Raw genomic sequence first — 72089 nt, forward strand, 5'->3', positions numbered from 1 at the left:
TTATTTAACCTTCCAGTTCATATTATTCATTCACAATATGATGGACTTTGAAAATATTGTTTTTACATTTATGTCTAAAATATAAAGTTAAACAAATTGTTGTATGAAACAATATCAGGAGATGAAATAGCACTTAGAGGAGCAGGAAATGTAATATATCTTGACTTCCAAGCAGCAAGATAACTTGCAGAAGAAAGACTTCTTGATCATCAATGTGTGTCCACCAGACTGTGTTGAGTCTCCATGGCAACCAACTGACTTTTTTTCTCCACTGCATCCACTACTGTTTTGGGTTTTAACTAGATATGCACCACAGTGTCAAGATATAAAAATTTCACAAAACACCCGTTACTTTATCTTTGAGATAAAAGGATGTTAGCTGCCAGCACTGCTTGGTCAAACTTGATTAATAAGCACTTTTTTTTTATTCAGGTGGTCATTTAAAGGTTTAATTAACCTATTAAGCTATAGTAATGAATGTAACAACTGGCATTTATGAAAATATAAAGAGTAAAGACTACTGATTTGGTGGCATATAATAAATAATAAAGTCCACTTTGAGGAAGCCAGAATCTGCTGCAATTATTCTTCTGGGTTTGAGAGAGCTTAAAGAAAAAAGTATTCTGGTTTTCCTGTTTTTACCCTCAGACAGACATTTTTGCCACTCAGCCCTTACAAACCAAATAGTTGTTTATTTGAAAAGCAATTAGTTTGGAAAAACACATTGAGACAATAGATTTTGAACTTTCATTTTATGACCAGCGGGCCTGAACAGTTAACTCTTTTATGCTTATTTTATAAGATGATTTTATTGATCATAAATTTATTTTTAAAAATCTCTTAAATTAAATGACCCTTGTGAATAAATAAATCCCACAGGATATTGTAGGCATGCTAAAGTATTCTTTGATGGATATTGTGTATTTCATTGTTGTTTACAAGCGGATGTAAAGGAGCAATAAGAGGAAGTTCTCCAGATAAAGTGCACATTTTATCCAACCCTACTTCAGCCCAATTCTCTACAGGGTTTTGAACCAAAATAAGCTTTAATTGTTGCAGTATATTTGATTTGGGAATCTTTTGTGAATTTGATGATATTGTTTTATTTCATACATGTTAAATCTTAATTATTATGCAGCTGTCAAACCAAACACCATAAAATTTTTTTATGGTTCTATGTTAGGCAACTCAGTCATCTTAGATCTTGGCTTTTCCAGTAAACTGATCTAAAAGAGGTAAAAGGAAGAAGTGAATACCAGTTTGTTACAGATACAAAAGGATGCAGAATTATTTTTTAAAAAGGTTTTTACTGGTTTGTTTTTCATGTTATCAAAAAATAAAACAAGTGTCGATTTGAATTACAAAAAAAACATGATTTAGTTTCATTTCAACACTTGAGTCTTTATTTTTTTCCACTTCTAATGATGGCAGCAAAAGGGCAAATCCTTTATTTGATGCAAGATTAAAAAAAGACAGCTTGACTCCTTTTGAAGGTGATATATTCTTAGTTGCAGAATCAATGTCATTTTACTCATGTGATAAGAGATTAAATTAGACTTCCTTCCTTCTTGGGGACTCAGCATTCAAAGGAATTAAAACTGTGGGGTGACTTTAAGCGGCATGATCCTAAATTCACAAGATTCAATCAAAAACTGACAACAAACATGCCTAGTTAAGGTGACGGGGAATCTTAATGCGATTGTAGCTAAAGCTTAGACAGCAAGCCGCCTCCATTAAAGCGTGCTGCACAGCCCAGCAAGCTCCAGATAAGACAGCTGAGTCTGGGATTTAGAGCTTTGGCTTATCATCATCTTCACACCACTGTCTCACCACTAGCAGAGCACACAGACCCTGAAATCCAAGTTTGTCTTCAGGCTGTAGCTGCAGTCAAATTCAGGAGGGGAGGGGGGCATTTAAATGTGTTACAACTTCTAATTAGGACCTTGATCTCTTTTTGCCTTCTTAAAAACACAACTGCTTTGGCACGACAGCAAGACTTTTAATTCTGCTGCAGAAGCCGGGATGAGATTATGGCAGGAGGGAGAGAGCAAGCTGTGTGGAGTACTGTTTCAGAAATAAAATTGCTTTTATTCCACCCAACATGTGTTCAGTGAGATTAAGGCATAATCTTGCGAGGTTTAATAGGAATGCGTTTGTGGCCTTCCAGCTGAGGCAGAAAAAGTGGAGCATATATGCTTCCACTTTAAATCCTGTTTATTGAATTATAAAGAACCTTAAAGGATATTGAACATGATGCATACATTTTAATATTTTATGGAATCTTGAAGCATGCCATCATGTAAATATGCAATGTTTAAAAAGCTTTTTCTTAAATTTTTTGTCAAGTGAAATCACTTTCATTTAGTTCTATGTTCAAATATAGTACATACTGTAGATTTTAATATAAAGAAGATCAATTTAATTATTATACAATGCATGAAATTTGACCAATTCAATAGCATATCTCATTTTGCATAAATTCCCATTTAAAGAGATATATTTCATTATCTTCATTGTTTTCAGTCTTTAACACCAGATGTATCATTGTTTTGATACTAGCCTTTTGAGACACCTACCTTTTAAACATCATAAAATACATCTTACACTTTAATTATTGAAAGGAAAGATAGAAATGGTTGCAAAATATTATATTGTTTTGGTCATGTATTCTACACATCCTCCTCATCTTATTTATATAACAATATATGCATTTTTTGTGTTTTTTCTGAAATTCCTGCTACTTTTCAAAGTAACTTTTCTACAAAAACCTGCTTTATAGAGCAAAATGATAAAAATGATAAATGGTGAAATTTTGTAGTGCATAGAGTATAATCTATTCTTGATTACAATTACTACAGAGATAAATTTCATAGTGTGTATAAGTGTGTTTTTATGATACAGTCAACCATATAGGGTTAAGTTAAAGAATTATATAGAATGTCAAGCATTTAGGAATATTTAGAAATTAATATGAGAAATTATGCTTTTACTGAAGAATCAACATGAAAGAGCCAAAGCAATCATAGAAATGCCACCCCAGACTACATAGTGCTTTATTCTGCAACATAAGAACATAGTGGAAATCCCTAACCTCAATTTATGTAATCCAAAGACCTTGCATGAACTTCAGTTTGAGCTGTGGCTTTCAAGAGGTATTTGGAAGTTAAAGTCTCAGATCAGATTTGGACAGATTAGAATTACGAGTTGGAAGTCTGGGAGGGGTGGATATAAGGATTTGCACCGCTCCACGAGACGGCCCTGTCAGTGATAAGTTATACTGAGCCACGGGGTAAGAGGATTGCCTGGACTAATCCGAATCAAAAGACATACCATGTGAATTACATCCCGAAACAGGTTCGCTTACAAAGATTAGAAGCCTGCATGTAAATCCTGTCATACTCTACTTGGCGCTGGAAGAGGAGCCTGAAAAAACAAACACAAACATGTGCTTTGTACCCCTCTGCAGCGTTCTGGCACTGGGTCCTCCTCAGGAGTCGGTGGCTTCCTTGATTGCAGCTTTCTCCTCGGTGTTCTTCAGAAGATTAACTGTCCATCGTTGAGACAATCTAGGCCAGGCACACTAATTATTCACACAACATCTAAGAAAGTGCTTATACAGAGGGTTGAGAATAACCATCCCCGAGTGTGCTGACACCCACAGAGCCTCCTGCTGTTGCCTCCTCCCTCTTTATCCCTCGCCATTCCTCCCCCTAACAATCTCTAAGATAACCTCCGGTTCAATGAAGCATTTGTTTCTCTTCCTGTTTGACATGGCCGATTGCATCAAGCCATCTGGCAGCAACTTACTGTTAAGACGTCAAAGTCTGTTACTCTCTACTGCCGTGACAGAAGAAAATAATTTTTAGGTCTGTTTTCTCCCTTTCTCTCTTACCTCTGTGGAAGTACTGAACAAACAAGGCTTGTATCCCTGGCCCAGAATGCTTCAAAGAGCACATGTCTGCTGGGACTGGCTGTGAAATGTAGAACAGTGTTGGCTGCTTAGCTTTGCACTTCAGCCAGAGCAAGCTCATAAGAGCTCTGCAGAAATCCGGGCAGATCTGTAAATCAGGGAGGGCGCGCTATATGGCACAAGCTCCTTCATTGCAAGAGGTGTAAACATTTTATTGCCATAGAAAGACAGAACTGCAGTTTCATAAATTATCCTTTACAGATAGTGTAGGCAATAAGACAAAGTGATGTCAGAAGCTTGAGTTACATGGGGTTATAACTCCTGATAAAAGCTGATGACTATCCCTGCATAAAAAGGGGAGTGAGTGTGCTGGGCCACAGTGTATATAAGGGAGATATACTAATATCATTACCCTACACATCAAGGCTTGCAGGAGTGCAGTAAAGCAAAGCTATTTTGTTGCAGATTGAGTGGATGTAAATGCTTTAGGGCACAGTGTAAATGGGAAGCACTGAGACGAAAGCAGTGGGAGCCGGCGCAAGAAAAACTATCAACCGGGTGGTGCAAAACTCTCCGCAGCGCTATGAAGCATGCCGAATAGAGGTCTCTCACTGCAGTATAACGGCTCATAAAGCCGCAAATGGTATTTCCACTTCATTCAGTCTCAGGGCCATGTTCCAAGGAGCTCCCTCAACGATGGAATTGAACCCATTAGCAATCGATTAAAGAACCAGCAGGCAGTCACTGCTCCCGCCTGCGGGGGGAGGACAGCGTCTGGCGATAGGGGCGAGAGGAGGCCCGTTACCCAGCATACCTGCCCCAGGGATGGAGGTTCAAATCTTTGTTTATGCAGAAATAGTGGCCAATATGCTGGCCTTGGGTGACACCCCCTCAGGCTCAGATTAAGATATTGACATCGCAAAGGAATATTACATATCAGGGTTTGATTGACACCTCATGTCACTGATGGAAAAGGTACAACATCGTGCCCAGAGAAGGAGGCTCCCACAGGACACCTGCTACTCCTCAAGACATTATGAGTTACGCTCCTGATAAGCATATTCATAAATCCTATCGAATGTTTGAGATGTGGATGTTTACCCAGACCGTGAGAGATATGAATGATGAGCAATTTGACCTTTGGCAACGGAGAAGAATTTTAATCAAGTGACATCATTTGACCAATCCATAAAATGATATGAAATGGAAAATAGTCATCTGATTACCTCAGACCTAGAGAAGCTTTACACATATGACCTAATTTGACCCACATGTGCATTTAAACAAATTAGAATGTCATCAAAAGTTAATTTATTACAGAAGTGAAACTCAGAAAATGCCAAAAGTGACATTTGTGCTGGATTCAACATCACTCTGGTCTAACTTAAACAACATCGTCAAGAAGAAGATGAGAGAAAATAACGGCAACAAAAGAGATTAAAAAGGCCACAATTAAAGCAACCTGAGTTTCCTTAGAACCTCTGCTGATCCTCAGTCTGATTTCCTTAGCATTTCATAAAAGAAAAGCAGTAATGGGAGTACAAATATACTTTTCAATGAAATTTTGCATTAAAAGTCATCTTCTTTATTGATTTTTCACAATATTGCAATTTTCTGAGAAGTTCAATTTGGGGTTTTCGTTAGCTATAAACCATAATCATCATAACCATCAAAAGTCACATGGAACATCTCTGTCTCTGTATAAAAACTTTCATATTTTAAAACTTAATTATTTAAATGAATTAAATTTAAAATTAGATTTGACTTGATTGAGTTGCACCTGTACACATCACTGTATATATTCAATGGACATAAGCCTGTCAGCTTTTATTCTTGGTTTTGACCTTTGTCTGCTTGGGCCTCATAACTGACATTTTCAATTACACTGCAAACAACTTATCAATATGCATGGATTTCCCAGCCAATATGAGAGCAAACAGAGTCGTTTGGAGAGCTGAGTCTGTCAGGGGAGAGAAACAGGGCAGACATGTCAAGGTCAGGATTTTGTTAATGAGGGACGGGCCGCTGAATAATTGAATGGGCTGAGCAGTATCGACTGTTGAAGCAGAAGCATTTAAAGCGCTGGCGATCGTTAAGAAAAATCCTCCCAGCACTTTATGTTCCATGGCAGTAATTTATGCACGGGCATCCAAGCGGGTGCCCTATGGTTCACAGGACTGAATGCACAAAGCAATGAGTGGATTAGCCAAGCACACTTTAGAGACAGCAGCCAAGCGTGCAAGTCATTCCTCTGGATGAAGTGACAGCTCTGGCAGAGCAATTATAATTCAGCTGTGCATTTTTAAAGACAAGCACAAAAGAAACTCTGCGCAAATGGAAAAATAACTAACAATGTCTGAAATGCAGAGGCTAAGAATTACAGTTATCTAAAATTATGTGTCATACGCCGAGCGTTCCCATTTCACCGTTTTTACGTTTTCACATTTCTATGTCCAAATTCCAGCGTTTTCCAGATCAAGATTTTCAAAAACCTCATTGCTTTATAGCCAGTTGGTGAAGTATGAATGCAAAATCTTGCTCACATTTACATCAACATCTTCACATTTTCAAAGAAACAAGGAGTCCTTAAGTGGTTAGAATGTAAATGTGGAACCTTCAAAAAGGGAAGAAAGAATGAAAAAGGACGGATGGATGGAACAGCACAATTAAATGCTTGTAAACAAGATCAGCAATTCTAGTTTTTCCTAATGCTCCCATTGTTTTGAGCTCAATCTCCGGCGTTTTTAATCTGCACCAAGAGCTGCTCAAGCTGTTGTTGTTGCAGCAACATACTCGAGCAGTTCTCAGGCCTTTAAGCCAGCACCCCTCTCTCCTCGCAGTAGGTTGGCAGCTTTGGGAGGGAGGAGAAGCATGAGAGGGGGAGTGGGGAGGGGAGGGCTAATCCCTCTATGTAATTACTGCTCCCTGCAACGGCCAGACCATCTCTGTGTAAATCAGATTAGCTGACCTAAATCGCTCTCGTTTCTCTCTACTGCATCAAACAATTCCTTATCTTTGACCATAGAGCTAAACAACACCACTACTCCAACCTTCCACCTCCCCCCAAAGACATGGCCTGTTTATTTGATCAGCACAGGAAAGCAAACAGTTCCTCCATGATACACAAACAGGCTGGACTGGGCAGGGCCGGCCCCGCTGGGTGGCCGCAGAGAGGCTGAGTCACTGGCCGGAGCCGACGACATGCAGATAACCGGCTCCATCACGTCCGCAACTTTCATACGGTGAAGCCATTAAAAAGAGAGGAAGCCTAGCAGACGCATAAAGATGTTGCTGAGCGCTCGGTAAATAAAGGTCAGCAAACATGATAGAGATGTATTACTGCTCTCTGTGCTGCCTCCTCACCTCCTTCCCATCCAATTTATTCCTCCGGTCTTACATTTACAACTCTGAGAGCAAAGGGAGGGAGGGGAGCAAAGTGGAGGGGTGGAGAGAGAGCGAGAGAGAGGAAATGCTGCTCTTCAGTGGGAACAGAGACGGGCTAAAGTAAAGAGGGGGAACAAATGAGGTCTGTGATCCTGCCTGTCCCCCCTCCTCTCTCATTCCCTCCCCCCTGAGCCCCAATCAGGCTGAACCACTGCTCTCAGCGCGACAGCCAGGCCTTTGTTGCTGTCTGAATGGAGGTTAAATATCCCTCGAAATCAGAGCTCTTTGGCTTTCTGGACGCATAGTCAGAGACCCGGTGCCTTTCACATGCTAATGCCTGTGTTTTTTATTTCCTTTGTAACCATGGTTAGACAGTGGTATCATGCTAAAGGGTGATGAATAAAGCTGGTGAATTTGTTTTTTTCTCAGCTTTTTCCCTCCCTCTCCCCCCCATTTTGAGCCTCTCTCCCTCTTTTATCACCATCTCTTCGAAGCCGGCCCACATTCCATCCCCCCGCCTCCTGCAGGGGTTTAAAAAAGCACAGATGGTCTCTCCTGACCTGCTATTCATCATTGTGTCAAAAGCTTTGTCAGAATAATGCTCCCCAACATCGCGCTGAAGGATTTTATTTGTTTCTATTGACGGGGCCTGTTAATTTCACAGACGTCTCATTAGGCCTAAACCACCAATTAATTTCTTTTGTTCTCATTAAACGGCTAATTCTAAACATGAACCGTGCTGACAATGAACGCCGCTCAGTGCCAGAGCCACAGACATGGAGCTGCTGGAGCATGAAGCAGGCAGGTAGAGGGAGAAAATTGAAGAGCAGGAGGAAGGGCGGAGAGAGTGGGAGTAAGAGGAAGAAAGTGAGAGAGGAGAGTCATGACAAAAGCCTCTGTTAATTTGGAGACACCCTTAACACCAAACATGGATGGCAGCTCATTAACTGATCACAGATTTATGTTTTTTTGGGGGGGGGTTTGTCGGGGAATCAAGTGGCCCTCAGGCGGAAAGGTTGCAATCATCTGTTGGTGGTAACAGCAACCAAACAACTCTGGACCGACATAAAAATGATAGCAAAAATAAATCAAAATACAAATGGGAACAAAAGTGAAAAGTGAAAAGCAAAGACCGGGAGCCAAGGTGGCAATTTTTCTATTGGAAGTGTGCTCGCACTCTATTACGGTGGTGCAGGCTGTCATTATGGCCGAAGATATATGGAAGCCTCATAATATCCAGAGATTGGTAGTTTGTTAGACAGCACTGTACAATTTGCTGCAGCCTTGAAGGATCCTTGAGCCTCTCTTGACAATTTACCGAGGGGAATTGCCAGAGCGTTGCCTTTTGTCTGCTGGAGACACAGGGGCAATTATCCAGCCTCCTGTAATGTTTCCCTGACTTTAATCTCCTGGCTGAAAGCGTAAAGCAAAATGGGTAAGGTTTCACAGTGCCTCTGGGTTCTATTAACACACAACTGCTGTTTCTGCTCAGGCCCGGACAGCTAAGAGAGGGCTGCCGTCTGACAGACAGGTTTCCCCCAGGGCTTTTAGAGGGAAAACATGATTATATCATAATATATTTTCAAAAACGGATCCTTTTTGAAAGATTGCCCCCTCTGTCTTTTCAATAGAACATGGCGGTGCCTTGGCCAGGGGCGATGAGAGTGCCAGGAGTGACAGACATGTCAGTATATCAAGTTTTTAACTAGAAAAACGAAGACTCATGAGTTTCCATTAGATTGTTTTAACTTTCCTATTTTTAAAGCTTTTTAAGCTTGCCTTTTTAGACAGTATTAGTTTGACTTTTCGTCATCATCTTAATCCTTAGCCTCAGAAAATCCTACACATCTCTTTTCTGTAGGAATATACTTATTATTGGTGACTTTTTTTTACAGATTCAAAACAAACCACCTCCATATTTTTCTCCATGTATAATATGAGTACAGAACATTATGAGATTATTAGGTTAACTTTTCCAAGTCAGGTAAAACTTTATCTCGTACTTTAGTGTCAACATAAAGAATTATGCTACTGGCTTTTGTAAACACACTTAATATATGATATGGTGCCACCAGCTTCAGAAAGACAATCAAAAGATAACTTTCAAAGGTTTACATACTAGCTAAAAACTATTTCTCAGAAATGAAATATAGATGTGTTTCAATGTCAAACTCTCTTCCTTAAAAGAAAGATGAGCTGGGGGGTTTTCAGAGTGTATTTGATAAAGATATGGATGTTTTCAGATCTTCACAGCTAATTTCAGACAACACACCACTCACATGATCAAATCATGTAAACTCGCATCTTTTCATTGTTAACCAACAACCGATAGCCTGGAGTTAGCAAATATATCTGTGAATCACTTGATTGCACAGGATATTGTCAAAAGAAAACAAACAAACAAAAAGAACTTGCAAGCCATATTTCCTTAGAGATTGTATTGGTTCCTGTCTGAATTACACAAGAGTATGTTTCTTATTGAAAAGTACCAACATTCACTGACTGTTGTTACCTTTACACTGCATAAAATGGCTTAAAGCAACTATTATGATCACCAAGGAGAAAATGGGATTGTGTTTATACATTCAACAATCCTTCCAAAAATAACGGAAAGATAGACATTCTGACAAATTATATTGAAATATTAATCCACAAAGCAGTAAAGTGTACACATTTTGTTAAATCAAAACCAACTGCAAAATTCCTTATATGTAGGAGCAGATTCTTTCCAATTCAGCAAAAGTAGCCATCGTGTAAATTATTTTAAATAATAATTAGAAGCAAACACAGGCAAAGATTAGCCAAAGGGAAATCCAGTTCTCATCACCTTAGCTCAATATCAGCATTTCCTCCGTAATTAGTCATGTTACTTATACACCTCCAGCTGTGCTTTAATCACTGAATGTGTGTGGAAAAATAATTAGCATCTTAGCATAATGCACATAATAAAGAAACACTTGTAGCTGTCTTGATCTTAACATCAAAGACCATGTGGGTCCCTTCATGGGGCATTAAAGTAACAAGAAAAAACAATCTAATCAGAAGCCATATTATTTACAGAATTTTTGGAATTAGTTCTTCTGGAAAACCTTTATTACTAAAGCATAAACAAAACAGCGGTTCTAAAGACAAGCGGAGAGGAAATTATTTATTTTATCGTAATAGCTGCGTTGCCTCAAACGTGGCCAATGCCAGCAGCCGCCTTGACCTCAATATCTAAAATAGCATCCAGTCCACTCGTGTGGCCGTGTCATTTCACTAAGCTCTCCACGGGGTAAAGAGCAACATCAAGTTTTCATGTAGAGAGTCCTGTGAACATCAGCAGTCTGAACACAGCAAGTGACAGAGGCAGAGCTGGCAAGCAGCAATCCACCCTAATCCAAATGAATCCGGGTCTCCCAGGTTTGTTCATCCTGGTTGAAGGGCGATGACTGCTCTGCTCTGCTGGAGTGCTTATCTGCTGTCAGTGGTCGGTGACTGTACAGGCTTCATGTTATCAGGGCTCAACCTGCTTGGGGATTGGAGGGTCCACAGAAGGTAAACACAGAACCTGTCTTTCGCTTATCTGTCCCAGGAGTGAGTGTGCCTGTAATGTCGGTGTGTATGAGTGTGTGTCTACATAAAAGAGAGAGGAGAGAGAGAAAAACAGAGAGCGGGGAACTTGTTTCCATGGCAACCTCCTACTTTACCCCCCCCCCATCCCTTGGCCCTCCCCTCTATAAGAGAACCCTGGTGGTCTTTGTGTAATGCGATTCCACTAGAATGCACTGTGGATTAGAGCTGTGTTGCCTTTGGGCCCTAGGCAGGGCAACAGTGAAGACATTATTACCCAGATCAAATGCTGTAATCACTAGGCACCGGGGGCTTTCACATGCATTGGAGATAAAACCGAGGACTGGCAATGCTCAGGTGATTAGAGGATTAATATTCTGAATTTCAGGAAGGTGCCAGTCTCACGCTGTCAGAAAAAAAAGAGAGAAAAGAAAAAGATTTTCTGTGTGATGAAAAGGAGAACATACTAAACAGAGTTTCAGCCACAAGATCAAGACAATATTCTGTTGGGTTGTGGGATAGAAAGGGTCATTATGAGATTCTCACATTATGATAATCTTCAGTAAAAACACCAGAGATTCAGGGTATCGTAATTTTTACACCAAGAATTTAAAGCAGAAATATCTAACATGATCACACAGCTTTTATTTAAAACAGAAAGGCTCTTATTTCTGCAGCCAAATTAAAATGGCATATTATTATTACCATACACTGATTGCAATGCTTTCTATACATTTTATTTATTACTTCTTTGATTTTGACGGTTAAACTTAAGCAGAAAAAAATGCGTATGGCATAGACTATTCCATCTTTTCGCTATTCTACTTTTTACACATTAATGCTCAGAATAAAAGATATTATCCATCCTAAAATGTACTGGTACATGTCACAATAAAAACTGGTGATGGTCATTTCCTTTAATTCCCTTCACTGTTACTTTCTTTTGTCAGTTTATGTAGTTCTTTATGCAACTTATTCAGGTCCAAAATGATTCCCTTTACAGCTAGATGTTTCATAAACCCCACAAATCAGTTTCAACCTGGCAGAGCCTTTGTACCCACTTTGGTAGCCAAAAATTTCAAGTCATCCTTCACTCATTCTACTCAGTCTACTATGAGGAAATGTAGGTACTGTCTGTGAAATAAACAGTAAATATTGATGGCAGAAATGCTAAAATTATTCTGCTTTGACTTAAAGGCCATTATCTGTTATATTTATGAGTAAGTGGGTCCAAAAACCTAAATCAATAATAATAGTGATATTTTCAAAAAGTGCTATTTTAATGAGTGATGAGTGGTGCACTTTGAATTTCTACATTTTGAGTTTTTGCCTTTACTATTGACGGAAATATTGCAAATGAGGAAAAATGTACAATTCTTCTTTCCACCAGATGACAAGAAGTGTCCAGCAACAGGTGGGGGAGAGGGGACTTTGCATTACTCCATGCACCATACAATGTCACTGCTGCACTTTCTCTGGTATCTCATTGAAGGATATTAAAATATTTGTCCTGATGGAAAATTTTTAGCATTTTAAAACCTGAGCATAACTTGACACAAGGAACCAGCCCATGCTTAACTGTGCTACTTGGTAAACCAAAAAAGGTAGCATATTATCAGTCACCACTTGGTTTCCTGCATGGTTTTCAGATCTTGCCTCTAACAATCCAGACAGACTATGCAACTGGACTACGCTCTTGTGTTTTGAACTTCTGTAAAGCACTCGGGCCACTCTAGTCTCTCATCCTGCACCACTACCCTTCTTTAAATAGTCGAGAGCAGCACGGGCTTTTGCATGAGAACCTGCTGAAAGCCTTCCATTGAAACGTAGATCAGCGGAAGGCGAGACAATGACCCCCTCGATGTCCACGATTAGGCTCTTAGAGGTGCGGCCTTTCATCTGCAGATATTCCACTGTTTGATTAAGAGAGGAAGAAAATCGTACTTGAGCTGGGAGCTTAAGGTACAAATGCACACAGGAACTACACACTTCATGTGGGAAAAGAAAGACTACAGCTTTTAACAAATGAGCCCGTGAGAGCGTAGCGCGGCGGCTGGCTCCATGCTGAAAGCATCCGGCCCCGCTTTTGTAATCCAGCAACAACATCTCTGGAGAGACAGCCTTATGAAGAGCTCACTGCTTCAAGCACATGGTCCTAGAAAAGTGTTGCGGTGGAGTGGATGGACTGGGCCATTCTCCTCATCCTGCCCCAACGAATTCAGCGACCAAGAGGCCACTCACCAGAACTCAAGAGCTGTGTTTACGTCATTTCTTTCCTTCATGAAGTGGCTCTGAATAAAACTTCTGTCTTACTGAATCACACTGAAGATGACCGTGTGATGTCACAGTACAACCATGAAAACCTCAGAAGAGATTGGAGCTGACAGTGACCACACTTGGGGCACACTGCGCCTTTGAAAGCTGTACCAAGTTCATCCCTCAAATATTAATGTGAGCTCAGTCATTTTCTGAGTTCCAGTTAAGCCAGGAGATCCACCACAGCCGCTCTAACAGCACACGGAGTGTCTTCCGCTTATGTCTGCAGTTCTCCTGAGATAGATGTCAGCTCTGGATGCATTTACTGCCATTTGCTGATGCACTTCCATTTACTGTCAAGGAGAGTCTGTGAATAATATTGCATGTACTGTAAATGCAGACTGGAGTACAGGAGAATCCTTGCGATAGTAACAAGACGAACTGAAGTGAGGACTCAGAGGACATGCTTCTGGCTTCCAGGCAGTAGACACAAAGACAAGATACTTTTAGCATACCCTACAAACAGTGGATACAAACATGTTACACATTGTGTTGGACTCCCATGTCAAAATATGATGCCATAACAAATAATATCAAAATGTTTCCCACCTTTATTGGGAAGTACTATTCCATACAGTTCAATAAAAATAAATCTAAACAGGGACAAATGAAAAAGATCATATGACATTTATGCCTTATTGCATAAATGTCTTTTGTTTGAATAATGAAAAAATAAATTATAAAGTCTTTGACTGTGATAACGCCTCATGATCAAAGGTATTCTTTAAGCTTCTGGAAACACGGGAACAAGGCGTCTGTGTTATAATAGCTGCATTCTTAGTGAATAACAGTGTAAACTTCTGTTGCTTTTTTGGTCATGCTTTTATCCCTTATTTCTCTACGTCTTTTGTTTTATTGTTATAGATTTTTTTAGGAAACAGGCCAGTGTACCAGAAGCAAAGGTAAACAAAGCATAAGTGTGGACACACCCTTAATCTAATAGCATGCCTTGATTTAATTTCAGCATTTTGTCTTCTTGTGTCTACATGCCATCGATAATAACAAATTCAATGAACCAAAAATAGAGTTCCGCTGTCTTAGTAGTCTTTTCCTGACATTTTCATCTTTCAAGTTAACCTTGTAAGACCTTGTGTTGCAGTATTACACAATCTCTATTTAAAAAAAAAAAAGTACAAATACTGATTTTTCTTTTGCTTTTTTGTTGTTGTTTTTGTACCCAGACTTAGAGACTGAACACTTTTATTCAGTCTTGGAATTCTATTAGGTAGGAAACCTGCATGTAATCTCCTGTTACAGTCACAAAATACCCCAACTTCAAAAACTTTTGATGTGCAAGATCTCTGTGAGTTACTGTACCACATTAATCAAAGGAAGGTAAGTAAAATGTCTTTTAAAATTTTGGGGGGTGATCATTAGAATGTGTACATATGTCATATCTGTGTAACACTTGCACAAAATGCTAAATAATTTCAGATTATTAGCATCATAAAACTGTACAAAAACATATTTTCACCTCCAAAGTGCTACAAAACCATCAACAAGCTTGAACTTTTTAAAAATGTTTGTCTATGTCTGGGTCTTCCACATTTAAATCATGGTTTGAAGAGAGAAGATCAAATATATCTAATTGTACAAAAGTATCGGTTAGGACAAAGATATTAAAATAAAGTTCTACAGCATTGCATATATGACTAAAGTGTTGACTGGCAAGACAGAAGTCCTTTCATAAAAAATATCCAAGCCTGACTAAAGACTTCACAAACTTATGGAAGAAAGTGTTATAGGTAGAGCTACAGCTGAATAGGCCACAATTTCAAAAGAATAACCATATTGCCAAAGAAACACAGTGAAACATGGCAGTGGCAGTATCATGCTCTGATGCAACCTTACTTGAGAATAATTAAAAATATAACAAGAACCTGATCATTTTAACCCAAAGCACTGAGGTGTCCTCTAGAAATAAAAAAAAAGTATTTGCACTGGAAGAAAATTGTAGCTGTAAAAGTTCCAGAGTCAGGAAATAAATAAAATTAACAAAAAATCTGATGCCATTTTAAGTGTAAGCAGGTACCATCAATCAGATTATTATTTCTATTTTATTTCTGAAAGTGGAAAAAAGTCTGGAGTGATACCTTAGTCTTCTTTGAAAAATGTATCTAAAACCATTTATTTCAACAGAACACGTTATGTTTCAGAAGTTTCAGATTTTGGATTAACTGAATTTATCACAAAGATTAATGGAGGATACATAGTTGTTATTTATTCCCTTGCAAGAAAAGCTGCACAAAATCTCATCTGAAAATGAGCTTATTAGCATAATAGTTGCTAGTTTAATATAAAGAGATTCAAATTAACATTTGCAGACATCTGTAGTCTTGGCACTAATCTACGCCAGTGAACTAGTTGAAACAGCAGCCAAAACAATGACGGAAATACAATTAGGCAAATAAGTCATTCAAAATTAAATAAAAAAAATATATAATTTTACTATTTGAAAAAGAGCTGATATGCAGATTTTGTGAAAACAGGGTTGGATTTTTTTCAGATTCTCCCTGACTCTTCTGTTACTTTCATGTTAAGGTTTAATCCTCTTTAAGATAAATTAAATAAGAGTTAAAACATTCAGCTATTCACTAAACACCTTTGTAAGCAGAATGGCAACAGCAGGTTAGAAATCAAGTCCAGATTATACTTTATATAAAAACAGTTTATTGACTTATCAACAACTGTCTACTGTACAATCCTTATGGGTGAAGATGAGTGTATGCGACAGTTTATGCAGAGGTTGTTGCTGTAAGAGTTTTCCAGGCAGAATATTGCGAGTACTGAAGAAAGCAAATGGCATACCTAGGATGTCAAATGTGGACGTGGCTTTTCTTGCCATCTGTGTAACCAAGCAAGTCTTGCATATCAGTCACAGGCCGTCAAAACAAGGAAGGCAATAATTAACTTGCACAGACTGATGACTTTGCAGAGCGGAGCAATGAATTTTCATACAATGGTTGAGTCAACATCTGAGCTCAAGTCACGGCTGCCTTTCAGGAAATCCATCAGTCTCCCAGTCGTTAGTTATCCATTTTGGTATTACTGAAGGCAGCCAGTGTTCAGGGACAGATCTTCATTTCAGAGTTGAGTTTCTGCTGACCAAAGCCAGTGGGCCAATGAAAACTGAAAACAATGAATTTCTTCGTCCTCCAGACAGGGGGCGGGGTGGAAACGGGCAGTTCCGGAGACTTCTGTGGCTAAACTCCTTGGAACAAGCATCTGTTTTGTACCAAGTAGCAAACAAAAAAAAAAAAAAAGCTGTTGTCGGGAAAGAAAGGAAAAAAAACCCTCCAAATTAGATTTCCGAAAAAGGTTGCTCTTGACAAAGAACATGGGAAAAAAATGGAAAAGAGGGGAGAGGGGGGAGGAAACAGAATATCCTCTTACAAAGTCCTAATCTAATTTCCATCCCCAAAGGGGACAGAAAATCACAGAGAGAACAAGAAAGAACCATCACAAGCGAAATTGGACACCAAAATATAAATCTATAAAAGGCCATTTATTACTCCATTATGTACACTTTTCACAGGACCTCCGAGGAAAAGCTCCAAAGTGAAGCACCGCTTCTAGTTGTGTCATGGAACTTTATCTCCACAATCGAAAGCATTAAAAAAAAAATCCAACAGGGAAAAAAAAAAACAGCAAGACGTCTTTTTGTTTAATTTCCTTTTCTCAGTGCCTTCGCAAAACCGCTCTTGCTGTACAGAGTGTTGTAATAATCAAGACATAAAATCCAGGTCCAGAACAGCGCCACCATCCATTCCAGTCTGGCACTGCCAAACTTCCTGTCCTGCAAAGCAGAATCCATGTAGTCTGTTTGAGGGAAGATAGACGGAGGAGGAAGAGCATGCCGTTCCTAAGCATGGGCATGCTCCGATCCGAAGCCGTCCTAAGCAGTTCTAATAAATCACTTCATACACGGTGGCCTTCTTGTCACCGGAGCCCGTCACGATGTACTTGTCGTCCGTTGAGATGTCGCAGCTCAGGACCGAAGAGGATTCCTTGGACTGTTAAAGAGAGAAGAAGATAAAAATGTGTTATTCCTGAAAGCGACTAATACACTTAGATCCATTTAAAGTAAAGTGGGGAAGATTAGCTGACTACAGGGGTAGATTAGATTGCGGTGACATCAAGTTTTTGGCCCTCAAAAAGACTCCTTTGTCAGGTCAATAATTCAGTTTCAGTTTTCACTGATAGGGTAGACCTGTGAGACAGCGGTCGGCGTGTCCTTCCGCTCGTTCTTTTGGCCGCGGCTGCAGACAAAGGGTATTGATCTGCATACCTGGAATATGCTGGCGCCATAAGGAGTCCTCCAAGCGTTCAACAGATTGTCCTTCCCAGTGCTTACAAACCATTTACCTGCAAAAAAAAAAAAAAAAAAGGCAGTGCCATGATCAGGCCTCCTTGAACTAATGAGAGACCGGGAAAATACCTTCAGAACAAGACTCATTACATCTCTAGCCTTGAGGACAAAACAACTGAAAAAAGGCTTTAGCTCTTAAAGTAGTACCATAAAATGCTTCTTGTTTTGTATTTTATTGGGATTTCATGTGATAGAGTAAAAAGGAGTGCATAATTGCACAGTAGAAAGAAAATGATATATGAGTTTAAGCTTTTTTCTCTGGAATAAAAGTCTGTAAAATGCAGAATGCATTTCATATTCAGTCATCCTCGAACATTTTATTGAGCCTTCTTTTGCTTCAATTATAACTGTCTAACAGTTTTTCACATCTATTCACTAAAACTCCTGCCAAATTAGAGGCAAAAACAAAAACTAAGAAAGATTTCCGTTAAAAACAAAACGATGTAAGCAGTCTGATGTCTGTAGAAAAGGGATCTGTGACTCATTGTACACTCCCCGTCCCCAAAAATGATCCAGAATTATCCCACAGGTTTGCATTAGTAAAACAAAGATTTTCAAATTCTTTAATTGTTAGGGTTTACTATTTTCTTACATCCTGTAAAAGACTTGACTGAATTTTCTAGATGGGTTAGATTCCAGGGATACCCTTTATTCATCTCCATCCAATTTTTTATATCTCCAGCTTCCCCTTCACACATGTAGAAAATCATCCCCTCAGCATGATGCTGCCAGAAGTGGGGGTGTTGTGTTTGGGTATAGTATAGTAAGTTTTCTGCTGCGCTGGTGACTTCTAATTGTAGTTGAATGAAGTGGATTTTACATAGGATTATCAGAGTAAAATGGGCTAAATAAAAGTACATGCCACATATTTCAGATTTTAATTCGTAAAAGTAAAAATAAATAGAAAAACTTTCTTTTTACTTTCACTTAAGACCAATTTACAAATTTGTGTCGATCTAGCTAAAAACAGTAAAAGTTCAAGTTTGTAACAACAATTTTAAGGGGTGTTAATAGTTTTGCAAGGTGCCATATTATTCTCTGTTCCTTTTATGAGGGTTAGTTCATACCACAGTAGGCGAACTTAAGGGAGAGGACACAGCTCTCGTGCAGGTGCAGCTGATACTTGTCAGGCTTCGAATGATGGAGCACCTCCACATTGCTGCTCTCCATTCCAACAGCAAGCCACTCTCCTGTCGGACAGTAGCCCAAGGAGAAGATCTGGGGGCGGGACAGTATTAACAGTTCAGTGGCTAAAACAACATATTGGTGGGCTACACGTTTGGTTCTGTATTAAATGGCTGTACCTGTGAAGTGAAGTCATGCTGCTGCAGCTGTCGACCCTCCCTTAGATCCCAAGAGCGAACAGTGTTATCAAGGCCGCCTGTCCACAGTTTAGTACCATCATGAGAAATGTCAATACAGCTAGCACCATCTGTATGACCCTGGAACTGCCTGCAATCAGAGTAAGAAGGAACACAAACATGTATTGACATCCTCTTTAAAAGCTCCTCACACAAGAGCGGTTCTGTTATGGGGCCAGACCCCGCACACTGGGAATATGTTTTTTTTTTTCCCCCTAACCTAACAAGAGTCTGGTTGTGCAGGTCCCAAACGGCGATGTTTCCATCACTGCAGCAGGAGAAGCAGACTTTGGCGTCGGGGCTGATAGCCAAGGCGTAGCACGCCGGGGCGGACGAGGTGAGCTCAGCCTTGATGCGGGGCGTCTGGGAGGCCAGGTCCCAGATGGTCAGAGTGCTGGCCTCGCCTCCAACAATCAATGTGCGACCATCAGGCAGGAGCTTACAGGATCGGATGTAGTTATCCCTGTTCTGTCGTATGGAGGACAAAAGCCAATCAATACAAGCTCTGGCCAGTGAGAGGAGTGCAGAGAATTAGAAATGAATCAGGAAGAAAATCCTCAGACCAAATCAACTAACAGGTGTTCTCCAGGCTGACCTGAATCAAGTGGAAAGACGTACAGATGGTCACGATTGTGCATATATTTTAAATTTCCCAATTTTAAAATTCAATATTTTTCCACACAATGATCTTTGAATTATTCAGTGTTTTTCTTCCTAGCATAAATTTGTGCTCTGTACTAACAAAAAAAACCTGCATGGTAATTTTTTTCTGTAGCCAACAGTGTTAAAAAAAAAACAAGGAATGACACATATGTAAAACCAAACTAAAAATGTTCTTTGAACATTTTTCCAATTTGTGGTCGTAATTTCCTTTACTTTTAGTCCCCCAAAAGTAAAGTTTTGCCACTAAGAACAAAGGTTCCTAATTGGCAGATGGTGGTTCGAACCTGGACCCAAATTAAAGCTGCAGGAGGTAACTCTTATAAAAAATTATTTTGTACACATTTGTTAAAAACGTCAGTATGTCCAGACAGTATAACATGAGGCACATAACTTGTTTAAAATTCAAACAAAAACAAAAAATAAAATCAAGCTCCTCTGACTTCTCCATGTGCTACTAGCTGCAGAAAGAGCTGCACAGATTGGTCAGGAGCAACCAGTCAGAGGCAGAAGGAGGGTTTTAGTGCTGTCAATCATCCTCATAGGGCATTTTTGGGTTTTCTTTTCCTTTTCTGAACATATAACTTAAGCATGGAAGGCACTGGTAATAGTAACTACCTGCATCAATTGATTGGTTTATCTAGCAATGATGATGATGTAAAAAATAGTTTTGAAACATTTCTTCACACTTGCATAGATCTGGAAAAGTAATAATACTCATACTTTTGAGCCTGGTATTGTTTTGATCAGTATTGTTCAAACACTGAATAAATGTTTGCATTTCTGAGTCAGTACATTTAATATCAGACTCTTAAGTGGGATGTTATCCCTGTAACAGTTGGAATATAATCCTCAACAAAGGATTATCCGATTTTAGATGGAGCGACACAGTTTATAAACTCCACAACAAAGGCTAATTGTAAAATGTCAGAAATGAGTGAATCGAGAGAAGGTTCTTACCAGACAGTCCAGTTGGGATACGGGGCTTTTGCTGCCTGGCTGACTGATGTCCCAGATTTTGACGCAGCCCTTACCGCCGGTGTAGACGTGACGGGTGGGGTTGCTAATGGTGACAGCACACACCACTTCGCCGTGGCTTAGCGTGTTGATCTGACGTGCATGACGTGGGATACCGGGGCCAATGAGAGCATCGGGCGGGAAGGGTACAGGTTGCATCTGACCATCTGCGCTGACGTGGAAAGAGTACGCACTACAGAACGATACATAGAAGTGAAGTTAAAGTCGTTGGGCTTGGAAATGTGTAAAAGTGCTACACATTTTGTGAGACACTCACGGTTTGCCCCCAGAAATGGACGTGAGGCTAGCTGGAAGGCCAGGGGCTCTCATATGTGGGTGAGGGTCAAAACCCTAAAGAATGAGAAGACATAAATGTCTGAAATTCAGCTCTGTGATCAAAGAAAAAAACTCTCAAACTGTCCAGATAGAGTTGCATCAATCTGAATTTTTACTACATGTCCAAATTTTTCTTTAGAAACTAAAACATCGGACATAAGAACATCACAGAAAATACAAAAATCTTCTTCATCATTTATATTAGAAGTGGAGGCGTTTTTTATTCAGTAACTGCATCCGCAATATAGAGTTGTTGCTGTGATCCCAAACTGGTAGCACTTTCTGGTGATTTTTTTTTCTCCTTTTTGCAAAGTTATTCACATTATGTCTTTATGGCAACCACTACTGTTGTTGTGAACGATCTCCGGCACTGAAGTTCCCCATGCTCAGAAGGAGACACATCTCATACGGCACTTGTTTAAGGAAGGAAATATGGATATGTCACGCGTTTCTGAAACGTTTGTACAATCAAAAACATCAAAAAGTTTGCTTAGCTACATGTCTGCCCTGGCCATTTCATCCATTTTGTTTTACATTTGATTTTGAGGTTTTAATCTCCATGGTAGAAAATTTGGATAAAATGCAACATGAAGGCTCGTTGCCTTAAAAAACAAATATATTTTTGACTTGCCTTTGTCAAATTTTGGAAAAAAAAAAAACAAAACAGATATGGGTCACAAATGACACGAAAAGTCAGATTTGCACTGAATGCGACATCGTGAGTGGCATATTGAAAGAGGCAGAATCATTACCATGGGGGTGCGTCCATACGCTGCGGCTGCTGCAGCACTCATCTGAGGGGAGATGTGCAGGCCAGCGTATACGCCCGGACTCGTCAGACTTCCATTCATTTCATGGTGACCCATCATGGCAAAGGGAGTAGGATAGGAGCCCGCAATGGACAGAGGGGTCCGCAAAGCTGGTGCTGCTACAGGAAAAAAAGAAATTAAGAAAAACCAAAACAGGAGATGGATATCATTATGTGAGATGACCGCATGCTGGAAAAGAATAATAATAAAACAAATAAATTCAGCCTCTAACAAGGACAGAGATGGTACCAACCAAGAGCCTCCATGCCTGGTGGTTTGCCCAGGATGGGTCTGAGCCCAGGAGTGGAGCTCGTGCCAGGGGTGGGGGCATCGTTACGCGGGGTGGGGGTGTTGGATTTGAGACCAGGCGTGGAGGATTTGTCATTCTGTCAGGGGAACAAGAGAGCAAGCGCATTCACAATCCCAAAAACCAGGCACTGTGCAGACTGACAATTTGAGAGCAAACTGAACCTAATCCAATCTAATTCTGACAACCCACAGCCATAAACTGCTATTTATTCTAAAACCTATTACGGTCACAATGGAGATGGGGCCGTTTCTATCCCCTTTAGCTTTAATCTTTCAGCGAGGCAGAGGCAAAAATCCCAGAATAGTTAAATACATTGAGCTATTAACAGAGGAGACCTGACTGATCCTGATGCGGGACAATATTATCCCTGACATTTTAGTCATGCACTTAAAGCACAGACAGCCATTCCTAATCCACAGCAGAAAATGCTCCAGATCTATTCGCACATACCCTTTTGCTCTCCCTGCAATTCCTTTTTAAAACCCCCTTCTGTCCTAGTTTGTCCTCATCTCTCTTGATGTCTTACGTGACTGAGCTCCTTGGCTTTGGAGGACGGGGTACTCCCAGAGGAGGCCACCGACGCTGGGCTGTTGGGCGTGTCTTTCTTGGGTGGGCGCGGTTTATCGATGCCATTTTCTGGCGGGGAATGGGCCGGGCTTGCCCGTGGAGTAGCGGGATCCTGATAAAACACCAATATTTACGGTTATGTAACAGCTTTGGTAAAAAGTGGGTGTTGTCATTTAAAACTACAAACTGCTCACCTCATTAGACACATCTACCACCAAATCGTCACTCTTCTCTCCATCACTGTCCTGCAGACACAGTTAGAAAAATCAGCCACCTTAGTAGACATACTTTGGATAAACGTGTGTTTCTTTCTGAGAGTTGGATAAGCCTGCAGACAGAGACAGTGATAGTTCTCACTGTGAAGATGCCATTCAAGTAGAATAATGGTTCATATCCACAGGGCACTGCAAAAGTTTTCATAAGGTTGAGAAGCTTTTGACTGATTTTTTTTTTGGCCTTCGCCTTCCTCTGGAATTCTGCTAGATTCTCATCTCTCTTTAGTGTTCTGCCTGGGATTTCTCCCATTGCAGTGGACTCCTCAAGTAGAATTTCAACCAGGCAAATCAACAAACAGAAAGAGAAGTTGTGAACAATGACGTTGATTCCCTGCATTGTTTTAGAAATGTAGTCTGCCTGTAGAGTGGCAACAGTGAACAAAGCCGTTCGGTCTGTGTTGGCGACTCAGAACATTGATTAACATTAATGTTAATGTTCAACATTAACATTAAGTGTTAATGGTTCTTTACAGTGCAAGCAATTTCCACTTAACTTCATAGTGATAAACTGATGCATTACAAAAGTCACACAAAACGTTAATGAATAAATGGGAAAAATGTAAAACTTTAAAAGAGTCCACACCTCCAGCAAACAATAATTTATCAATAACCGATAGACCAGCTGTATGAAGCAAAGTGTAGAAACAAGGGGCTGGTTTTATATCAAGCTAGGTTTGTCAGGATACAAACTTTATTGGAAGTTTACATATCAGACCAGAACAAAATTAATATCATGTTAAAGTGGTAATATAACCACCCAGGTGTGCTGGAGCAGGGACACATTTAAAACATCAGACTGTTGGTTCTCAGGTCCATGGTCTTACATATTTTAGATGTATCTCTGCTGCAGTTGACCTAAACCCACCACCTCAACAGTCAATCAGTGTAGTAGCATCCTGCTGTGGGGATTATGGATTGACATTGAGCTATTATTGTAAAATGGGCAAAGGTTTCACAGTTATGTACAACTTTTGGTTGCTCTGTCATAAAAATGGGGTTTAATGTGAAGCTACAAGCTAATTTAATCTTGTGTTTCATTTTTTAAAATGTCTGAATATTTTTAGCTTTAATAGCTAAAACTAGATGTGAAGCACTTCTGTTCTTATCCTTTAATCAACATACATATCTGCTCATGCTGTCCTTCTCCTCCACTTTGCGTTTCTTTGAATCCAAGCTGTAGTCTGAGGAGCTGCGATGTTTCTCGCTGGCTGTTCGCAAGCTTTCTGATGGCGATATCGAGTTATTCTAGAGAAAGAAAAAAGTAATTTTTCTTTTTTACTGCCACTTTATTTGCCTTTGCAAAATCCAGCAGCAAAATAACGTATGCATTTCAAATTAAACAATGAACACATCGAGCTAATGCAAATGCTAAAAATGCCTCATTCACACAATGATATGGGCACAGCAGTCATCTAAACATGCAGCTGTGGGCCAGCACCAAACAGTACCCTGACACCAACCGAGCCCAAGCTCTCACACACACATACATACACCGAGACACACAACAGAATGAGCCGTTATCTAAATTAAACGGAGTACGGCTTGTTTTCTGAGCTCGCCCACCCCCTCTCCTTATAACTGGACAACAAACAGCCTCACAGGGGCTTGAGCAATGTGTTGTGACTGAACAGAGGGCCTTTTCTCCTCAGAGTCATTTGGACTAAGCATGCAAGAGAGAGACAGAGAGAAACTATATTCAGTGGGCTCTGGGCATTGGGCACTGTGTCAGCTCCTGCTTTGAGCTCTGATAAAGAAAAAGAATCTATATCCTGCCAGTGGGCACGGCAGCGTGGGACTGACTGGTGCTTCTCCGTGGAACCTGCCTACACAAGCTGGGATGGCTCACTCCAAGCGCCAACAGAAGGGGAGGCACTCGGCAGGACTCCAGCAGCTTTCACGGGGAGCTTGCCATTTGCCTGCAAACTGCCAAGTTGTCCCGAATCTCTACGTCCCTCCATCAGAGAGCCAAAGCAACAGCACAGACAAAAACCAGAGGAGGGGAACAATGGTTGATGGACTGGAAGTCTGGGCAAAGGGCCACTGTCTGCATAATGGCTGACCTTTAAAGAGATGCTTAGCGTGACTCATTAACCAAAGTCACCACTCTACTATCAGATGACCTGGGACGAGAACACAGAAAACAAAACAGGGCTTGCTAATCGCCCCAGGAGCTCCATTTCTTCAGAGATGACTGAGCCCATTCAGCCGGCGTGGCCCACGGAAACAGAACCGCACAGGCCCGTCACAAGTCATCCGACATTGCAGCGCCTTGAATAAAACACTTCAGCAGGTTCCAGCCTAACAGAGAGCATGAATATTCATCACACGGCCAAAAAGAAGAAAGCAGGAGCTGGTAAACAAGAGAGACAGTAGAGGGGATCAAACAAATCCTTTAAGAGAAGGAGGGCAAAGTCCTTCTTCAATTGTGATGAAATTACAAGCCTTCTAATCTCTCCAGCATGATAGTACACAGGTTTTACACTCCAAATGCCATTACTCCAAATTCTAAAAGCAGATTATAACAGCATATCAAATCAGCAATAAGATACAGTGAAGCCCAACAATCGCTGCGGTCCTGGACACTCACCGTGCTTTCTGCTCCACGGATGTCACAGAGACAGCAGAGATGATGAGGGAACCCAAGTGAGCAAAGAGAAAAAGCATGTCAGTTAGTCAAAAGTAGCAAAAGCTTCTGGCTGAGTATGTGTGAATCAGCTGTGGGGCTCAAGGCTCCGTTCATTGACATATGCTGGAGCTGCTGAATAACTGATGCAGTCGTCATGGGTTGGGAATGCAACCGCTCATTACACAGACAGAATGTGAACCGACAGGTTGGGTTTCACACCTAAGAGCTCCATGATACTGCTCTAATAAGAAGCATTGCATACTCTACGCGTTATTTTGCCCACATTTAACATGTTTTAAAACAAGGTTAAGATACCATATATTTCATTTCAACTAGACAGTCAATTTTGGTACATCATGTTTTTAAAAACATGTTCAGACAGTTTAATGTCCTTTTAATTTAACCAGATAAGTCAGTTGAGAACAACATTTAATTTCTAATGACCTTTGACGAGATGCCAGAACATGCCAGATGCCCAGGATATTCTGTTTGGAGTATAGCATAAAACCTTTTGCCCTCATGTTATTGAGCACTTCTGCTCAGCTGGCTGAAAGAAGTCAACTACACTGTTCCTAATTTGGGTGTTTGAGAATGCATCTGCTTTCAAAAACGACCAATCAGCACATATCACTCCTGTTATTGGTTAGCAATCTTTGAGTGTAAGATCGCACAACCAAGCTAAGCCATTAGCTTAACCATCAGATATGAACCTGTTACACTCTTTACAAAGCAGAATGTCAAAAACATATGATTCCTATATACTTTTAATTTCATAATTCCACACGTTTCCAGATTCTTAGCATTTAAAAGTCTCTTTAATTGCCATTTTGGGATTTGCATTTTAAACCCCAGATGGAGCTAGCGGCGACAAAAACTGCGAAAATGCCCAAACGTGTTTACCAATAACTCAAAAACCAAACAACAATTTTTGAGTTAAAAAATTTTGATTTTAGTTTTCAGCTAATCGATTCAGCAATTTTTCTGATCTCACTTTTATTTTTTTGTAATTACCAAGGATTGGAAAACACTAAGAAATTTAAATTCCACAACTTTTGAAGGCTACATAGGAACCCTTGTAGTCTGCTCGAAAGGTTATTCAAACACATTTTTCAAATTGACAACAATAAATGTTAAAGAAGAAATTTTTTTTATAATTAGAATGAAACTGGATATTCAGTCTTATCATGCATGTTAGCTAAACAGGATCTCATAATATTTCCAATTTCAGCTAAATAAACTTTCAAAACGCGGTAATATAACACACCTCTGTGCTCGAGGTCATGATGGTTCTTCTCATCCTTCACTGGGAGATGAGTTTGGCTGCCCAGAGCCCCGAGGGCCAGCAGGCCCGATCCAGAGCCGGTCACAGGGGGGATTCCAGGTGGCTGCAGCCCCGAGGGGTGGGGCGGCAGCTGGACCGGAGGGCCGTGAGCAGCGTGGGAGAGGTGCTGCGCCTGGAGCTGCTGCTGCTGCAAGACAACAGGGATGCAGACAGACAAACACCAAGTGGGTTGGAGGGAAGGAGAAGCCCCTTGCAGCACACAGCATTAGCAAATGCACACGTCTTTTTCCATTTCAAGTTAAAGTGGCATGGGCCCTAAGATTGAGGAAGCAGAAGTTATTGCAAAAAATAGAAATGCACTGATGCAACTTTTAAATCAAGACAATATGATCACAGACTTGGCAGTTTAAACTCTTTGGAATCTTATTGTAGCAATTAGCACAGCTAACATGGTTACTATTTCTAAAAACAGATTGTTTACTCCCTAGAAAACTGAGACTAAGATTTCAACATTTTCATGACGAAAGAGATCGGAAGCTCAAAAAGGTAAAACAGACTGCTGTATAAACTGTTCAGCCTTCTTGTTATCTGCTGAAAGCACTGCTCTCTCTCAAAACCTGAATGAACACATCAGGACATGTAAAAAAAAAAAAACGTTTTTCTGCTGAATTTATCTTTTTAAACTAATTTTCACTTTGTTTGACCAGCTTCTTGACTTCTCAGTGCATCTCTATTTTAAAGCATTTTTCTGAACGCATCCCATATGCAATAGCGTTAGTAACATATAATTAAGAAATAGCAGATCTTCATAGCATAAAACAAGGAAAACACCAAAGATAAGTTTGATGAAAGCCTGGATTAGCACAACAACAACAACAAAAAAAGAAAAACTCATTCATACTCTTGCTTAAACTGCTGCATTTCACTCTGCAGCAACACAAAAATCCTGTAGCATCAGTGAGTTTAACAATCATCTTTAAAGAACAATGATCTGCCAGCCTCGGGGCCAAACAACTATCTCCTTAAAAACATAATAAATTAAAAAAAAAACACAACAGAGTGTGCTTACTGCTTTTGTATACACAATCCTGTATCGGCAGCTCATAAATCATTTGCACACCCAAACTTTTAAGACACGGGGGGGAACTCTGAGTGCCAGAAGCTGGCCCTCCTTTTCTCTCATTCTTTGAGAAGGCAGCTTTAGGAGCCAGGAGCATGGGTCCTACTCCTGGCACTCACTCAAGTCTCCAATATTCGCCATCAATATTTGAAAGGCACAGGGAAATGAATGGGAGTTAAAAGGCACTCAGCCTGGGAAGGAAGCAGTTTAAAGCAAGGTTAAATAATACTTAGCTGAGACACCAATAAAACATCAGCAGTTTATTACCCATCTGCAAGCTAGCTGAATAATTCAGCTGTTGTTACAGCATGCAATCTTTCTCTTTTACAAGACGGACTTCAATCAGTGACCTTTTACAGCCGTTTTAGGAATATCGGGAAGTTGGTAATTACTACAAGGCAGAAGCAGGTAGATTAACTCAGCAGGGGCTCAGGGGTGGCAGGAACCCAAAGATCTAAATTTGTTCTAAAATATTATTCTTTTTCTCTCCCGGAGTGATACGAGCATCGCTGGAAAACTGAAAGAGAGAGAGAAAGAGTGTCTTCTAATATTGTGTCCATGAGGGAAATTAAGGAGCCAGTTCATTGGCATGGGGGAAGACATCCTTGCTCATTGTGTTTAATGAGGCACTGATGGGTAATAAGCATGGCTGATCAGCAAGAGCCCTCATTAAAGGGCTATAAATGAAGACAATAATAAATAAAGAAAGAAGTCTGGCCTATTTCTTTAATTTAATAATCCAAGATAAAGACTTATACACTATGCCCCTTTTTTTAACCCCCACACCGAGTGTTACTGCAGGAAACAAAGCCCACCTGAGAATAGACTCACATGGGCTAACAAGACAATTACATTCAAAGAAGACATGGACCTGTTACTATAAACAGTTTATCAAGGTTTTTTTTTAAGTTATAGTATCAAAATTAGTCAAATTTGTCATAATACTCTCCAAGAATACTGCTAGCTAGATTACATAGAGATGACAGCTACTAGCTCCCTTGGTTGCAGTAAGGACAAACTGTACTGGAAATATTTCAGATCACAAAATAACAGTGTTGGATAACTCTTACAATTACACCTTGCAAACTACAGAGGGAATCTCATTCAAGTCTGGCTGCTTAAGCAGATAGCCTGACTAATTAGCTAGCTAGTTTTAGCCTATTTTACTCCCAATGTCACTCTATCAAGAGCAGAATGCCAAACAGGCATACTATTCAATCAGTTCAGCAGGTCAAGTTTAAGTTTAGCTCATTAAATTGGTGTTAGCATGTTTGTAACTAATAAACAGCAGCAGGAGGAATAATCAGTTTTTCTCATTTAAATCAAGGTAATTAGGGCATCTTAGTATACCAGATGGATAGACAGAAAAAAGAGTCAGGACAATGTGGTTCAGTCAAAATCATCAATGCTATTTTCACCAGTAGTATAGCAATTACTCTTTTTACTTAAGATTGTGAAATATTGGTTTTCATACTGTGTAAATATCAAAGCACACCATGCCCAATCAAAAGGCGCATTAATTAGATATAAGAACGGTCATGCAACATACAAAATCCCTTCAAGCCACAAAAGCCAAATCCAGTCCAAAGTGTGAAAAAGACAAATATTTGTGTACACCACTGACCATAAGAGCAGGGTAGGCAGTTTGCTGCTGCTGAAAAGGAGGACAGAGGTGGTCAAAGCTACAGAAGTACTGGCCATAATGACCACACAGACAAGTTGTACTGATGAAAAGTGCAAAAGAACCCAGGTTGACATGTCAGAGACTTTTACGTTCGAACCAAACAGGACGCTCCAGCAGTTGGCTCCACCTCAAGCAGCTGCCCTAGTTGCATTCTATTAATGGCCTGCAGCTCCATCAATAAGACATGCAGCTGGTTCCTGTACACTTGCCTGTCTGCTTGGCATGCTCTTTCACCCCCACCTTGCTTTACAATATATATGAGGATTTTGGCATGCCTACAGAGCTTCTCTGTAATAAACAACTCATGGGAAGGTGTTCTTAAACATACACATCCCCCTGACATTAGCAACTGCTGCAAGGTTTGGACTGAGGCCTCTTCGTTTTATTCGACAGCCCCGATGCCACACACAACTGTGTACTAAATCCTCCTACAGGCACATCATATATTCCATCTAGTCTATTTTTAAAAACGACAACTTCAAACTATTGAATAACAGAGAAACAATCACCCCAGCTCCAACTTCTAAACAAACACAACGCAAGTGCTGCCATAACTGAAAACTACATATAAGATATCAAATCAAATGTTGCTGTTGTTAGACACAACTGCTGCTGCTTGCAGTGTAATAAAACATCTTGCGTCAGTCCCAAAATACTAAAATAAAACCATCTATTCAAGAAAGTAATAAACCAGAAACAAAAAGGTCAAAAGGAGCATAATAATTGAATTCCAATATGTGCATCCAGGCATCAGGTCAGCCTCTATGGACCTGCATGCTGAAGGTTCAACTGTTCAAATAAGATCACAGATATCCCAAGCTTTGTTTCCCCAATGAAACCAGTTGCGTCTGCCTGAGCAGTGCAGCATGGGTAAAGCTGATCAATGAGCAGCAGATGGTGTTTTGAAGCAGTGATGAACACCAAACATTAATTGTTTGGCGATGAGCTCTGCAAAGCGCAGAGCGGCGGAGATGTTCTGCTGTCTGAGCCGTCTCGGGGAGGCTGTTCTGCTCAGCCTCAGCCCTTTTAACTCCCACAGCTATCCGGGTCAAAAGTGAGGGATGAGGCTCCTTGTTAAAACCTTAGCCAATTAAAGCAATGCGGGCTGCGGAAGACGTCTCAAGAGCTCTCAGGCTCACATTTGTAAATGCACAACAAGGCAGGAAACCACGCTACTGAGAGCAAAGCTGCATAAACAAACCATCCTGTAAGAGTCACGCTAAATATATGGAGCATATCAGTCACATTGTTTTGCTAAGTGAGATGCAACAGGATTCATAGTTTAACATTTTTTAGAGATTTTATACAACAGACCAACACATAACACAATTGTGAAAAAGATAGAAATAGAGTTAAGGTTCTGAATTTTTGCCAATTCTTCTTTGCGAATAAGCTTCAGCTCAAACAGCCTGAAAGGAAAACATTTCTGACCATCAACTTAGTTTAGCAGTTGGTAGCACTGTTGCCTTGCAGCAAGAAGGTTCTGGGTTCGATTCCCGGCCAGGGGTCTTTCTGCACGGAGTGTGCATGCATGGGTTCTCTCTGGGTACTCCGGCTTTCTCCCACAGTCCAAAAACATGACTGTTAGGTTACTTGGTCTCTCTAAATTCTCCCTAGGTGTGAGTGTGTCTGTGAATGGTTGTTTGTCCTGTCTGTCTTTGTGTTGCCCTGCGACAGACTGGCGACCTGTCCAGGGTGTACCCCACCTCTCGCCTGGAACGTTAGCTGGAGATAGGCACCAGCACCTCCCGACCCCACTAGGGACAAGGGTGTTAGAAAATGGATGGATGGATGAATTTAAAAATAATCCTTGCCACAGATTTTGATTTAGGCCTGGTTCATTCTTACTCATGACTATGCTTTAAATGAAAACATTCAAATCCAGTATGAAGTTTTTCACAGCCTCTAACAGCTGCTCTGCTCCTGCTTATAAAAAACATTCCCATAGCATTATAGTGCTTCCACTGTTTCACAGAATGACTATTTTCAGGATTTTGTGCATCTTAGTCCTAAAAGTTACTTTTTTTTTGTCTCATTTGACCAGCGCGTCTTCCACATGTTCTTCCCTTGCATGGCATTGGGCAATCTGTCAAGAGGACACTTTTGGTTGTTTTTTCCCTGTAATTTGCTTTTTTTTTGCCTCCATTTCATGTAGAAAGCGCAACTAATAGCTGGCCTAGCTGTCAACCGAGTTTCAGATCTCTGCAGGTCCTCAATCATTGCTCCTTACTCAGGTGGTCAGTTTAGGTTAATGGGTTTATTTTGGTTGGATGGAAGTTGTGCCATGCTTTTTCCATTTTTGACTACGCCTAAGAGGAACCTAAAGACTCAATTGTGCATTACATTATGTTGGTCTGTCACATATAATCCAATAAAATACAGAGACATCAATATGTTTTCAAGGCTGTATGTCAATTTATAAGTCTAGACAACATGTTCCAATTTGTGTCTTTTAAGTGCATTTAATGTCTGCCCCTACTCAAGTTAAAATAAAGGAAAAAAAGGGAGTATACACACGGTGAGAGGCAGATTGGGAAGTCCACGTACCCCGATGATGGCATTCAGCTCGGTCATAGTCACCTGCTTAGCCCTCTCCACTGCCTGAGCAACCTGCTGTTGGTGCTGCGGGGAGACATTTAGGCATGATTATTGAGACATCCCAATATTAGCTTCTTTTTCACACCACTACAAGGACTTCTGGAGTGATGGTAAATGTCAACAACACGGTACAATTACTCAAAACTACTTAATTGTCTCTCTCTACAACACAAGTAACAATATGTCACTTAAAAAAAAAAAAAAGTTGTGACACCGTTTGAAGGCCACATTCAAAACCTACCTCTTGTGACAGGAAAGGCATAATTTGAGCTAAAATTGCATTCAGTCGTTTGGCAATCTCCGTCTGGAAAAAAAAATTAGAAGAAAAATAGAAAGAGAAGCAACATAAGTTGGAGGTGTATGAAGCACACAGTGACTGCACATAACCCCGCCTTTAATGTTTACACCGATTAAGCCAATTACTCCGGCAATCAGAACTGCTTGACTCAACATCCTCTAAACAGCGTGATATTGACATTTGAAATATTTAAAACATTAGGAGAGCCCAGGGGGATGGAGCACAGCTGTGCTGAGAGAGCACTCCACGTTAAACGGATATGAGCAGGCAGAGTGCGTCTGCGTCGAGAGGATCTCCTCCCTGCCCTCGCCTTCCTCCCTCCGTTTCCCCCCTACAACTGCAACTGCTCCGTCCTGCACTTAACCTCAGAGTTAAACCGCACAACCACACCCTTTTATGAAGCCTAGGCCTTCAACCTGTGCTGTTTACTTACATGTGACAGTGTAGAGGATCAAGATTATGAATCGCAGCGCACAATGATAACAAACCATAACAACTTTGTGGGTTACTGTCCTCCAGTCTGTGATCGATAAGCATTAAAAAGACAGCAAGCGGTCTGCGTCAGAAGCAGCTTTTCTAAGAATCAAGCCTGAGCAATTTCTTGCTGCCATCAACCCAGCACCCTCTCCACGCCCCCCCTCCTGCAACCCTCCTCGCCTCCCATCCACAGAACCCTGCCTCCATTCTTCTGCTTGTCGACCAACTGCCATGGCAACAGCTACAGCCCTATCTGGCTGGGGATCATTATGCAAATGGCACCTCTGCTTGACCGTAACAGGCTTTAAAATCATATTACGTGCTTGGAGGCAGGTCATTAAATTGAATTTTCAGCCTGTCGATCACATGAACAGACCAAATGAATGGTGGATAAAAAGAGCGGTGGGAGAGGGGTGTAGGATCCACCCCCACTCTCCTGTAAAAACACAGCGCAGCCAGCTTGTTCTTCATGCTCATGCTCGCTCTCTCTCTTTCTCTCTCCTTCTAGGCTTGGGAGATGAGACTTTCAGGTCTGAGCTCTGCACTGGGAGCAAAGAGAATAACAGGGCCAAAGCTACATCATCTTTGGAATTTATGAGACGCAGTTCAACCCAGGGCCACTGCAGAACACAAACACATCACTGGGATTTTCTCTGATTTCTCATTTGGAGCAGCAACAGCAGCAGCACACATGCACAATGTAGTTTGCAGACCCCCGGCTTATTTATTACACATGGCAGAAATGCCAGGCAGTTTCTGGCAGGCTGACATATTACCTCAGAGCAGAGCCAAGGAGAGCGATGGGAAAGTAATGACCAACGGAAGAAGACCTGCTGACCTACGTTGCAACATGGATAGCTACTTAAGCTAGGCGAGCCAGAAAACAAGCTGGAGATGTAATGTGAGATTAAATAAAGTGATGGCTGGCATCGGAAATGGCTGCATACAACGCCTGTGCCACTCAAAAAGTTTTAATATTAGAAAGACTGAAAAGTGAACCTCCTTAAAAACCTTCATTCTGGTTTTTCCTTCCACTCAACTTTCTATTAATTTGCTGACATAAAGCACTCTGAACAGCCAGCTTTATTTGCAATGACCTTTTGTGGCCTATTCTCCTGGAGGGCATCATTGACTGTTTGATGGATAACTGCAAAGATCTCACTTAGACTGTTAGATGACATTTCTGTATTAAAACTTAATTTTTCTAAAAAAAAATATATACATATACCATAAAACAAAAAGCATTAACATAATCTGTAAAACGTAATCATCAAAATGAAAACAAACAAGTGAAATATTTATTCCTCTAATGAATTTATCCCTTTTCCCTCCTTTTTAAACTAAATCATTAAAATAAACAAGCTTTTAGATGATGTTACAGTATTGAGATACACCTGCTGGTGCTGCAGAAAGTACAATGGTCCAAAAGGTGATTCTGATCATAACTCACTTATTGCCTTGAGACAAGAAGGGGAATGACCTGTGGTCTCATATGATAAAGATTTTATGGCTGATACATCAATGCAGTTTTGTAAGAGTTCTAGAAAGAGTTGACAGAGGCCATTAGAAACGGCTGGAAAGCTACCGGGGCCGTATAATCCATGTTTGCCGAGATAAGCCTTGTAAATAGCGCTCGAACATTTGACGGGATTTGTAAAAAGTCCTCGAGCACTCGGGGCCCATTCCTCTGTAGCTTAGTGTCATGGTGACAGCTGGCTGGGAGAGGTCAGGAGGTGCCGGATCCGCTCTGCCCTAAACAACTGCCAGCCTCCGCGCTCCCACAGCACAACATGCAAATACATGGCAGACGCATCAGCTCAGCTCGCCGTCGCTGTCAAAATAGATACAGTGCAGCGCTGCAAGGACTCCTTCTTTTTTTCCTTTTTTTTTTTGGCCTGCTGGCAGATAAAAATGGGGCTGTTGTCACTTTAAGTAGATGACAGCTTGGCCCTTGAGAGGCCAGCTTTGCACGGCTGCTACACAATTACAGGTACTCGGACCTGTGTAGCACCACTTTAAGAGCACTCTCAGGCTGGCGTGTCAATTGTGTGCAGAGAGGTATTTGCCTGTTGTTATCAGCAGTGGGAAAATGGACCTAAAAAACAATGATGGGCATTAAATTTAAAGGAAAAGCAGGTGATTCATCTGAAAACACTGCTTGACTGGTTATATTTAAAGAGGCAGTAATTTGTACTAGCTGAAAGCATGGCCTTAGGGCATGACTTTGCTATTAAGAAGAATCTAGGACCAGTGAGGTCATCTCTTCTAAACTGAATAATTAGTTTCCCACTTAACTGAAACGCAAAGAAACAGTATTTGTTCATTTGAGGCAAACTTTTTAAATGGTAATAGAAGTGATGGGTATTGAGCCAAATGGCCTGAGTAAAGGGACGCTGTCCACAGATCAGCAAACATCAAACATTAAAGTAGTAGTTCAGAAATTTTGAAGAAAGGTACTATTAAAAGCTTATAAGCAACTGTATCTCATCTGTTTAAATTCAAATTAGCTGAACCTGGAAGGTCCAAGACCAAAGCATACTTAACATCACTCTGGCCTCAGTTATTCATGCAAATGCTATTTTAAGCCATCGCCAAGCTTGTTTAAGACATGTTTTACACAGACGTTTATGCTCATTTACACAAGAAATTAAGGTTGGAGGCAGTGCCCCAGCAATAATCTTTCTGGGTGAAACACATTAAGAACAGAACATGTAAAGTGAAATTGATGTATGAACAAAGCTGTGAAATAACTAAAACCTAAAGTGTGATGTGCGTTTCCAGCATGTAAACAAAACAATAATAATGGTTATCCTTCAAGAGGACTACGATTCAACATCTAGGCAAAATGGATGCATTTCTTACTGCACAATAAATATATTTTGTGGATCGACCTGAACCCCAAAAACAGCTCTAAAGGGTTGCATTTGTATCCTGGTCCCTAAATATTAGATATAGTGAGGTGTATGAAATCTTTAACATTAATCTATCACTTAACTGATCTGAAAAGAAATACTTTACACGTTCTGCTCCCTTTGCGCGTTTGCCAGTATAAGGTAATAGCTGGCACACTACCTCCTACCGTCATTTGTTGAAATAGTCACTACTGTAGCTCCTGTATAAATAAGCATCCAAAGTAAACAAGATGACAATTTAAAGGGTCACAAAACAGCTTTCCAATAAACCGCAACAACAGACTTTTCTTTGACAACTTCAGGATCAAATCATCTGAAACCTATTTAACTTGTTCTATGCAAAGACAACAAAAGTCTCTCAATTCTTTCAAGTTCTAAATGAAATCTTTCCATTTACATAAGTGAACCTGACAGCCAAAACCCAAGCCCCAAGACTATTAAACTGATGTTCAGTCCCTTGTGACAGATTTGAGATGTAAAGCACTGATGGCTTTCAAGACCTACAGTGTTCTGAAACCACTTTTCAATTTTCTATGAACAATACAGCGCTTTGGTGCTGGTTCCATACATTTATTTATTTATTTTTTTGTCTTTAAGCAAACTCGTGGAGGTATGAGTGTGTGTTACAACTACAGGTAACAGCCAAATCTGATTGAAGTCAAAGTTTGAGTCCCAAACCCCCATGCAGCCCCAGGAAACAAGCACCATATGATGGTAATTACAAGGTTGACGTCATGCAGAAGAAATTAGCCATTTGCATCAACTTACTGCCAGGGCTGACAGAGAAGGATCAGATAACACTGCCACATCAGTCCATCTAAGCTGTGTCGGTGTGTGCATTCTGAAACCTGAAATATGTCCCTGCGCGGTAATGAAAAAGGCACAGTAAGAGGAATGAGCTTCCACACTATGGAATAAATCTCTGGGCAGGGAAATAATATGGCTGTGTGCATCCAATAATCCACCCCAACCCTGCCTGTTAACCACTCCTGATCTTCTCCTCCTCCTCCTCCTCCTCCTCTTCTTCTTCTTCCTCCCCCTCCCGGGTTTGTAAGGCTGCAAGGACGAGGTCCCGCACTGTTTGCTCACAAACACACCGTTCAGGAGGTTAGGGGCCCTGCTGATGAATTATTCAAGCGCTTCCATCAGCTCTGTTGAGGCTCCTGATAAAAGTCAGACGCTAAAATGGATCAGTCGATTAACCTGTTTACACAAAGCCAGGCTCTTGCCCCTCCCCCTCCCAGCTGTATTCTCCTCCTCGTTTCCAGCTCCCATCCTCCCCCACCCCACCATCTTCCCTCTGGTTGGCGATAAGTGCCTGACAGAACCTATCAAAGGGGCTAGGGGCCTGACAGACATGTGGCAATGCGACACACAGCCTCAGACACTGATGGATCATCCCACCATGCCAATCCGTTTTGCCGCCAATGCTGTCATTGACCAAGGGGAAGAGACAGTCTTAATGGTTTAAATGCTGAATGTAGCAGAATCTGAGGATTACTCATTCATTCAATCTTTATAGTACTTCAGGCATTATTGTGATTGATCTGTGAAGCAATACGAGATAGGCCTCTTGGATAAAGATAAGGACGCAATAAATGGCTAAATGACTTTTGCTCCACTCTTGTAATTACTGTTCAGCAGTTCTGTCTTTGTAATCGTCACGTCAAAGGCAGAGCTTGTCAAAGTCTACCTTTAATCTTATCAAAAAGCTAACTTGAATTACATGACACCACTTGTAGATTTCCAATAAAATGGCTGAGACTGATTGTATAAATGGTGGCACATGGTTTCATTCATTCAGCACATACGCCTGCGCACTCCTGTTAGGTTTACAGTGTATGGGTTTTTGACTAACCTGACTGCTCTGATACAATGAGCAGAGAGAATATAATATAGATAATAATGTAATGCACAAAGAAATCAACTTCTGACCAGAATTGGACAATTTTCAGCTTGATCAGCCCTGACTAGTGACCTGCCGAACAAAACTCAAAAATCACATTTCTTTTTGATCAGTTAATGCAACATTCTTAAGCACAACACATTCATTCTTTGATGTGGATCCTGTTACTGAGGGAAGAAGACTCTAAATTTAGCCATCATCATATATAATGTAGTGTTTAAGTGCTAAGTTAAGAAGATGTGAGATGTAAATAGCCATTTAAAGGGAATCTACATTTTCAAATACATGTTGAGATATAGATATGAACCTTCAGTTCTTTAAGACTGTAAAAGACCAAATGAACAGTATATCTAAAAAGCAGATCTGCTTTAGCCTTTTCAAGTTTTAGGTCTTACGACACAGGCAAGATTTGGAAATATTGACAGTTTATTTGAAATCTCAGAGCTAAGGAAAAGATTGTAATTTTCCAAAGCCGGAATCTTCACAGGTGAGCTTGGGACTCCATTTATGCCTGCAAGCTACAGGGTAAATGTGATAAAAAAAAAGACAAATATCATTGCGTGATGTTTGTGTTGTAGCTATACCTGTTTAACTTTACTGGCTAGAACATTTTGTAAACAAAACACTGCTACTTTGTGGTCAAGAAACTGGACATTTAGGGAACTACCACTCTAGAAACACACAGAAATGTCTGCTTTAGTAATACAGGCCACACAAACCATGCTAAATGCTAGCATATTGTTTATTTTGGAATCCTTTTATGATTGTTTTATAATATTTCGCAATAGCCTGTTTGAAACTAACTGCTATCTCTAACACACAGTGTGCACTCACAGGATAAAGGATAGAAAAAAAATTGAATTCTGTCCTGATATTATAATTCTTAAAAACAAGTTAAAATTGGCTAAAGTCTGTTTGGCAGGTCAAATAAGCTTAAAAAATATAATCAGAGGTTCTCTATTATAAGTTATGGCAAAAAAAAAAGTTACATACCTGTTTGTGCATCTCTATGTTCAACCCATAAGACATCTCGTAGTACTGAAAAAGAAAGAAAGTACACATTACACAAACTGTGTGATATTTTTATGGTTTTGAAAGTAACCAATAGGCTCTGCACAGCCACTAATCAATGTGATTGATCCTTACACTAATCACATTATCACATGCTTTTGAACAGTGGGGACGGAAAAAAAAAACCTTGAAAGGTGATGAACTAAGATCAGACCAGAAGAGAAGTTCTTTGAGCAGCTGACAGTGTGCAGCCGATAAATTGATTTTTTTTTTCCCCCTCTGCTGTTTGTAGTGTAGGCGCAGGGAGGAAAGGGTTAGATGCATTGATCACCATCTTAAGTCCTCAGATCTCCACGATGTCTGTTTACTTAGCGTAACGCGATTGCTCAACACTCTTGATATTTCCAGCCAGGTCAGTCCGTCTGGCTGGCTGAAATGTAATCCGTGGAGTCCAGAATTGGCAACCGGGGCAGAAATGGCTTTCCAGTCAGCGTCTATTTGATGAGGCCAATGCATTATTCAGTCCATTAGCTTCTTCGAAAATTACTCTCAAACAAGAGAGCCATTCTGTCTGAGATCAGAGTCTTACAGCCGTAGCGTAACCTGACACCCATCGCTGGCTGTGGGATACTTCCCAACATGTTTACCTAACCTCCTGGATGTCAGACTGACATGTTGTTTTCACAGGAAAAACAACAAAAAAGTAGTTTAATTTAGGCCAGAATGTATTGGTTTAAATCGCCCCTGCTGTGTGTGTGAGTGTTTACCAGAGACAAGCGAGTACACATCCACAGGAAAACCTGCTCATTGCGTCATGTCTGGGCTCATTTCTTGCGTCAGCGGCACACCTATGTTTTTCTTAGAGACTGCTTAAATAAAAGCTAATAATTAAAGATTATAAAGAAGGTTAGTGCAAAGATACAACCGCAACCCTGTTCCACAACCTCCATCTTGTTTACAGTGGCCTCCGTCAACAGCTCGCACCTAATTTATGGCCGTGCATATGTCTGAGCGTGGTGTCTCCAAGGAGAATAATCAGATCAGCACACACAGAGGGCAAAGCGGCAGTCAACCCCTTGGAGATCAGAGAGGCGGGCTTTAATGAAGCCCACTGCCCATCAGGAAGAGCTCTTCCGTAACAACTAGCTGCACCAAACCACTCCTCCTTCCCACCACCACCACCCTGAGGGCTTTTACAGGTCCGTACCTGACACAGGCCCTAACCACCACATGCAGGTGATCACAATAGCCTGCGTTGCTCCACCCTGACCAGATCTTCAACAAGCCTTGCAATTTGGTACCATAATTGCTCCCCATTGTAACGCAAGCTTACCATGACATAGTGGCGCTGCATCTCCGTTTTCTCATTGGCCAGTTTGTCATACTCCACCTTGAGACTGAAAACAGAAGACAAGGTGTCAATTTCAACCACTTCAACAGTCATTCACGCGTATCTACTCGTCAGATGAGGAATAGAGTGGAAGGGGGCGAGATGGGGAACTGGCCCCTTTTCATTGCAAGGCGTTTATTACTCTTAGCCTTCACAGACGAATAAAGTAAACCGACGTTCCTGTCATTTCTGTGATAATCATTACCTGTGATACTGGGCTTGGAGGAATTGAAACTCATCTTTAATTCTGTCGCAAGACTCGGCGACTGTAAATTTGAAGCCAGGCTGGCCGGGCTGATGTGGAGCCTGAAAGCAGAAGGAGAGAGAGAAAAATCTCAGCAATCCGACTCACCGGTTTGGAAGTTTTATCCCACAGATTCACTACTTCCAGGATATGAGCGTCTCCCTCTGCAGTAAGACATTATACCACAAGCAGAGGTGGGCCCATACTTCACACCTCCAGCTGCTAATAACACCACATGAGTAGGCTTTCACACTGAATATGAATATGAAGCCACCACCTGTCCTTGCACACAGCACAAGTCATGTGAGTAAAAGCATGTTAACATGCAAAACATCTGCACACTCATCAGGAGCATGGGGGATGACCTGCATTAAGAGTGGAAAATGGGCTTTGCAGGGGAGTTTTGCCTCCTTTTTTTTTTTTTGCACAAATGCTCAAAGTACATAAGAGGCACATCTTACCGGATGTCGGCCTTGTGGATACATCTTGAAATGTATCCTTTGTTTATGTCTCCAGTGTGCAGGTCCTTTGGCAAAATGGTCGAAATTTGGCTCACAGAAACCAGTCTCAGCAGACACGGGTGGGGTGAGGGGTGAGGGGAGGTCGTGGAAATTCTATATTAGAGTGGGAAAAAGACGCAAATTAACCTACACATGTATAATAAACAACTTAATGCAGTTCCAAACAAGTCCACAGTTACTGCAGCAATTTTAAGTCGTGTAAAAAAGCAACACAATGCGCGCGCCTCTGTCTTCTTGACCTTACTCGGTTACGATTTTTTTTGTACACATACATATATAAACATTTATCACATATTGATCATTTAAAGTGGTTCAATCTAATTCATCTCAATGTAGGACTTTTAAACACTGATCTTATCGCCTTTTTTTTTTAAATTGATGTTCCGTCAAATGACCAAAAAGCCCCGCACTCACAGGACACCACCGACCGACGGCAGCTGGCTTTTCCGCCGACTTTGACTCTGCACGGAGGCGCGAAGAGCCGCGCTGCGGAGCGCACGCCCCGAGAAGACACATTAAAATACGCTGAAACAGAAATCAACAGCTGCGAAAAATACATACCCAAACGTGCGTCCTAGTCGTTGGTCCGACTGTTGTTTCCCCAAAGAGAGAGAGGCACAGTGAGGAAGAAAAATAAAAACAGAGAACGGTACAATTCAGGCGTTTAATCCCTCGTAATGTGGACGCAGATCTCGACAAGCATCCTCCACTGTCTCCAGAACGCACCCAGCCAGACTAGACCAGACTGGAGGGAGCAGTTGGGAGAAAATTTCGTGCGGTCGGGCTCGATTAAACTACTTTATTCTTCGGTGTTGAACCTCCGAGGAATGCGCTCCTTACGCGGCTGGTTAATCCTTTCAAAAAAGAAAAAAGAAAAAAAACAAAACAAATATACATATAGGCTTCCAAAAAAAAAATCTCTCCTACGAGTCGAAGAGGTTCTTTAAACGCGTAACACGGTACTCTCCACAATCTCGCATTTCCCCCCCAGTTGTCCAGCTTACCCCCGGTTGCCACACACAGGCAGCAGGGCTGAACTGCCGTGGAAGCGTCTATCTGTCCAATCGCATTACTCGGAAGGAATATGGCCACATCTGCCTATCGGAGAGCGGCGGGCCCCACGTGGGGTGCACTGATACATGACATCATCCCGCGGATCCACAAGGCATCAGCCGAGCCGTCCCACAGTGTGTTCGACAACAGCAGCACGCACTGATGTGCCGACGATCATCTCCAAATTTGACGGAGGCTGCAAAAACACCACATCCGCGCTTCATTAGGGGGATGCTTGCTTGTTTTTCTGTGGATAAAATGACTTTAATTATTTCTTAAGGGGAGCGGGGAGACCACCAAGATAACTTGAGGAGGTGAGGGGGAGGGGGAAGATGATGCGCCTTGCAACAAGCATTCTTCAATTTTTACCCTCCATACAAGGAAACCGGCTATATAAACACTAAGTGATGTTGCTGTGAAATATTCAAAGTGAAAGCCCCCCCTTCAAGAAATCCGGCTGTAATCCGCCCCTTAATGCACGTGCACCGTGAAGGGCACGATAATGACCAATCGATCGTCGACGTTCGCCAAACTAAAGCCATAAATTTCTACTTTAAGCGGCTCGTGATTGTTGCACAACACGTCCGCGCCCCTACCTATCAGCATTTGGGTGATAGCTGCACAGCGGGAGGGGAGAGAGGAGAGGAGATGATTGCCTTTGTGTGATATGAACATCAGCCATGTCTGAGCACTGCCTTGTTTTGAAGCCTCTGCTCCTGCCCCACGTGGGGAACTCCTCTGCGGCTTTAAGGCCTCTCGACCAATACCGGCGCGGTGCACTTACTCGGCGGCCTCCCATTGGTCCGCCGGCGCCGAGCCTGTCATTCTCGGTGCGGGGTTGTCAATCAATACCACGCGGGGTCAAGCGCTGACAAATGCCTGTGCTCCCCGGTCCTCTGCTTGTGAATAGAGCCTGGAATGGCTGCTTAATTAGCTTCGAATGGCTTTTCTCTCCAGTTCAAACAATCTGTTACCACCACGTGGTAATGAGAGCCTACATTAAACAAAGGAAGAAAGGAAGCATGCAAACAGTTGTAACATTACAACCTGTAGTTTTCCTTTACATATGGGTCTATGTAAAAAGCAGACAAAAGGATGTTGTTTATCACAAAAGCAAATCGACCTGTTCTAACAGTAGGTATGATTTCAATGTCATGTTTAATTGAAGATGCAGCGTTTGAGTAAAATGTCTGAAAAGACCACTGCAGTACTTGTCTTTAGCCGTGCTCATAGGAGAGAGAGCCTTATCCATAAATACTTATGGTATGGTAATTATGTCTTATCATAACGAGTCATGTGATGTTTAGGTCAGTAACAGGTTTTGCTTGAAGTGTCAGAGCCAGCCCAAAGCAAAAGCAAACTAAGAGGCGGCTTACACCAGCAGGGGGCCTCCAGGAGCACTGGGATAGTCAAACTACTACAAATGCAAATTATAAAGCAAATCATAAATGATTTGCATAGATGCTGTTCCATTTCATACCCATAAAGAAAAACCAATCAGATTTTCATGGAATATGCAAATAAATGTTTATAAAATGCTAAAATCTGATGTGTATTACACTGCTTTCACATTTATTTGGTTCTGGTCCGCGTTAGGGCAGTGTGGCTTTTCTGAATTATGAAAATTTTAAGTGAAGTCCTGCTGGGAAGATTGTTTATTGGAGTCATATAACCACCATGTATTCCTGTAGGCTATGAGTAAATTAGGAAAAAAAAATATTTTGTCAAAGCAGGTTTAAAACATCCCTTGGTTAGTTCCAAACACTCTACTGTAAGGGCACCATTTTGTTCAAATAACCAAAATGGAAAAGGTTCAAAATGGCGAAGAGATAAATAACCAGCATGTATTGTGTTTAGTAACTTTCCTACTCTACTTAAGTAATACGTAGAGTTGGCATTTACCTCATGCCAACAACTCATGAGATCTAGGAATAAATTTGTCAGTTGTTCAGTCATTTAATACATTGGATGGTTTGATGATATGCAAACTGAGAGGCTGTTTAGGGCCCCCACATCAACAGGGACCCCAAAAGAGCACCAGACATTTTCAAAGATGTCAACAAAAGCAAGTTTAAAATATCAAATATAAATTTCACTTAAGCAAAATGAGCATTTTGTTTGATAACTTTCCTCCCCTGCTTAGTCAAAACTAACTTCTGCTCTCCAGGAGCTGCAAATATGTTATTCTAGCCTCATGCTATCACAAATGCTATCACTGGTGAATCATTACATACCAACGTGACACGTGTGTATAACGTGGGCGGATTACCAGAGTAGCCATGATTATTCATGCGGTTTTATGATGAAATCAGGATGCATGAGTTTTTAGATGACATAATTAGTGAAATCTCATCTCTTTGAATGAAACTCACGTTTTGGAGGGAATTCTGTTGTCATTTCTGCAGCTGAATAAGAATTATGTCTTCTGACTCTTTGGGAAGAAAAGTGCAACAAGTCAGAAATAACAAATACTGATAGTGTTTGACAGTCCAGCACATCATATTAAGTGAATATCAATGAGTATACATTTATTATAAGCAGCAACTTTGAACAGTTAGTTCATTCTAATTGTTCATAACAGATTTAAATTTATATTACTGGAAGGTCCAATCAAATCACTTTTAGGACTCCATGTAATCTTGCTCTGAATGGTGCCCTGGGCAAGTATCTTCTTTTGTGTGCATTATTTATATGTGTACATGTATATTTTTAGAAAGTTAAAAATATGGCTTTTTATTTTCAAAAACAGACTAAAAACATTTTTAAAGAAAATCTTTCGACTTCCTAGTGGCCTTTAAAGATGACAATCAGACAGGAAGTTGGAAAAGCAAAAAGAGAGAAGCTGTTCACAAAAGGTTCCAAGGCCGGGAATCAGACCCTGGCCAAACACTGGCTATCTTTGGTTCAATCAAAGACTAACAGCATTCATATTGGAAGTAACCTTTAAATTGTTGCTTCAATTTAAAGGTGATTCTAGTAAAAAACAAAATGGAATAGCTTTTTTGTGTCTGTTATTAATAGAAGAAAGTTTTTGTGAACCTTAAACAAATCTTTTGATAATAGTCAGCCTTGATGCATATACAGCCATATTGGATATTACACTGCCTATGGTGTACATGTTGTCCTTGTACTAGAATTCATATCTTATGAGCTCTGAGTCAGTCAACAATGTTTACATTTATTTTTCAGTGCTTGTCCTGTCCTGGATGAAGAGACACCTTGCTCTTATGAGAAGCAGCTCATAATCAAAGATGATAAATCAGCTGAAGGGAATGTGATGCTCTGGACACGAGTACAACATGGAGTCCTGTACAACACAGAACAATATTATGGCCATGTTAGTACAGCAATTTTAAACTAATATCACCAAACTGGGTTGTAAAAAATTACTTGAGGCAAAAAAAAATGTCAGCCATGTTTCACAGTGGCACAGCAGCAGATTTGAGGTGAATGCTAAGTTCATTATGTCACACTGAGGTCTGAGATTGCCCAGCAGTCATCTCACTTGTCATTCTTGTCAGCCACCTTGAGGATGTGGGATAATTGTGTTATTTCCAAAAGTATGGGGGCAAGTCTGTGAGAAACTCAAGCACACACAAGAGCCGTTGGGCTAATCTCAGCCAGGCACCCCCTCATGCTTTTCAATAGAGAGTCCTTGGATTAAAGACAACAAAAGGGGCCAAACCCCTGGGAGAAAGGGCCCCTCCACCCACTGATACCCCCACACTGTTTATTTACAAGGAAACCCCAGCCTGAGTCTAACTCCCACCCTTAGGCATTGCACTATAGGTCTGTTTGCAGAGGTGGCTCTAATTCTTAACAGAGCAAGGATTGTCCTTGGTTTTGCTACTTTGAACTGACTAGAAATTCACTTTTCACTCAGCTGAGATGTAGCTGGTGTGAAAATACTTTGTCTGCCACAGAACAATCACTGTGGGGTCAAATTATTCAAATGTAGCAATAATTTTGAAATCCTACAAAAATCTGTTTTGAAAAATTGGCACTGATTGAAATTCTCCTGTTGCAGCTCCACAAACAAGCCCCATATCAACGATAGCGTGGAGCTATTTTTCATCATTTTAATGATAGTATTTGCACAGTTTTGGCTCATTAAATCAACTTATTTATTTTTCTAAACTACTTACCAATATTTCTCTCCTGCATGGTTTATGTTGTGTTTACAAAGCAAAAAAACAAGCTCCCTGCTACAGCAGATTGCTGGGGTTCAAGCTTATAATACAGCAACTCACACGCCTGAGTACTGGCGGACTGTTTTCATGAAGATTTGCAGACTTATACTGTACGTTCACAAATAAACACTGTGTATCACTGCCACATCACTCACAGGCGAGAGGCAAAAATGTGCAAAAACAGGCACACACATTCCATGCAACAAAGAGCCCACAGTATGTGGTGGAAAGATGAATTGCCTGTTCTGTTTTAATCAGGATGAGTCATCAGACTGTAATCAATGAAAACAGGATGAGAGTCCTTATCAAAGGAGACAAAAAATGCAGATATGAGCAGTGCTGTAAAACAAAAGGAGACTTTTGGCAGCGATCTGGAGCTGCAAATAGCCCTAAGCTGAGGGGGACACAGCCAAATGATACAATGAAAATTAATATCCTGCAATCAACAACTGCCTCTGATAAGTACTGACAATAAGAACAATACATGCACAAATTTCAGTTCAAAAAGTCACTTCCTTGTGTAAATGTTTAATCTTTTCTCACACGGAGTGGTAAAAATAAGCTAATTTATGGTTTTCATATCTGTAAAAATGACATATGGTAATAATAAAAATGCAGAACATCAAAAGTGTTGTGGTAAAATTGATAACTTAAAGTTCCTTTGCTCTTCTTTTCAGTTTAAAAGCCTGGAAGTTTTCTCTATTTCTCTTAATAAATATGTATTTTACATGCGTATCAGTTTACTTAATTTTCTTAAATTAGATCTCTTTGTTTGGCTTCAAAGAAATGGAGAAACTTTCAACCACATTGAGGTCAAACATGGATCAAAAAACAAAAACAGACACATGGCTAGATCATCATCAAATCATATGTATGAAATTTGTCTGCCAAGATGATATAAGCACTGAATTAATGGAAATTTTTCAGCAATAATACTTTAATCAAAAAGATATAATAAATATAAGGAAGTAATAATTAACTAAACCACTGCTATGCGTGTTGGTTTTGGTTTATCATGGCCATAAAAATAGTTGATATAAAGTGTTTACACCCAGGAAGCCACACAGTGATTAAAAAACAAAGGTTTAGAGTGACAATAAAAATCTGAAACAGACAGGCATTTGTTTGGTAATCATTTCATCTTCGCAGTAACATCCTCGTCTTCCAGTTTGGTCAAATAAATCACAGCGTTTCAAATCGACAAATTGATTGGAGCGTTTAGTTGAGCGAAAGGCTGCAGGAGCACGCTGGAAACTAAAACAGAAGCCTCACAAGTAGCTCTTTGTGTGCAGGCTGAACATATTTTTGTGCAGAATGTCTTTTAACCCGGCAGACTTTTTCTCCTCTGTAATATTGTCATCTATATGTGTTGTTGTTGTTGTTCTGTACAGAGCAAATAGCAGAAGGGCTTCCAGCACGATTCTTAGCCACTTAAATTCGACTGCTATTCTCAGCAAAGTGATGCTGGCAGACAGTCGTCCTTCTTAACTTGTTTTTTCCCTCATACTCTCCACACTGTATAATCAAAACTCAAAACTGCCTGCTGAACAGACCCTAAACTCTTCTGCATTACATCTATTTTCATAACACCCACAGATCAGACCTAGGTAAAGTCTGTTGTGTCTGTGAGGTGAAAAAGTCCTAAGAATTCGCTTCTTAGACGTGCAAAGATTGCAAAAAGACTCAATGACATTAAACTGATCAGAGGATCAAGCTGTACCAATTAATTGAGAGGACCTTGAGCTGCACAACAAAGATCTTGTTACTCTAATCCCGTTTCCTAAATGGCTAATGTGATTAAAGAGATTCTTTGGGCCTAAATTCAGTTTTGGTTCATGATTACACTCACATGGCATGGGAATGACTTCACATGACTGTCTCGAATGAAAATTTGTTGTCAGGGCTACAGCCCTAGCAGGAAAAGTGCTCCTTCTATTAAAGTCAGAGGCTGAGAATTGCTTAGCTAAGTGTCGCATGATGTTGAGGGTTATGTTCCTGTTCATCAAACGGCGATGTCGGTTAAAGCGAGATTCTTGTCAGTGAGGAATGTGCAGCGCTTTTGTATCACTGCTGTATGGTAACCAGACAGCTTTAACTTGCTCTGTAACGACAACGGGAGCTGGATCATTTTTCACAAATCTCCCTATGAGAGCACAAGCCTCTGTCATCATATATGCAAGCCTTTCACCACTTCTGCCTCACTGAGGAGCATTTCATATTCCATGGCACACAGTGCTATAGCTGTACTCCTCCAGTCCAAATTGACTCCACAAGTGCTCCTATACCTGCTGACTGACACATGCTCACTGAAAATGATTCCCTCACTAGTGGCTGGCACTGCTTCTTGCTCTGGAAGTGTGCTTGATTCCATTATTAAGCTGAAAAAAAAAGAGAGAGAGTGAGTGGAAGGGGGAAAAAAAAGCTAGACTTGGTCGAGGAGAATAATGGACATCTGAGGAAGTTATCAGGGCAGGGTAGAGTGTGGATGCGGCCTGACAGCAGATCAGAGAGCTCCTCCAGCTGGAACCTCTGCTTATAAGCCTGGCAGAGCAGCGCGCAGGAGTCAGCCAGGACGATAAGATCTGTGGCATTATTGGACGGGTCCGAACAGTAGCATCTATCAAGGTTATATCATGTCTACATCTTTATATCAGCATCAACCACTGGTGCGCTGAAAGCAGAATACAAATATTACACCCAAAAATCACCTTCCAATAGGAAGATTCAAATGTGGATCTGATTTTAATGGAGTAATTTATTTATTTATTTTTTTCTGTGAAAAAGAAACAGTGAACTTTATTAATTTTGAAATCAGATTTGCACAGACCACAGAAAATAAATGATATCTTTCTCATCAATAAAAGCAAATGTCATGTTTGTGATGCTGACATTTTTTATTTAAGGATAACCATTTTTAAAACTGTTCACTCACTCTAATAATTTATATACTACTTGTGTACATTCAAATAAAATCTACAGATCCTAATGGTCTTGCTAAGCAGATTATAATTATAACTTGTGCCTTATTTAAAGAATTATGCAAGGAATCCATCAATCCATCTCAATATCAGATATACAAAAGAATGACCTAACTTTATAATTTGATGCACTTAGTAACTTTGTTAGAAGTGTCATTCTTCACCCGCTTCGGATGTTATCATCCCATAGAATGGCGATTATCCGAAGCGGGTGCATTCTTTTGGAGCACACATATTGAAATTATATATGTCTCCAAAAGTGACTATTACTCTGTGTATTTCTGATTTGTCTTGTAGAAATGGATTTAAAAGGGTTAAAGAATTGCAGAGAAGGAAAAGCGGCGAGAGAAAGCGAGACCAAATCAACAAATTAAAGACTGTCCTGTGAGAGCCTAAGCCTCTTATTATTATTTCAAATGAGGACAGAAATTGACTTCCTTATTGAATCTAATTATTAGCCGGTGCCCTCCAAAAGTCTCCTGAAATTGCCTGGAGCAGTCAGACTATTAGCATAAACACCACCACTGGCAAGCTTAAAACAAATGGCATATTTAGTCAGTGTTAATGGGATTAAAATGTGCGGGATTCAGGAGTGGTTCACCTAACAGCGAGCATCACATCATCATTATGTATGTCCTGACTTCTCAGCTTCCACTCTTTTTGTTTGCGTTTAATTTTTCTGCACCCTCTCCCTCCCGTCTCCCATCCCTCCAAGCTAGTCTCCGTTATTCAACAGATTGTGTTCAATCTTGATCCCAAAAAATCCCAGACAATCATAAATAATAAAGGATTACACCGATCTGAAAAGCTGGTGCCTTGCCTGCGGCAGTGAACACACAGAGAAATAATAGTTGCCCATCTGTGCACCAGCTTGGTAAGAAGAAAGGGTAAACAAAGAGCATAGTGTACCTGGTGAAGCTTTCTCCTCTCTCAGCTCTTTGGCCAGAGTACATGAAAGGCTTCGGATGGCTCTCCTCCCCCCCTGCAGATTCCACTGGCTCACTTCATAAGATTTTTTGATTAGGGAGGTCTGAGAACCACAGACTGACAAGGTGCATCTGTCAGGACTCTAACAAGCCTTGGGATTATCTCTCTATTGGGGGTCCAGCTGTACTGGGATGCAGTTTACAGTATCCTCCATGCCCAGAGCATAACTGTACAGAGGAGCTGTCTAATCCAGACTGGCCTTGCTAAAATATTTACACCTTTTGAGCTTCTCCATGTTTTCTTACATAAATCATTAGCTTTATTGAATTCTATTGAGATTTAATATGACTGGCCGACATAAAGTAGCATGTTATTTTGGTGTGAAAAGAAACAGATATGTGGTTTTTACACGTTTTTCAGGTAAAAATGTGAAGTAGAGTATGCATTTGCATTTGACCCCTTTTACGTTGATAACGCAACATAAAATTAACACGCCACACTTTTCAGATTCATATTTGTGAAAACAAGTGCTAAAAAAAGCTTTTCCTTTCACTGTAAAATAGTCTACTACAACGTGTTGGTCTAGCAGATATAATACATTCATGGTTGGGGTTGCAATATGACAAAAAATGACAAAGTTTAGGGAGTCACTCCAACACATTTGAGCTCCCAGAAAGACTGATTTATGTGAATACACCTCCAGCATCAATCACCCATCTCATTTTGAGGATATTGATCTTGCTCCCAGAGATCTCACAAGGGTCAATCTATTCATTTTGAGGTGATATGATCTGCATTAATGGGCCGAGTTTATAAATCAATGAAAGATGGATTTTGCATGACTTCCATCATCCATTCAGTAGCCTGGATGTCTCAAATTAACTGTCTTGTGATTTGAGTAGTTTAAAACTCCACTCATCACACACTGTTTCTACAAACCTCTACATAGAATACACATCGCTGCACAGCTGTATGTATTGTGTAACTGTATCTTTTAATTGGGGGTAACAAAACAAGCAAAAAAAAAAACAACTTAGCTTGGTTTACTTCTGCAACTTTACAGCCTGTGCAGAGGGTGAAAAATGACCTTACGGCTTCTCATCCATCCCATCTGGGGAGCCCTCATTACGGCACAAGATTTATATATGTAAATGCAGAGAGAGCGATATCGAGATAAATAGAGTTGGGTTCTGCAGCGGGGAGGAGACAAAAGATAGAGCAGAGGCATAATGAGCTCTGTTTATGTGCACTGTTGCTTGGCCTGTTGACAACAGATAATGAAGTTACAGTTAGTGGGGGGATCTGCTGGCACTAATTAAGCTCACTGTCATTAGCAGCATTAGAAACACGAGGCACTGTCTCAGAAATGGGAGGTGCTAACAGGAAAATTCATGTCAGCACCAGCAAGTCCAAAAACACAAGCAGCTCCATGCAGGAGCTTCTATGCAAAAACCTCTGGAACTTTTTTACATGTTGCCATGTTCTCACAATATGTATTTTACTGGAATGTTATTCATAATTGTAAGGCTGATTGATTTAGTTACACCTGTAAGTCCCTTGGAATAAGCTTCCCATATCATAATGTTGCCACCAATTATTGGACGGTGTGTTCAAGGTGACTTGAGCTAGTTTTCTGTGGCTCACAGTGTTTTGTATGTTTCCACAATTTTAGATTAATCTGATTGAAGTTGTATCCTCTACACGGTTTGTAGAAAACTGAAAATTGGACAGCATGTGCTTTCCTTTAAAGAAATATTTGATCTTCTTGTGACCTTTTCATAAAACCCAGATTTTGTGGCGAGCACAAACAATAGTAGCCATAACCGTAAAAGTATATTTTACAGACTTGTGCTACTTTGTGTTGGTCTGTCACAAAAATCCCATTAAAATAATTTCAAATTTATGTCTTTGGCATGACAAAATGTGAAACAATTTAAATACTTTTGAAACCCAGTCGCGTCTGCTCTGCACTGATGGCGCTTCAAAAATTTCCATTAAACTTTCATTTTTCAGAATGAGCTAAAAATAACTTGCTTCTGTTTCATTTCACACAAATATCTATCTCCACGCGAAAGGACTCACGTGAGGACGTGTCACGAGATTTGAACATGATGCAGTAGCTTTGAAGCATCTAAAAGCGTCTAAAAATCGCCATTTATGTTAAACACCGTATACAGGAAATATTTTCCCTCTAAGTGAAGCTACAGTGTGAATTGGCTTGTGCAGAAGCCACAGCTCTGACATCTGGAAATGTGGCATTCACCACTGAGCTGTTAGAAAGTGGGAGAGCTCGATTGACTGTCACAGAGTCAGAGCAGAGCTCAGTGAGTGCCATCCTAACCACAGCTCCATCGCAGCCTGTAATCCAACTCACCACCGAAGCCGCTGCTGCTGGCTGCCTGCACAGACCCAAGCCTCACTGTTTGTTTATCCAGCACGTAGACCGGGCCATTAAAAGTGGGAAGCCTGTCAAAAATAAAAAGAGACTTTTCATGTTTGAGGGCTGCAATTGTGGCTCTTGTGTGATGTTTTTCCTCCACACTGACCCCTTTACTTTGAGGTCGGGAAGCCGCTTAAGCCTGGCCCCGTGGAGCCAGCCATTTTGCCGGGCCAAATGCAGTATTTTTGAATGTGGTTGTGTAGCGTTGGGGGTTGGAGTGGTGACTCTGGCAGAGACTCTCTGGTAGCGTGCAGTGATGGCCTACACATCGTTATAACGTCTCCTTGGGCAAAACAAAGCCAAAAATTTTATATACATTCCTACATTTTCTTTACTTGGTCTAATTAGCCTCGACTTTTGCATGGCTAAAAACTCTCAACACTCTCAAAGTTAACCATGCACCACGCCGAGTAGAGACTGAGTTCTAGTAATTGAAAAAAAAAGGATTTTCCCTTAGTCTTCTGCATCGCTCTCGCTCTCCAGAAGCTGCTAACAAATGATACAAGCAGTTTAAGACATCTATTTCCAGCTCAAAACGATTCAAATAATAAAAGCAGCAAAGGGAAAATGTGGAAATTTGCTATGTAGTTAACTTGTGACAGCCACCAATTAGGTTTATGATTCGGGCGCCTCTGGGCCACTGTCGCCAGGCCTCAGTCTCCCTCTGATGTCATTACACAAATCTGCAGCAGTCTGACAGAGCAGAAAGGGCCACACTGCAGGACACAGGAGGGAGAGAAGCAGAAGAAAAGGTGGCTCGACTCTTCTCCTCCGATAGCAGTGGATAAGCCTGCCGAGGGGCCTCTTATCTCATCTGCACGTCCTGTGTAAATGTAAGTTTTAGTCTGGCAGATTACATCAGCTGAGGCTGCGAGGGACAGAGGTTGGCAGCCGGGGGACCTCCATGACTCCCTTCATGCGACAAATGTGTCCCCTCCACCCTTCGTGAACTAACAAAGCCGGAACAGGATGTACTATGGGAGACAGCTCCTCTCAGTTAAAGTGAGTCCCCCAGAGAAACTGGAATTAAAACTGCCATCTTCCATTTTGTTCTGCAGCTCACCCCCTCGGCATTTGCTTTTGCTGTTGGCTGCGAGAATAGTGATATTAGTGGACAGCACCCCTCAGTTTTGATAAAAGTCTGCGTTGCAGCTGTGTGGAGGTGTGTCCTGACGAGAGAAGCACACAGCATCTGACATGCATGCTCCTCTGTGGTCCAGAGGCCACAAAAATGCCATGTGACTGTATGAGGTTCATTTTAGGATACATAAACACACCCTCTGTGTTTGTCTAAAAAACCTCCCCATCCATATACTGTATGTACAGCACATTCCAGCCACACAGATAGACAGACAGACAGACAGACAGACAGACAGACAGACTTACAGACAAGCCACATCTGGTGAACGACCCACAGAAGGCCTTCGCCCCATTCCTCCTCCTCCTCTCCACTGTCATCCCACCCAGGGAGGGGAAGTGGTGAGGTTGCAGCGGTTGGCCTGACGGGGCCAGCTGTGGGACCACAGACCTCTGAGGGGTGCAGGGAGGGATCCAGAAGCCTTATTACAGACCCAGCTTCACACTGGGCCTCACAAACAACTACCTCACAGCCAGCGGCGGGCACCAAGCGGCAACACTGCAGGATTTGTCCTTTAACGGCGTCAGAATGAGAGCCTGTGTCTTACTGAAAGGTTCAAACAAGCACAACGTGTTCTTTAATGGGATAATAAAGACCCACAGTGGCTTGCAAATAGTTTTCATTCCCCTTGAACCTTTTTCAATGTGTTGTCAAATTAAACTACACACTTCAATGTTTTTTATTGGGATTTTATTTGTTAGATAAAATCTAACAAATAAATTCTACTGATTCACAAAGTAGAATCAGTGCAAAAACAAAAAATCTATTTGGTCTAGTTTCTAGTGCAAATATCTTGAAATATGACAAAACTAACTTAGAAGTAACTTTTCAGCAAAATTTACAAGCTTGTTTTAAGTCAAGAATTCCTTAAGATTGATGAAAAAATATTTGTTCCGCTGGCAGATTATTTCACTTATAACATGGGAAAAAATGTTTTAAGTGAAATAATCTCTCAGTGGAATTAATCCTTTTTCATACCATGTGTAGTTCTACTATTCTAATTCACAATAATTCACTACTTTATGTTTTTCTATTACACAAAATCCCAGTAAAAAAAAGATTGAATGATGTGCATAGCCTGACCGAATGCGAACAAAGGTCCAGGCACTTTAAGTCACCAAAGTGACAAACTCAGAGCAGCGATACAGACGCTGAATAACCCTGGCACTTTTAGGGTGGATTGCTATTGTGCCACAGTCAGCTGCCAACTCATATCAGCTGAAGGCGACTGTTGCTGAACTTCACCGTCAGCTGGATCACAGGACAGGAAGTCTGAGAGTGATGAAGTCACTGTTTTGCCTCGGTCCCCAGGGGGGTGATTTGTGAGCTAATCTGGTGCTGTCTCCCCAGATTCCAGGTCTTTCTCTCCCCCTGCGGGGAGGGGGCTGCTAATGGAACAGTGGGACGGAGCCACCATGCAGCCCAGAGTGACAGGAACACACATAAAAAGACAAAGAACAATGTTGACATTGACTCTGCTGTCACTTCTCTGTATGTGCACACACATACAAGCAAGGATGCACAGTATTGTGCACACACTTGGACAGAAGCAAATGCAGAATAAATTACACACTGCATGTATAACCTTGGCTATTTGCAATTTGTCATGCAGCCTAGGAAAGATAATTGAGGCAACCTCACAGTATGCAAATGGAATGATAATCAGCCTCACTATACTCCCAAACACATGCACAGAGAGAGAAAAAAACAGTTACATTGTTAGCAATTTCTAATAGAGGACACCTATTGACCTATTTTCTCTTGGAAAGCAATTTGTCCCTCCAAAATAAAACTAATAGGTGGCAAGATGAATGGATTAGAGTGGGCTAGGCTGGGCGCACTATGCCATGAGGCACTAAATCACCAGATTATTAGTTTTATGAGCCAAGCCCATGAGAGAATGATTGCTAATGTTCCCAGAGTAACCAAGGGAAATAAAGGTAATGGAGCAATTTATAAATTCTGATTGGTATACATAGAGAACTTCCAGCCCATCTCCTTTGTTATTTTACTGCTCTCGATAAAATACGCCCCAAGCCACACAAACACTGTGGCCAGCTATCAAAATCAATACAATCACAGGGCTGCAAGTGCTGCCTCTGCTTCTCGGTTATTTTTAGTGCATTGCAGTCTGACCCGCAGTTATAAATCAAAACCATGTGGAAAGGAAGGAAAAAAAAGAAAAAAGAAAGAAAACCAACACCGGCTTCCTTTTTTTCTCTCTCTTTTACTTAATTCAGACCGTCTGGAAGACATACGGGAGACGATTCACCCCCAGCGCTGCGAACACTCAAGATGTGTGTTTACAGATGAAGACAAGCTCGGTTTGAAATCATGCATCACAATTTGTCAGACAGGCGGACGGATGGAGGGAAGACAGGCGGGCAGGTGTTGGGTTTAAATCCTCCCAGCTTAGATGAATAACCATCTTTCACTCATCCTGTTTTCGTAGCCACACAACTTTCCATCATACAAACCCCAATCCCTAATTTCCACCTCTTCACAGCTCTCTGATGTCTAAATTGTAAGTTGCACAAACTTCAAATGTATTCTAAAATGTGCTGCAGATGTAGGTGCCTCTCATGTGGTTCATGAAAGGAGAGTTTTATCTGGTTGGGGGGGAGACTTGTTGCTTTGCCACCACAGCCTGACTACCTCGTTTTTTACGTCGTAATGGGTGGTCCCGACATCTTCTCATGTCCATTTGTTATGATGGTAAACAGCACACATCCTACAGCATTTTCCACCCCACTTTAGCTTGTTTTAAATAAATCACCTAATCGCTGTTCATTTAGGATATGTGCCGCTAAGATTTCCATTAGAATTCGATCTGTTTCAGTGCTGACGTACGCTTTAGTGCAAAGGTGAGACGAAGAGAAAAGAGGTGTTACAAACAACATGCAGTGTCTAAAAAAATATTTACATTCTTGTCACGTTTTTAACCTCCATGTATTTTATTAGGATTTTATGTGATAGACTATTAAAAAGTAGTTCACAACTGTGAATTTATATGATACATGCTTTACAAATATTTGCTATAAATGAATATCTGAAAAGTGCTACATGCATCTGTATTCATACCCCTTGATTCTGATGTTTTAAAATATAATCCAATGTGACCAGAAATAATCAATTTGTGTAGATAAACCCAGTTTTGCATGAAGACTTTAGAGGTCTCTTAAAAGAAAAGTAGCATCTTCTCAAACAACATCATGAAGGTAAAGGAACGGAGCAGACAGCGCAGGTATAAAGTTTTTGATAAAGTTTGAAACTAAAATATCTCCATATTTGAACATCTCACACAACACTGTTCAATCCATTATCTGGGCAGAGAAAGAATGTTTAACAATCGCAAACCTAAAGTATTGACCAAAATGACAATGCTAACTCTGGAGGAGCTGCAGAGATCGACAGTTAAGGTAGGAGATTCTGTAAACAGGAGATTTATAACATTAAACATCTCGCATCAAATAGTGACAAAAAAAGGCAAAGGAAGCCAAAACTGGAAGCCAAGAAAAACCATCCCAATTGTGGTCTGCTATCCATGAGATGCACTGAACATGTGAAAGAAAAGGTTCTGGTCAAATGTAACTTTGCAAAAATCCTTAATTTGTAGGAAAAAGCACCTCATAGCTCTTTAAACACACCCTCCCCCCAGTGAAATATTTTTATGGCGGTTTCCTGCTGTGAGGATACTTGTTTTCAGCAGGGGAAGGGAAGCTGGTCAGAATTAATGGGAGATGGTTATAGCTTCAAACAAGGAAATTCGGGAAGAAAACCTTTTAGAGGCTGCAAAACACCGGGGCGGATGTACCCCTTCGAGCATTCATAAAACTTGCAGTTAGAATTTCACAAAATGGGAAAAAGTTAAACGGGTGTGAATACTTTAAGATGATGGCAGTGCCTCCAGTCGTCCTCAAGCCCCAAGCAGCTCGTCTGTCAGTGAATCTGTGACGGATTTGTTCTGCCGGAGCTTTCTGCAGCCAAGAGGAGCTGATATCTTTGAAAGAGTAGATGCTGTAAACACACGCACACACGCACGCACACACACACTACTTGACCTTTAAAGAGCAGGGCTGCTGACAGCTCGCAAACTCTGATTGTAAGTGAAAATCTTCTCATATGCTTCTTTTCCACCCACTTCTTGTTTTTCCGTGGTGAAGCTACATTGCTCACTTGTGTTTTCACTTCCTCGTCTTACAGGTATGAAGTAACACTGTGACCTGTGACAGCAGAATCTGTTGAGACTTGTCGAGGGAAGGAAAATGTGGCTTTTAGATGTTTTATATTCTTTTGTGAGTGGGCGATTCAGCAGAAATGACTGGCTGCTGCATTTGGAGGGCTATAGGTGTGACATTTTTAAAGGCTTCCTCCTGCACATAGACAGGGCTTCATTCCTTCAGCCCTCTCCCACAGAGAGGGTGCTTTTGGGTCACACTGCTGGTTCATCATCACCCCACGTTTCCTGTTGTGAAATGGTGCAACGCCCTTTGCAGAGCGAAACGGATCTTAGCAAATCATGAGCGGAAACTCATTTGGATGAAAGTTTATCCTGTGGTGTGATCATTCACCTCCAGAGCTTTAGTTTGTAGCTTTGTGGTATCATTTTTAATCAAAGCAGGTTTGTCAAGCAATTCGTGTTTGACACATAACAGGGCTTTAATTTAGCGTACACTTTAAAGATCAACCAACTGCAGGATTTGGGCTCAGATGTGGACGCTGTTTTTCCAGCAAATTGACTCTGCTGAAGTTTTCGTGCTGATTCTCAAAGAGAAAAGCAGCAGCAACAAATTCTGAGATCCCACAGTCTCTGTACAATGTGGTTAGGTTTTATCCAAACGCGACAAAGCCTGGAATAATTCTTGTCTTTCTTCCATCAGCCTTCCAGCAGCTGGAAGCCGTCAAGGGAAGCCACCCCAAGCAAAATGTTATTCCAGCTTGTTAGTGTTTGAAGTCGCAGTGAGCTGGGTTGCAGAAGCTGCTGCCTGCGGTTTATGGCTTGTTGGGCTGCTCAAGATATGGAGTCTCACTTTCCAACTCAGGATGTTGTTCTGCCATTGAAGCCACAACTGTAGCTGAATGATAACACAAGCCCGTCTAGAAAAAAAGACTTCAGAATCGACGCGTAGTCTTAGCTAAGTGAGTGACAGCACTGGAGTTTCTGTGGTAGCATGTGTGCATCTGCTTCAGCTCCTGTTGTTTATCCACTGACTGGAGCAGCGCTGCTTGCTCAGGCTCCTCTTTCTCATTCTGACATCCTTTCTTAATAATACAAAGTAAAGTAATAGATTATTTCTCAGTTCTCACATTTTGGCACCTCTGTAAAGCATAGTTAAAGCCTTGAAATAAGCTAAGCTTTCATTGTTGTAACATCAACACAAACTGAAGAAAATTACTGAATTTTTAGGAATTAACAGTGGGGAGTTGCTTTTCTATGCACCTGTTTTTATTTCAACTATTACTTTGATTATTAATCTACATAAATTTAGGTGAATAGCATTTTTTTTTGTATTCAGGTACTCAGCTAAAAATGCAGGTTCAGTTGTGTTTACTTACATGGTTGTCAATCCAAAGCCCTCACTTTTGAGTGCAAATTTCAAACTTTGCTCAGTGTATTTAGTATCAGTTGTTTCTGATTCAATATGCTCTGATAGAAATAGATTAAATATTTTTAAGTTTAGCTAACACTGTTGAAATTATGTCACCACACTACAGAAACTAAGAGGCTGGAAAGTCACTCTGGCTGTTGTGGTAGCCAAACATAAATCCCACAGGGTGGTGGGGAAAAAAGGACTGTATCTGTTGGGACCGAATGGTGAAGTCAACAATGTTGTTCTTCATAAGCATTAGATTGTTCCTGGGTAAATTGTCAATTCTTTTCCAATTTTCTTTTCTTTGTTTTCTGCCAATAAACAATCATTTTTTGCCAAACTTTGATTTCTGACTTCTCTCTTAAGCTGTTTTCTGTTCACTAAACTGGTTTTCAGAGATGGTCTGGGACAAAAAGGTTGATTTCAGATCCAGTAGACCAGATTTTTTAATATTGTCCTGCTGAAAGAATGGGTGATGACCCATTCACCCACTTCCAGCTTACTGGCAGATTACGCCATATTTCTATTTAAAATGTCTTGTTATTTCACCTCTAACAATGTTCTCTGGCCTTTGGAAAAGAAAAATGCACATCACATTACACACCTTCCACCACAGCTAATTGTTTCATGTCCCCGGAGATGTTGGTACTGAAAAACTCAAACAAATCAGTCATTTGGCCAACCGCTGTCATTTGTGTTTCTAGAACACAACAAAATTGTAGGGGTACACTCAGGTTGACCGCTCCAAGCCGCTGTGTGTTAACATGCTGCCAGAGCAACAACTAACATGTTACAAAAAAGCTAATGTTTTTTAATATGCTGCATGTTTTTAAACATGAGCTCGTGGTACTGACAGAAAATATTTATTGCAATTTTCCATTAAAATTGTCAAGGTGTGTGAGGGATAAAATGGGAAAAACAGTCATATTTAGCAACTGGATGTTCCAATGTTATCCACGGATATTTTTTAACAATCTTGTTTTGCACCTCAAAAGTGATTAACCTCTTTCTGCTTCCCTCTGAATGAAACAGTTAGAGATTCCAGTTCAGCGGTGGCATCCTTACCACAGCTGTCGGGTCAGTTGAGGAGAACTTTGGCCCTCAGGCCTATGATTCTGGCATCTCTGGGTCTGTATGTGGTCACACAAAAAGTCCATTTCACATATTTTTTTGAGGTTAGTCTCATATTCTGGTCAGAAAGATATGGGTCATTATGTGGCCAAACTCTTTAGGGTGTTGGAGTAGTATAGTCAACATCAAACGTGACATCTTCAGATGTCTTTTTGGGATGCAAAATGGCAATAAAAGATTATTTGCTTATTGATTAATGAATGTTTTTATATAAGTTCAGTCCTGATTCCATCAGGTGATTGTAATAGTGGTCACCTCATTACTGTAAAAATCTCCACAGGGAGAAGTAAACGCCAAGCTGAAGCAGGTGGAACAAAGTGCTGCGTGTGAAAATGACAAGCCAGGATGTGAAAATGGCTGCAATAAAATGCAATGAACAAACCATTAAGCCTTAAGTGAAGGACATGCAGATACCAATTAGATATGCTTGGTTGATTCTATTACACTATAAAGATGAGGTTAGACAGAAGGGTCAAGAGGGTCTCTACGATGCTGTGTCTGATTCAGTGAAGGCTTCTCTTCCAGTCTCCCTTGTGCAGTGTTTGGTTCCCCACGCAAACACAAAGAAACAGTCTAAGACATATGACCCGGGGGTCAGCTGTCATGCCTGCTGCTCCTGCTTGTCCCTTGGGGAGGTTAGTCGGACAGGCTATTGATCAGCCAGAGTATTATCAGAGCTGAAGCTGTTTATCACGCTGTCTGCTCCCAGCAGGGAGACTCTGTCTCTAATGGACCATGGTGGGGTGCTCTCCTGCACCTGTCCTTGTCACCCACACACCTTAAGCACCATCGATCCCTGTGTCACCCGTCCTTGTCATGCTTCTCTGGAGACGAGGGGTTTTCCTGTAATGTGTGAAAAAACATTATTTCTTTCATCCTGGAGCTTGGACCAAGTGAGGAGCATCATTTTTTTAAAGTTCTGATGTTGACCAACTACATCTGAAAAACAGATATTTATGTATAAAAAGATTACCTTTTCTTAGAATTAGAAGTATTTGTTAAATGTATGATGAGCTAGAGTATTTTTATTTTTTATTTTGTCTTCTTTCTTGAAATTGAAATTCAGACATTTACATACATTTCCTTAGTATTTGCTGAAAGTATTGTTAAACTGTATGACTTTGTTAAAGACTGTGGGTATCCTTCCACAAGCTTTTCTCAATAGAGCAAGGGTGTTCAACTCCAGCCCTCGAGGGCCAGTATCCTTCAGCTTTTACATTTGTCTCAGCATCAACACACCTGTGTCAAATAATCAGGCCATCAGCAATGATGTGGAGAACATGATTGCATAGCAGGAAGGTAATTCAGCCATTTGATTCAGATCTGGGGGACCAGGAATACATCTAAAAGTTGTAGTACACTGGCCCTCATGGACTGGAGTTGCAGGCCTCTGCACTAGACAGTAGTTTTCTGAAATTTTGTCCCATTCCACCTGACAGAAATGGAGCAACTGAGTCAAGTTTGTAGGCCACCTTGCTGACACACATTTTTAACTCTGCACACAAATCGCACACATACTTTGCGATGATCATTTCAAGTTGACTTTTCTGTCCTTTGGCTACTAATTTGATATGGTCATTGGTCATTTGGAAGACATTTCTGCCCAAGCTTTAACTTGCTGACTCATCTCTTGAGATGTTGCTTCAATATTGGTCACATAGTGTTTTTCTCTTGTGTTACCTCCTATTTTATGCAGTGCACCAGTTTCTCCCACAAGCACGCACCATCACAACATGATACTATCAGCTTCATATTTCACAAATGAGACAGTGTTTTCAAGTTTGGAAAGTTTCCTCTTTTTACCACAAATACAGCAATAGTCATTTTGGTCAAACAGCTAAGTTGTAGTTTTGTTAGATCAGAGGGCATCCCTCCTGCATTTAGCACTCATTGTCGCTGAGAGGATTTGCAAACAGTAGTTTTGAGTTTTTTATAGTGCTGTTGGAGTAATGGCTTCTTCCCCTCTGAGTGTCCTTTCAGTCCATGTCAGTACAGGACTTATTTCACTGTGGATATCGATATTCTTTTACCAGCTTCAGCCAGCCGTTTCACAGTCTTTTGTTCTGGGGTTGATTGGCGCATTTCCCAGCATATCTGGAACAAATCTGGGAGACAATTGCTGCCTCCTTGCTAAACAATGCGATGACTAGACATTTCCATGCAGTTTACACTTGCGTATAATTGTTAAACAGATAAAACTATCTTCACGCATCTGGATAAGCCAGACTTGTGGCTTCCACAGGTGTGTTTCCATTTAACTCAATTGTAGTAAGTTCACTAATTAGATGTATACAAAGAAAATGACATCATGCATTAAACTGCATCCTTTTCCTTAAAAATCATTTATTTTTCTGGCATTAGTTAAATGGGTATACTTTTGCTATTTATTACTGACAGGTCTGATTCCCGGTCAGGCAGTGGAAAAATGTTATGTCTCTTTAAATGATCTCTGTAGATGTCTGGTTTCGGTTGTGTGAGCTAAAGAGGAAGGGATCTTTCTGTTTACTCCCTTTGAATCAATGAATGCGCTGAACTTGAACATTACTCACGTTGCCATCTTGATTTTCTTGAATTGTTATTTGTTACTCTTGACTTCCAGGTGTTTCTCAGCATATATTTTAGCATTGTGCAAGAATGCAAAATATGAGCTTTCAGGATTTCTACATTGGATAATTAGCTGCAAATAAAGTTCCAAATCACTTATGTACCAATTGGATTTGTCCTCTTTTCTTCCTGTTTCCAATGTGTACACGCTTATTTCACAATGTAGCAGAGCAATGTCACATCCTTTAAAATAAATTTTTCAAAAATAAATATTTAGTCATAAGGAGGATTCAGGTGTAGAAATAGTGTCATAATCTGCAGATATATTTTTTGAAACCATAAATGTCAATGTTTCTGCCAGAGCAGAGGAACATAATAGTTGGGTTAATTTGTTTGAAGAAGTTTGGTGCAGAAGTTATGAAACAGGAAAGAAACAGCAATCTGCTGGTGTTTTAAGTGGATCATGCCTTTTTGAAGGAAGGTTTCACAATAGAGTGCACATCTTGAGGTCAGCAAATGAGAAGCAATGTTAGGGTTGAAAATGAAACGAGCTGCCGCCTGCACTTAATTCACACTTTGGATCTCTCTTTTTATGTGCCAAACCTTATGCTGCAGTAATACACCCATTCTAAGGGTGTGATCTGTATCTTTGCGACTGATTGAGTGCAAACCTGTTCTCCTTCTGCTCATCATTTTAAGTAGTAGTTGCTCTCCACCTTCACCTTGTCCAGATTTTTTATTGGTAATGCTAGACTGCCCTTATGGACAGCACTCTGACTTTAGACTTATATCTCTGTCTTATACTGCTGCCACACTCAACATATTTTCTTTAAAAATGAGCATTACTACTACTAATAATAATGAAACATTATACCCATGGAGAGTAAGCATCTTGTTTCTCATAATAGATGACCCCAAGAGCAACATTAAGTGGATACTGAAGTCTGGGCACAAAACAGTGCTCGACCCTGAGCATGCTGTCAAATTAATTTCAAAATAGCCTAAGGGTGAGACGCTTACAAAGCCCTAATTTCAGTTCCATATGAAATATATACAAATAAGAACATTTTTGGGTAGGTCATAGTTATTTCTTTCTGTGCAGTCTATGAAAATATCTGATTTCAGCTGTAAAACCCCATATATAAATCTTCAGATTGACAAAAGACCATATGCAGCACAAAGAACATGTGTTGCATGTAATCAGAAAGATGTTTCTTTAACTCGTAACACAGTTACAAACTTCCAAAGTGCTTTTGATAGTGAGATCATCCTGTCTACATCACTTATATTTCACAAAACACGGTTTTGACACAAATTCGAAACATCTGTGGGAGTAGTGTTAGGATCCAACAAAAATCTTTATATCCAGTCCTTGTAGCCTATCTTCACCACTTGGTTCAACGCATCTATGTCCTGTCAGCTGACAAAAGCAAACTGTATTTCTCCCGCTGCTGGTGGGTGGATCAGTTTATGTGCTTGGTTGATTGGGTAAAACAATGCCCAGTCACACTCTTTGAGCATGTGGTCAATATCGGCTCTGTGCACAGCAAAGCTGTTACACTGGTCCATTAAAATAGGAGGCTGTGAATGTCAGGCACCAGAAGCCGAGGCCATAAACAAGCCAGCAGACGGTGGTTATTCGGAGGTCAGGCAGAGTGCTCAGTTGTCGGTGGCGGCTGGCCGGGGGAAACAAAGTGATGAGGATTTAATGATATCCAGCTTTGTGCCTATTGATAGCAGAGTCAATGGGCTGCGCTGTGGGTGTTTCTCTGATACACAGCAGATTAGCAGCTCTGTGCCAGATGAAAACGTCAGAGATCAATAGGACACAAGGGAGAATCAATAATCGCCCCACTGCTCTGTGGCTTTCATTTGGTGGATTGCTGTGGTCCTTTATGGCCTGCCGTGCTGTCAGCGTGCCATTAACTGCATTCATAAAACATGCATCACAGATCTGTCATGGGCATCATATGTTAATGTCTGCAGCTAATGAATATGAATGTGCAACTCATAAGCCAGCTCTCTCTCTCTCATTACATTTCTTCACACTCTGCTGAACTGAGAGAGGTTGCTTTGGATAAAATGTAAATCACTGCTTTATTGGGCTAAAATGTTTCACTATCACATTAAAATGGCATGCAGGTATAAGAAAAACTAACCCAGTTTGCAGCAGATCAAAAACTCCGAAGCAGTGGTGAACTAGAGAGAAAGTAGTGGACTAATTACAGCCCCAGCACAGAGCCTGGTGTGAAGGAATAATAGAGAATATTCAGTCATGTCCTTAAAACTATAATCAGCGTTACCTGGGTTGTCGCGCTTCATTATAGTCCAGAGATCTCAGATTAATTAGCATTATTGTGCACAGTGAGTGAGAGAATTGGACAGTAATTACATTAACCTTCCGGATCGCACCTTGTCTTTCTACAAGATATGTCTGGGCAATAAAAGATTGCTATTGCATAGATGATTACACTTATCCTCAACAGTGTCTGCCTACTAAATTGATCCAATTAGCCATTCAGGGCTAATTTAATTACTTGGGGCCGCTGTGGCTGGTCTGCATTTCCGTCCTTGCCACCAGGATAATCATAACTCCGAGCTAGGGAGCCGATTTTCAACACATGCATGAAGAGAGCAAATTTAATCTGATATGGGGAAACAGGAATTATCAGGCTCTTTTAATGCAAACGAATGCAAGCAAAGTGAGATCTTTGGCCAGATTTCCTGCATATTAGTGCGCGTCAATAAATAAGGAGATAAACAGGACACACCCAAGTCTGGTTTTGCCACAGTTATCAGTGTCAGACGTCTCTCACTTCCCCAGAATATCAATCATGCGAGAAAAGTATGTTTCATTTTATACTCTAATGAAGGTGAGAGCCGGTTCATATGAAATAGTGTTTCCACGTCATTAGTATGCATGTGGCAGGCACATCGTTGATATTAGGTGAAACCTTCTTCATGCACACGAAGTAATCTCATCTGCTTCATTTTGAGCAAAGCGCCGAGACGCCAAGCACGTACCAATCTCGTCTGCTCTGGGGACGACGTGAGTTTGAGAAATGAGAGGTGGAAAAACCACCTCGTCGCCAGCCAACATCCATAATTGGCGAACCGAATGAGACAAGGATGAACTCTGAGCCTGGCTCGACTTTGTTGTAATTAAGATGAAATTCGCCAATCGTTTAAACTCACAAATGGAGCTTTGACAGGAAGCCAAGGGTCTATTGAAATACCATTGGCTCGCAGCTAAGGTATTCATCTGCCTTTGCAAAGGAATGAGGCAGTGTATTAAAGTCCTCAATCAGGATTCAGGAATGGTTTCTCAGTAATTTGAGTAAAGGTTAAATTCTTTTGTACAAAAACAGAAAAAATGTTGGCACAACTGGCAAGGATGTAAAAAGACCATTAAGATTAACTCATCTTTTAATTCAACAGCATTATCTGACACAGAACATTTTTGAAAAAACACTTTTTGCTCTTAGAACATTACTTAGTCATGTTTTCTATGGCATTTTTCAAAGTCAGAGCGTACAGATAAAGCAAGTTGATTAGTCCAGAGTCCTGTTTTCGTTCCTTATTGGACTTCCTCCAATATTTAGATCTGGGGCATCATTTTTAACTTTTTGTCTTATGTGGCTATATGTTTTGCATCATTGTTGAAAGATCAGCGGTTGTCCATTTTCAGTTTCCTAGTACAGGAAAATTTCCAAGAGTATTTTTTGACTGAAACTCCTTTTTTTGATATACAGTCTAACAGGGTTTCTAGGATATTTGAAAGAAAAACAGCAAACACCAAACCCACCTGAATTGCTTAGAATAGAATAGAATAGAATAGAATAGAATAGAATAGAATAGAATCTTCCCAATCAGTCAATATTAATTCATAACAGACAATAAGGAATAGATAGCCCCACAGTTAAATCCCAGTAGCTCTTGGCAAACCTTACATGTTTACATTTGTTATGGTAAAAAATGCTTTTTTTTTTCTCAGATGGGGTCCAATAGTTGATGAGATTTGATGAAACAAAGATGACACACCATACAGCATGCAAGTAGTAAAAACATTCTTTTATTACCTTTATTAAAGAAGCTTTTTTTCATTATTAGATTATGCTACAATACAAGGTTTAATTAAGGCTTCCTACATACGCAAGAGGTGCCTGCAAATTTGTCTGCATATATGCAGTCATTAAGCCAAATTGTGCCAGTTAATAAACATAAAATAACTGATTATCACATAAAACATTTTGTTGGATGTCTGTATGTTTGCATTTCTCTCATAAGTTTATGTTTATATTAGCTGGAGGGAGCCACAGTAAAGTCGGCGTATTCACAGCTCTCCATCTCCTGCAGCGGGCCCTCTTTAGTACCACTGTGCCAGTCTGGCTCGGTCAGGAACACAGAGCATAAACAGAGCTATAATCACAGAACTGTTTGGGGAGGGCTCTTTTAATCTGTGATTATTACACCAGATCAGTGAGGATTCCTGCTCTGAGCTGTGTCAGTGATAAAAAAAAAAGTTGGATTTATATCAAAACATCAAAGATTCATTGCCAGTTTATCCCAAAGGATGCACAACCACATGCAGTCACAACTTTTATTTTATAGGCAAAACAAAACAAAGTCTCTGGATAGATCAAGCTTCTTAAGATTGAATTTTACATTAAAAAAAAAGTTAGAAACTGTTGCAATTATAACGCTTTTCATGTGGCATAAATAAAAAGTAAGGCTCCTGTTGTCATCGTCAGTTAGGAAGACAAGCAAACAGCATGTTAACATGACTGTTTGACAGCATTATGGAGTCGGAGTTGCCTCATGAGATAAACCCAACCCTCACAGCTTAACACATTTGGTCTTTGCTTTACAATTCCCTTTAAATAGCAAGATTTGCGAGTCGGTAAAAGTCTTTGAGTGCTTCAGCACAATGAATAATAAATCACCAATGCATCAACAAAGCAAAACTATAAAAAAGTTTTCAGGGATTAGCGAGATGGATGGGGTTTGTCATTCATATGTTAATAGCTAAAAGCAGATATGGATTGTGGTGAATTGCAATATAGATTTTATTTTGCAATGCGAAGCAAACAATAGGACACTAGCTTTGTGTGGAGCAGATGATTTGCATTCGGTTAATGTTCACTTTTAGATTGAGTTTAATATATAATATGACATTACTATTCTGCTAAATGTAAGGAAACAGGAAATTTGTTTTTGTCTTAAATTTGCTGTTGTTTATCCTTCAATAACCTGCACATCTAGTGAAAATTCTGTTGTTCATTGCTTGGTTTCATGTGATGCTTAATTACTCGCAGCCCATCAGAGTTGCTAACCTGCAAGCAGGGTCGTTCTGTCCCCTAAATACACCAATAGAAAGGTGAGAAGTTGACATCCAGGCATCATGGGCATTCCATATGAATTTAATGTCTTTAAAGATGGTCTTTAAAAGTGCTGAACTAGGTTTTGAAATATTAATATATGGAGTCAAAATGAAGATATTTCACATTTTCACATAGTCCACAAGGTTCATTACTGCACCCATATGTCTACATATGACCCAAGAGATTACAGCACCATAAAAATGCCAAGCTTTTTCAAATACCAGCCATCCTGACTCTTTTTAATGCACTAAAATTGGTTTTTCAAGTTTTCTTCTCTTCTTGCTGACCAACTTGACATTTTCCTCTTATGATTTCAGGTTTTATGTAACATACCCAATAATGCAATGTCTTAAAGAAAAGGTCTTCCATTCAGTTTGGGTTGCATTAAGTATAAGTTCACCCTGATTTTCCAACCATTAGAGTAAAACTACTATCCTAATTGTCCTAAATACAATTGCAAACAACATTGACATTAGTGGCCACTTATAACAAAGCATAACCCAGAGAACCAACAGGCACACAACCCGGTTTAATCTTTTTAAATGTTTGATGGCATTTGCTTGAGAGTGAAAGCAACAAGTACATAATTATCTGTCTAATTAAGCTGCCAAAACACAAGCACAGTGCCTGAGCACCTCTGAAACTGTGAGTGTGCCATTCATTAGCATGTGCTATAAGCTTATTAATCATCTAACAGCCAATTAGCACACTGTTACCATTTGCAGTGGGTGTGTAAATAAATTCCTGGGTTAATTTCTTCCTCTGATAATAAAGGGAACATTATGAAAATTAGCTCTGTGACTATGTAAATGATCTATGTTGTTAATTGCACAGCAGCGATGGATGTTTGCTGTGGACCAGGCGACTGATGCAACAAATATTTCCCAGGCTGTTAGAGAAATTAAACGGGTAGCTGCTGACTCCCTGGAGGAATCCACAAGCTGCAATAATGACATTTACCCAGCCTCTGGCACACTGATAATGACAATGTCGCCGTTTGGCAGCAGGCCAGCGGGAGGTGAGGGTGATGGTGTGGGGCTGGCAATCATCTCAGAGAAAGACAGCACACACACACACACACACACACACGCAGACACACGTATATATATCCACACTGACCACCTGGTGGACAAACTGTACATTTTAAAGAATAAATCACCTCTTGTATCAGTCACTGGTTATTAATTATAATTGCTTTCTAATAAGAGGGCAGCAGCACCTGCAAAACATGATGGTATTGTAAATAGAATCTAATGAGATTCACTTTATCAAAATAACACAAACGTAAGTGCACATATACAGTAAATCCATGCAAAACCACCAATTACCACTCACTGCTAATGGAATTAGATGCAGTGCAAACAAATGAATGTCATTATTTACGATGCTTATTACAAGATAATTTGGGTGACTTTTGAAGTCATCTGGTTGAAACAGGATATCAAATTAAAAACTGTTGCAAAAAAGAGATTTCCACACATTTCAGACTTCTTTTGGAAAATAATTATTCATTCATTTCCATGCACTCCATGCACTTTGATTCAGTCTACTGTGTAAAATCCCAATCTAACTCCCTGCTCATTCATTCAGATGTATAGCTGTCAAATTACTGTCATATTTAACAAAGATGTCAGACTGATCTAGAATCAGCCAATCTATGGGCTATCGCTGTTGACTTCCTTCATGAAGTAATTAAGACATTCTCGACGTAAAAAAAAAAAGAAGCATGAAACAAGTCACAGTTTCTCCACCAAAGCGGTGCGCCCACTCTAGCCTGCTCCACCCTCCTTGTCCCGGTTTTGTGATGAATGCTTCAAGCTGGCCCTAACCATGCATGTGACAGAAGAGGAAATGAAGGCTGCAGCAGACAGACAGGATGAATGGAGCATTTACTTCGGGTGGCTTCCATAAAACAGCCTGCCATGCAATACTACCACTGTACTGCTGACAATGTCTTGCTATTGACTGTGTAGTTCAGACACTTTAGAAAATACTCCCAGCATGTCCGAGAGGATAACCTTAGGCATGACTAGTACCAGAAAGAAGTCTTAGTACTGGAAGGTTTGGTTACAAATGCCTGAAAAATTACATTTATAGATTTTATTCAACTGTTGGCCTATTTCCTCACCAATGCTCTGTAAAAATTATCTAAATCCTTCACTCATACTGATACTCATACTTCATTCATACTGAGAATAAAATATATATAGATGGTCTCTGCTTAATAACTAAACGTCATCTGAAGCAATTGAATTTTACTGAAGGGTATCATAGTAAAGGGGTCTGAATATAGATACAAAATTTAAAAATGTTATTATTTAAACATTTTACATAAGTTTTACATAATAAAATGTAAAAGAAAATTCCATTGACAGAGGATTTTTTTGCTGTCAATGTCAGTGAAAAACATCTACAAAAACATAAATCCTACTTTTTTTTTCTTTTAGCATTTTCTGTCAGTGCACAACTTAAAATCTCCCAAAAGTTTACATATTTCAAAAGAATATAAAAAGATGCAAGAGGCGTTGTATTTAAAAGACATTTTATTTAGCTGTAATGTCAGAGAATAGCATCAAATTTAATTTTTGAAATCTCTCTGAAGGCGATTCCCCCCATGCTTCTGCTGTTCAATCAATTAACAACCACATAATACCGGGCCTTTTAGAGCCAGCCAAAACTTTCTCCGTGCTGTCATCTGCTGTTGGAACAATTGCTTAATATAACACAAGACTCGAAGGAGCACTTACCAGGGCCCAATCTCCTGAAATCAATAACAACAGGCAGGCTATATTGTTTCAAACAAGGAAACAGCGGGAGATGAGGGGAAGAGAGTGCCAGAGAAATGGGAGGTGGGTCAATACAAGTGCTTGGGGTTTAAAAGTAGCTGGCTCAGCCATATAAAGAAAAAAAAAACTACCCTGAAGTGCTGCTGTTCCCTGACATGGTTATAAGCACCACTTCCTGGACAGAGGGGCCATGTGTAGTTAAGATCTGAAAGAGGATGTGGTCTATCATTAGGCCTCTCCACAGCTATAAGAAAAGTCAGGAGGTTTTAACCTCTGAGTAGAAGCATGGCGGCTAAAGGGCAACAGCCTGGGGGCAGACACGGTGTGACCGCCTGCAGCTTTTGTCACTGGCACTGTGGGATGCTGTCAGGGAGTGGCGTCAGCAGCCATGGCATTTCGGGGTCAGGAAGGATTTCATTTTGTTTATGATAATTGGGCAGGAGCTGTCCGTCAGAGTTGATGAGAATTCAGATTTCGCTGGTAGCGGATGATTAGGAAGGCATTTACCATCGGCGTGACACAAATGTCACAGTCCTGGTAGCATCCCAGCGACAGAGCGGGCGGATCCACCCCCGCCTGGCTAATGGAGAGGATTTTTCTAGTAAGTGAAGCTGTTGCCTCCCTGGGGCCTGTCAATGTCAGAGCTGCATGGATCGCATCATTTCCTGTGCCAGCAGGGTGAGCTGGCTGGAGACACCACTAGCTATCGATTTGTCTGTAATCACACAAGCAGTTTTGGCTTGAGAAAAACTTCATCCTGAAGTGCTTAGCTTTGAGGCCAGGATACAGTTTCGTTGCAGGGAACGGGGGAAGAGAAAAGATGAGGGATCAAATATCTTTACAACAATCTGAAACACAAGAGCAGAGAGATATTGACAATGGAGGGGCAAAACTTGCCCCCTGTTATAGATCAGTGGCAACTCATGTGAAACCTCATGACTGCTGAATCTTTTAACCCACAATCCAATAACTAATCCCCATGTAGTTTTTACTTA

The 72089-nt window shown here is 40.6% G+C and overlaps 1 protein-coding gene across 9 annotated transcripts; it reads right to left on the reverse strand.

The window, feature by feature from the left end:
* Positions 1–15815: 15815 nt before the first annotated feature.
* On the reverse strand, positions 15816–42252 carry LOC102219412 (transducin-like enhancer protein 3-B). 9 transcript variants are annotated; one of them, XM_023347022.1, is made up of 22 exons: positions 41497–42252; positions 40876–41028; positions 40376–40476; positions 40114–40177; positions 38763–38807; positions 32418–32480; positions 32096–32200; positions 29519–29545; positions 26757–26961; positions 25454–25461; positions 23989–24111; positions 22786–22836; positions 22551–22703; positions 21968–22100; positions 21658–21833; positions 20847–20920; positions 20513–20762; positions 19113–19360; positions 18836–18983; positions 18599–18749; positions 17451–17527; positions 15816–17175 (listed from the first exon to the last, which is right to left on the reverse strand). In XM_023347022.1, exons 2-22 carry the CDS (start codon positions 40897–40899, stop codon positions 17068–17070), a joined length of 2334 nt encoding a protein of 777 aa, XP_023202790.1. In that variant the 5' UTR covers positions 40900–41028; positions 41497–42252; the 3' UTR covers positions 15816–17067. The 9 variants fall into 9 exon arrangements, with proteins under 9 accessions (XP_023202790.1, XP_023202799.1, XP_023202784.1 ...); XM_023347031.1 differs by having other exon boundaries at positions 21658–21830; positions 29519–29548; XM_023347016.1 differs by having other exon boundaries at positions 29519–29548.
* Between the last annotated feature and the right edge of the window lie 29837 nt (positions 42253–72089).

The sequence above is a fragment of the Xiphophorus maculatus genome, chromosome 2 (assembly GCF_002775205.1).
Source record: "Xiphophorus maculatus strain JP 163 A chromosome 2, X_maculatus-5.0-male, whole genome shotgun sequence".
Classification (NCBI taxonomy): Eukaryota; Metazoa; Chordata; class Actinopteri; order Cyprinodontiformes; family Poeciliidae; genus Xiphophorus; species Xiphophorus maculatus.

Excerpts from the sequence above, each read along its gene's own strand:
- LOC102219412 (XM_023347016.1), bottom strand. The coding sequence starts at position 40,899 with ATGTATCCACAAGGCCGACATCCG. Across the intron at positions 38,808-40,113 it reads TGCAGCGCCACTATGTCATG|TACTACGAGATGTCTTATGG; the intron begins GTAAGCTTGCGT and ends TTTCTTTTTCAG. Across the intron at positions 18,750-18,835 it reads AGCATGACTTCACTTCACAG|ATCTTCTCCTTGGGCTACTG; the intron begins GTACAGCCATTT and ends TCCCGCCCCCAG.